The sequence below is a fragment of the Benincasa hispida genome, chromosome 9, assembly GCF_009727055.1.
Source record: "Benincasa hispida cultivar B227 chromosome 9, ASM972705v1, whole genome shotgun sequence".
Lineage (NCBI taxonomy): Eukaryota > Viridiplantae > Streptophyta > Magnoliopsida > Cucurbitales > Cucurbitaceae > Benincasa > Benincasa hispida.
Genome location: NC_052357.1, coordinates 41,866,928 through 41,939,016, shown reverse-complemented (window position 1 = coordinate 41,939,016; position 72,089 = coordinate 41,866,928). Strand labels below are relative to the sequence as shown.

Below are 72,089 nucleotides of genomic sequence, written 5' to 3'. Positions count from 1 at the left end.
CATAAAACTATTCCGTGTTTGACAAATTTATTGGAAAACTTCAAAACTTAATAAAATAGGGAAAGGTAGCCAATGATTAAACAAAGAAGGATTAATCTAATAAAATGAACTGCTTACTTAAATACCCTAAAGATTAAAGAATCTTGCATATATCTATGATATACTTCAAATATCTGAACTGTAAATCTATTTGTGATTCTTTTTTACAGATACTCTTTAATCAATTAGTTCTTACTACCTCAATTTACTGTTTAACTTATTAATGAAAGACATATTGGTCAAAAGGTAGGTAGTTTATGCAAAATATTGTTTCCATCAATTTCTCTTCCTGTTTGAAGTTTCCTTCAACCAATTAAATATTTTATAAGCTAACTGTTAGTAGCTAAGTGAATTACTATGATAAAAATTAAATTTGAAAAAGAAAAAAAAAACCATTAGAAAGGAACTTTACAACTTTAAGATTGTTTGAAGAATGGTGGGTATATCATTGTTGGCAACTAATTTAACAAATAAAAATATAGACAAAGAGAAACCTTTTAACAAGAAAAAGTGGAAAAGACATGAGTGCCCTCCAAAATTATTGAGGTTGATGCCTTAAATCTTGTGGGTCCTGTAGTTTGTAATTATAATGTACAAACAATTTATTTATCTAATAAAATAAGAGATGTTTTATTTGACATTTAATAGCATTAACCCACAAAACCAATAAACTAAAATATTTCAGTACCACAGTCCAGGAGATAACACTTATTATTTTCCAGTATGCTTAGGCTAACAAATACTCACATCCAAATTGCTAGATTTCTCCAAACTATAGCAGCAAACTTCCAGTACACAGTAAAAACACGTCCAAATGAAGTACACCAAATCACAGTAAAAATTACCTTCTCAAGTGTCTCCTTAATTGTTTCATCACTCAGCTTTTCACTCCTACCTTTCTTAAGGATGTTATCACAAAAGGTAGCAAGTAATTATGCACTAGAACTTCAAGTAATTCAACAAATGTATCATATACAACAAAACCATTAATCAAATCGAATTTCAAAGGTCATAGACACATAAAAAGGCCAAAATCTAGGAGCAGAAAGACATATTGGAGTGAAACCATAGCTGGCTTTCATTTAGATATTTACACAAACAATTGAGAGGCATAAATATAAGAACAAAAATTTCATGCCAAAACACATAAAGTAACAACATGCCTACAACATTGAGACATTTTCTTTACAAGTTCACAAGGTTCTCAACCCCCTTCTCACAAAATCTCACCAATGCATGATTTCTACCATATAATCCTAAACCATATCTCATGTCAAAATACGTAAAGTAACAACATGCCTCCAACATAATCATTTGCACAACCAAACATTCTCAACAAGTCAACAAAGTCATATGTAACCCAGTTTTGTAAAATAAAAAATGAAAAAAAAAAAAAAAAGAAATCTAAGACTAAACTTACGTTTCAACCGGCAGCAGTTGACGACCTCAATGGCAACGGTGGCGGACGACACGACTGAGCGCAGCAGTAGCGGATGAACACCACCTGCAATGGATGATCTTCAAATGGTTTATGAATATAAAAAATAACGTGCTTATGCTAAAAACAGACCACGGATGGACGGCACCACAGCTGGACGACCACAAACGGATAGCACCATGAACGAACGACCACGGATGGACGGCGGACAACCATAGACGGACGACGTACAACCTGATTTGCACAACCAAACTTGGATGATGGACAGCCTTTCGCATGACCAAGGCTTGGGGTAAGAGAGAGATGAAATGGTTTGGCGGCGCGAGAATGAAAATAGAAAAATTAGGGCTTTTTCATTAAATTAAGAAAAAGAAATAATAAATCAGACCTTTAATGTCGATTTTAAATCAACATTAAAGCCTATCTTCAATGTCGGTTTAAAACCGACATTAAAGATCCGTGTTTTTTTTTAAACCGTCATTGTATCTCCAGTTTTACTTTTTCCAACCGACATTAAAGGCCAAAATTCTTGTAGTGTATGAACACCTCTTGAATAAACGACCACTTGATTACATTCAAAAGATATACTATACATATTTTCTAGCAAACAGGAAATGGAGATCAAGTTTCTTTTCATCTTAGGTACATAAAATATATTCCTAAGTAAGATAGAAGGGTTTCAATTTTTTCAAATGAACAAAAGAGTCTCCAAAAAACAACTTGACATCTCCCACTGCTTCAGCTGAAATGTCTTCACCCGTTCCCACCATCAAAGTCATCTCTTGTTCAGAAAGTCTTCTACAAGAACTAGTTTCCTATAGAAAAGTACAAACATGATTAGCGGTGCCTGAATCCAATATCCAGATAAGGTGGGTATTTTCCATTAGACATGTTTCAACAACTAGTAAATCAGATTTACCTTGTTTTGCCTTTTTTGCTTTCTTCTCAGCCAAATACTTTGGGCAGTTTTGTTTCCAGTGCCTAACTTCTCCGCAATGGAAACATTTTTCTTTAGGAGTTTTATTTTTGTTTTTCTTAGCAGTGGCTTTCTTTTTCCCTTTTCTTTTCTTCTTCATTTGTACGGTTTTGTCTTTAGAAGAAGAAGGACCAAACTTTTTATCATCGGTGGGTTTCGTTCCAGACGTAAACCCTTTATAAAACTTCTTAGGTTTCGAAATAACATTTATTTCTTTTTCCTTCAGTTTCATCATTGATTGATAAGTCTGTAACGTATTCAACAACGCAGTCAAGTTATAAGTGATTTTGTTCATAACAGCATTCGTTTTGAACGGTAGATAAACTCTCCAGGAGAGATTCTAGTATCATGCTTACTTGACTCGTCTCATCTACCATCGCCTCATGAGCCTTCGCAACATTAAAGTGAACCATCATATCGAGAATATGTTCTCTTACGTTGGTTCCATCTTTCATACACGTAATATAGACATACTTAATGGCTTCATGTCTACAGAGGATGACGATTGCCCGAACATCTTCTGTAATGACGCCATTATCTCACGGACGGTGTGCATGACCTCATGCTTCTTGTTGAGTACATCAGATATACTTGCTAAGATATAGGCCCAAGCTTTCTCATTTGCCCTTACCCACCTATCATAGATGTCCCGAACATTTCGGTTGGCTGTTGAACTGGGAACCGGAGGACATTCCTCCTTCAACACAAACCTCAGATCATTTACAACTAATATCGTATTGATGTTTGACTTCCAGTTGGAACCCTTACCATTAAATTTATCAGAACTAGCAATAATATGATTAATTCGACATTGCTAAAATATTTTAAACAAACTCTATTAAATATGCATCTAAATCCATTTTAGCAAAATAATAAAGTAACCAATAAATCTTTATTTATTGCAACAATACTTAGTGATTTAGAATAATCCTACCGAGGGGCAGTCAAGAATTCCTTCACAGAAGCAAACAATTCTTGACCAAATACTATCTCCAAAATAACTCATATTTCGATAGTTCTTTGGTTACCATTTTCGATCAAGATCATTACTAACTATTAGTAATTCTCGTAAGTGTGACCCACCATTTCAGATCTTATAGAACGGTATGAATATGCCCCCGAAATAGAAACAATATCCAAGACATAACTTAAAACCCTATTCATTTTACTAAAGCCTGGGTTCCGAATCCTATGTTACAACCCTCTGAGGGGATCACCGAGGTTAATGACTAGCTAGTGCCGCCTAAAAACGACAGCAAAAGCAACATAGGAATCTCACGGCTCAGACAAATGGAGGAGACCGTAGGATAATGTTGACACATTTCCTTCACCCATTTACTATGAACAAACTCCCTCATTCATCTTGTTATTAACCCACGCAAACACTTTCCGAATGAAGCAGTCGCGATAAAAGCAACACGAAGTCAAGTATGGATCTCACAATGTGAACTCTTGAGGACGTGAGAGCTTATAACTATATATCAAACATATTGTTAATCTCCCACTGAAGTGTTCTATGTGTTTGGGTATTTACTTAGGTGTAACGGTTAAATTTAAACAACCTAAGTCTAAGTGGTTTATCCAAGTATAACGTTTATAATTTGATTTAACCTACAATATCTAGGTGATAAACCATTTTATTACCTCACATCGCTCACGCAAGCTCATAAAATCAGTTAACAACGCTCAATCTTTTGATCATAATCCCCAGGTAGGAGGTGTTCCGTAAACTGTTAACTTAAGTACCCCCAGCCTTAGACAGGTTTATGAACCGATATGAGTTTCTAACCGAATTTTATAAGGTAACAATCTATTTTAACGATTTAAAAATAGTTGTTAACCTAAGTGAGCATGCAGCTGTTCTTTGTTGTGGATTTTAAACGTCTAACCCAATTTTATAACAGCTTACAAAACTTTAGACATGCTAAACATCCACAACATTCAATAAAGGCATTCAATATCTAATATAACCATTATATTAAATATAATCCTAACATGCATACTATATATTATAACATTTATAACATACTTCCAATGCATGTAACATGCTTCCTACGGTGGAGTTTTAAATCTACATGGCATACTGTATGCATATACATGAATTATTTAATTATTACGTACATCACATGCATAAACAATTAAATACTAACTGATATGGTTTCTAGTTTTGCCATAAACAAGCAAACATAAGCCTAACTATTACAAACAATTTCAAAATCGTCTTTGAACCGCTCGAACTGCTCTAAACCGAACCCAAGCATCTTGAACCGGACTAGATAAGTCTGAACCGAACCAGCCAAAAATCCTTTGAAACTGAACTGGATTGGACCTCGAGAAATCGATCGAACCGGCTGCTCTCGGTCCAAACTCAAAATCTCGCTAAGATTGATCGTGTAACACTGAACGTTATCATCTAACACCAACGCCTTGTGTTAGGCAGAGGTACACGATCGCTTAGTGTCTTATGTCTATCGTATAGTGCAATCATTTAGCTCTCAGGTAGAACTACACAATCATTTAACACCATCGCCTAGCGCTTCTTGTCATCATTTAGTGTCCTCCGTAGCTACACAATTGCTTAGTTCCATTGCATAGAACTTCAACGCATAATCAGGCGTTGCCGCTACAGGATCGCTTAGTTCCATCACATAGAACTTTAACGCATTGTTTAGCTCGTATCGTAGCTACACAATCGTGTAGTGCCATCGTATAGTACTTCCAACGTATCGTTTAGTTCCCACAAAAAGCTACACGATCGTATAGTGCTATCGTATAGCATTTCAACACATCGTTTAGCTCCCGCAGGTACACAATCATCTAGCGTCCAACATCACTACAACCAGCGCGCATAGCTATACGATTGTCTAGCTTTTCTTCACATCATGTAATGCCTGGAGCTTGACGATCGTTTAGCATTTAAACCTCAACGACGATTTTGAGCAGAAGCTGAAAAAACTGGAAACAGCAGCTCGGCCTTCTTCACTTGTTTCTTCAATTACATCTTAATTTCAACTCTAATGACTCCAAATAAATTATAGAATCTTGATAACATATATAAGCTCATGAATGAAGAGCCAATTACAAATTTAATTAAGAAACTAAAGAGAAATAAAATGCCAAATCTCAGAAAACCATATCAGTGCATCAGTTTCATATATCTCATGAAAAACACCCACCATACCAAAATTAAGCCGAATTGAATGCTTATATGATGCTCTGATACCAATTGTAAGAGTGTATTAACATGCAGCAGAAGCAATAAGGATCAATATGCATTCAAATTCATTAATTTTGGCAAAAACTAAATCATGCTCATCTAATAAAAGAGGGTTTGTAGTCATACCTTTGTAGAACTCTTCGAGATCTTGATCAACAGCAATTGTCTTCTCCAAAACATACTGTGAACCACCTCAAGATCTTCCCCACTATCCTCTTGGAGCTTTAGAATGAGTTGTGGGACTCAAGAATAGCTTGAAGCAACGGAAACAAGGGAGAAGCTCACTGCACCACACTGCTTGAAGAACCTTTCTTCAACCTGAAATTTTCTCTAAAATTTCTTTTGAATGTCTGCCCCAAATTCACTTCAATCTTCTTTATTTATTGTAGGTGAACATGCAAAGAAGAACATTGCATGTGTTAGCTCATGCTTGGAGTAAATGTGTAGAAGGAAGTGGTGTTTGTGTGAGCTAGTAGAAAATGGGTAATGGAAAAACCATGTTTTCCCATTTTGTGCATGTTTCCAATTTTCTATTTTTTATCAAAACTGATGTCAAAATCAATTTTGATTTTAAAAGTGAAAATCTTATTACTTTTATAAAATTAATTTTTTAAATTAATTTTAACACAAATCCATCTTCATATATTTAAATCATATTTAAATATAAATTTTTTTATTCCATTTAATTCTAATTTGAACGTTTCAAATTAACTTATCAAGCTACTCTAAAGCTTATCCATTTACAAGCTAGTAGGGGGACCTCGCGGACCTACAGATCATGGGCTCCAACGATCCGAGATAAATCGGCTAAACTCATTAGACCGAATTAACCCTCATTTGTTAACTAATGGGTCACTCCAATATAGCCATAGTTGAACTCCCCTCACTGTAGATATATTATGTCCACTTTATATAACCATAATCAGTAAGTCGATCCTTCAATGTTGTTCGTAATCACAGCTAGGTCAAGATAACCGTTTTACCCCTGTGAATACATTTTATTCCTTAAGTTTCCACTGACCCTCTAATGAACAATTTTGATTCATAATCCCTATGAATCAAATCCTTTCTCTATCATGAGAAGGCAGGACCCTGATTGTTCAAGACCTGGAATCAGTACTTTAGAGAACAACCTATCTGCTAAACCTAAATCAGGTAGGAGTGAATTCCATCTTGCAGGGATATGTCCTCAGCTATTCATCTGGTCTTATCCTCAAAATAGGAGGCTTATTGAGCAATGTTATTGGACTACTATCACCGTTTGCAGATCAAAGGATAATCCCAAACAAACAAGAGTTCATTGCTAGCTCAGGATTAAGATCGAGTTAACCTAGGTTACTTAATAAATGAAATAGTCCGTTTTAATAATGAATGGTCATTATAAAGAAAAGTGACTTATTTTTATGGTCCTGTCTATATGCAAACTCATTGCATAAGATGCCCCCACTCACATGTCTCAACATGAACGATCTGTGGATTACATCATTTGTAGCACTTTACAACTTCTTGTAATAACTACAAAGTGGGTCGCATCCAATAGTGTTACCAGAATGAGATACCCAATTTAATCCATATACTTATTAGACCATTTAGGCTATATACTGTTAACTTGATCCTTTTTATGTCACTACATAAAGTTACAGTATTCAGACCATAGCCATGGATATGTTTATTGGATTTTCATAATAGAATGCAAAATCAACAATTTATTATTATTGATAAATAGAATGTTTAACACAGACTGCGAGTTCTAGGACATTCCCAGCAGCTTGATCGTTTAGGTAAAGGTACACGATCGTTTAGTAAAAAGGGCATGATCGTATAGACAATCGTTTAGTAAACGCTCGGATGTGCGATCGCGTAGGAAAAAGCTAGACCATCATTTAGTAAAACCTATGCGATCGTTTAGTAAACCGCGTGCGTGTATACGATCGTTTAGAAATCATGAGTTGTCATGTAGGCTCTCGATTTGCTATACGATAGGCAATATACACAAAACGTGAGCGAATGTCTGATCCTTTGCAAAATGAAACAATTTTCATTTTATCCTTTAATTACGAAAACTGAAAGCAACCTCCCACTAACTCATTCGGTTACGGAGGAAAAGTCAGGCAACAATTATCCTATAATTGTCAAATTAAAAAATAAATATAATCTTATTATATTTATAATCTATGGTTTAATATCACATCATATGCAATATATGAACCATAATCCTTTTCTCCTCCACTAGATATAAATCATATTTATATCATTTTCCTCCAATTAATGTATCTCATACATCATGTCATCTATATCATATATAATTAACCAATTCAATCATATCATATATAATCGAACTCTCTCTTGTCAATTTGAACACTTCAAACTGACTCAAAAATTGATTCTTAACTTGAATCCATTGAGCTACCAAAGGGACCTTATGAACCTATGGCTCGAAGCTCCAATGGTACGTGAATAGCTGACTAAACTCTTTAGCCACGAGATCCACAATCCGTTAACTGCCAGGCATTCTACTAAAGACCAATAACTACACTCTTCTCACTACAGATATATTTCTGTATCCATCGTATATAACAAATCAACAGTACGATAACCTTTCACAGATGCTCGTAAGTACAGCTGGGCCGATTTACCGTTTTGCCCCAGTAGTTACATCTAACTCCTTAAGTACCACTAATCCTTCTACTGAACAATACAACATAGTCCTACTATGTGTGGACATCTCTCAGGCCATGAGAAGGTGTGTGGGCCTACATCATTCAAGCCCCAGAATCAGCCCTTAAGAGAGCAATCTATCTATTTACCCTTGCTTCGGTGAAGGAGTGAATTTCATCTTGTGTAGTTGAGTTCCCAGCTCCCAAATCAAACGAATCCCCAAAGTGGTAGGTTTGAGTCGGCGATCTGGCCATTCGCACCCATGCAAATCAAAGGATCGCTCTCAAAGGCAGGAGTTCCCAACTCACTCAGGATTGAGGTCATGTTACCTTGGTCATCTAGTGAAGTGAAGTTTTTGCCATGAACGACGTTATATAATGAGATTATAATACTTCGTGGTCTGGTCTTATACAAACTCCTTTGTATAGAACGCCCCCGCTCGCATGTCTCCACATAAATGATCAAGATCAGACCAACTGTAGCAAGTCACAACACTTGTAACTATTCTACAAAGCAGGTTGCATCCGTAGCATTACCAGGATAAGGTTTCCCTCCTATATTCATTTACTACAGACCATTTTGGTTATCACTTAAGACATGATCCACCTGTATGTCTCCACATACATGCTTAAGTTAGAAATGACAACTAGGAATCTTAGTTTATTGGTTTGTGGTAAAGCAATTAAAACATCCAATGTTCATAGACAAAAGTGAAGAAAATATCAAATATTATTACATTACAAATGTTTGTTCAAAATTGTGTTTACAAACTACAGGACCCAACGAGAGTTTAGGGCATCACCCCCAACAAGTTGTTCATCCACCATAATAATGGAGGAGTAATTGACCTCAGTGGGATAAGTGAGATGAAAGACGTAGTTCGACATTTAACAATAGCCCAAAAAATAAGAACAAATGAAGAGAGATTTAATCGACCTATGGTTTCTTTTAGTTCATGAATAAATGAACTCAATCTAATTAATGAAGTACAATCATCAATGAAGAGTTTATGCAAGTAATCAAGCAAGTGGAGTTCACTCACCAAACAAATGCACTAAATAAAAGTGGGTGGACCATTAAATAAGCAAAATAAATAATAACGAAAACGTTGAAAATGTGTACAAAAAATTTATGAGGACTAAGACAATTAAAAATTTAACTGGGCATTGGAATTGAAATGAAACAGAATAGAGAATTTGAAATTTTAAAAATAAAATCAAACATAACATGCGATAGAAAGTTAGATCAAGCAATAAAACTAAAAATTGAGCATGACATTGAAATTGTAATGAAACAAAACATAGAATAAAAAAATTTGAGATTTTAGAAAAAGCAAAAATGACATGCGTAAAGAGTCAGAACAAAGAATAAATTTGAAAATTTAACAAGAATATTAAAATTGTAATGAAATAGAACATAGAATCAGAGGATTGAAATTTTAGAAAAATAAAAAAATGGCATGCTGCGAGAAAGTCAGAACAAGTAATGAAATTGAAAATTTAACAGAGTAATGGAATTGGAATGAAACAGAATAGAGAGTTAAAAGGACTGAAAGTTTAGAAAAATCGAACATGGCATGCGATAGAAAGTCAAAATAAATAATAAAATTGAAAATTTAACAGGACATTTGAAATTGGAATGAGACATAACAAAGAATTAAAGGATTGAAAGTTTAGAAAAATAAAACATGGCATGTGATAGAAAGTCAGACCAAGTAATAAAATTAAAACGAATAAACTAAACTTTTGGTTCATGAGATTGGTGTCTATTTAATCCCTAAAAAAAAAAAAATCTTTAGTCCCCAAGTTTTTAAAAATAGTTCTAAATGGTTCTTGGGGTTAATATGACCGTTAGTTGACTACAGGAAAAATGAAGTGGCATGTCAAGGTAGCCACATTTATTTGAGGTGGCAATTTTTATTATTTTTTATTTTTTAATCTATTTCACTTAGGTTGTTATAGGCTCCGATTTCCAAATTTGGGTTTTTTTTGTACGGAGGAGGCCCAAATGAAAAATGGTCATCGGTAGAGAAACTAAAAATGGTCTTCTGCCTACATAATAAGCATGTGATTTTACCGATTCGTCTATGGGATGTACCCTGCGCGCCTGCCAATACAAAGTTACTCGATCCTCGATGGCTCGTCTCTCGCTCCTCGATGCACGAGCTCGATACCCAGGTACATGGTCACTCGATACGACTGCAATTGACACGTGTATACTCAGTCATATCCACGTCACACTCGATACTCCATTACTTTATACTCGATTATTTTGAATTCTTAACCCATTTAAAAGCGTTTGAAGTCCATTATTTCACCATTTCTATGTTAGTTTAGACTATTCTCTCTGTTATTCCTATTGTATATCCTTCGACCACAACACCTCTACACTCAAAACTCGATTATCTCTGCATCAGATATATTCTTCTCCTTGTTTATATTTTTTCATCATTCATCTCATTCTTTGTTATATTTTGGCATCATGTTACTCGACACTCGACCATACGGTTTTCATTTCTGTTTTCATATCTTGCATGTTTGATTGGACCTCGAGTTTGTTACGTTTCGGTTTTCATATTTTTGTTATTTTGGACCATCTAGAGTTCAGAGTTTGAGTAGGATAATGCATGAAAGTGGAAAACCAAATCGAATGCTCAATAATCAACCATCTAGTCACATCTAATGTAGCGAGTAAGGGACATCATGTATCATGTATCGGGTATTGAGAAATCGAGTATTGGGTATCGAGTATCGAGTATCTTGTATCATGCATCGAGTATCGTGCATCATGTATTAAGTATTGAATAAAATTCTTACTTACCCCTGCTTTTTGTTATTTTGTACAATATGGCTAGACAATTCAAGATTCTTCCCCAGGATCGTTTCTCAGTCCAAGCGACTAGCCTATCCTCTCACATTGGGATGACTAACATGATAATGAAAGAGAAGCTTACTCCCACTCAACTTGCCCTCTTCAGAAAGACGGTATTTGGGCAATTCGTGGATATGGACATTATCTTCAACAGTCCATTGGTCCATTACATTCTATTGAGGGAGATTGAAGATGATAGGAAGGATGCAATGACATTCGATTTGAATGATATGATTGTAACATTCACCAAAGAAGACTTTCTATTAGTGACGGGATTATGACGGTCACCTAATCCAATAGTTGTGAGGAGGGGTGAAATAGTTGGATCACTGCATAGTAGGTACTTCAAGAATGATTTTGTTGGGGACATTCACATTGGTACCTTAGAGATAGTGTACAAGGAGATGGACTTTGAGAACGATATGGATGCTGTGAAGATGACATTGGTCTATTATACTTAATTGGGTATGATGGGAAGGGAGAAGATGAGGGCCAATGTCAATAAGACCTTATTAATTGATGTGGAGGATTTAGATTACTTCAATTTAATAGATTGGGAAAACGTGTTATAAGAGAGGATGTTACTTGGACTATAAAGAGGATTAGGTGGTAAGGAAAAGAAATATAAAAAATGGTCCAGGTACAATAAAAATTACATTGTCAAGTACAATATATTGGGGTTTCCTTATGCATTTTAGGTAATATCTATTCACTGGCCATAAAAGATTTACTCATTGTAGTGTCAATTTCACTTACTACTCATTCATGTTTTATAATTATTTATGAATTATTGTAGGTGTGGGCATACGAGATCATTTCAACGGTTGCCAAAAAAGTTACAACCTGACTGAAAGGATATGTCATACCTCAATTCCTAAGATCGGAGTGTACATACTCACTGCCAACTAAAACAATACAATGAGACGTGTTTGAGTCCATCGAGGTTAGTGTATTACATGACAATTTACTTGGATTTAAGGTGCATGTCACATGTTGAAGGATTGAACTTCCTGAATTCTCGATTGATCTTCGAGTCATTTGTATCGTTGGTTATTGGTGTGGTGGATGAGGTTGTGTTTCCATTACTCATATTCTGTATTAGTATTTGTAGTGCATCTGGTGTCAGTAACACGTAAGGCATTTGTCCATTTCCTTGATTTTGAATCCTTGTGGATTCACTTCGAGGTCTGCCTTGTCGTGTTGGAGCTCGTTGGGGTGGCATCTGGTACACACATTCTTTCATAATAAGGAAGCAATCTAATCCTTTTTTTTTACTCATACTTATGTTTACTAAATTATTAACTAAATTACTTGTTTGAAAATTCCACTTACCAACGTATTTGGCATAATTATGGGCATCACTTAATAGGTCGAACTATCAAACACCACGACTCTTCTAATGTTGTAGAGCCTACTTGGCTCAAATGCTCTGATACCAAACTGTAACGACCTGACCCTTACATAATAAGGTCCGACCGCTACGACATGCATACTTAGACTTTTCTATCATAAGATGAGTTTTGGTAAAAAAAAATTAAAAAAATCTAAAATTTTATTAATTAGGCAGAAAACTGTATAAAAAGTTTATTTTACAAAACACCAGGTTCATAAAACATTAGCATAGTGATACAAAATGCATATATGGCCATAATAGTGAGTTTGATGGTTGGCCCTTTGAGTGACGCCTAGCCCTGCCACCTATGTTGTGTCTTTACCTACAAAGTCTATAAAATAGGATGAGTAAAATATACGTAGTAAGTAGTTCTCACTTAAGGTAGTGACCAAATGCACAATCACATGCAACATGTCATGAAAACATATGATTGGGACCCAAAACATATAATAACATGAGGTGGTCGGTTATGCTTCCAATGTAAATTCCTCCACCCTGGTAGGAAGATGAGGACTTAAGCAGAAACTAACCCATCTGATGATTAGTGGGTCATGCAGTCCGTAGGGCCAGAGTCGCATCCAACATAAACCATTAGCATAAACGTAAGATTGGACTAGAGGGGTGCAACCATACATACTCTGCTAGTCCCTAGCATAAACTTGACATAGAAATGGATCTAGAGGGGTGCAACCATACATGCCCTGCTAGCCCTAAAAGCATAACCTTTATCTAATTAAAATTTAATCTTATTTCATCATCATGAACAAACATAATGCATGGGATCCCTTGTCGAGAAACGTATTTTAAACATGTAATGCAACATAATAATAACATAATTATGCAACATAATAAAGGTACACTACCATAAACACTTAAAGAGAGGGTGAGAAAAACTACTTACCTCGACTGCGATCCTAATTATTCCTTATGGTTTGGTCCTATATATTTCATAAAGAACGCTTATGATTAAAACTAGTTTTAAGACTATTGGATTAGGAAATTTGATGAACATAGTTTACTTATTTTTAGAATTATAATTATTAAATCTTTGGAATACTAATAAAACTATGCTTAATTATTTAAAAATGATGATGACGATGACGACGACGACGATGATGATGATAGTAATAGTAATAGTAAAATAATAATGATGATGATAGTAGTAGTAGTTGAAGTATAATAATAATAATGATAATAATAGTCTTTGTATAACAATAACATAAATAGTAATAGTAATAGTACTAGAATAATAATAGCAACAATAGTAGGAAAAATAATAATAATAATAACAACTATGATAATAACAATATTAATAGTAGCCATATTAGTATTAGTAGTAGTATTAATAGTTGTAATAATTATAATTATAATAAGAAGAAGAAGAAGAATATAATAGTAGTAGTAATAATATTATTAATAATAGCAATAATATTATCATATTATTGATAATTGTAATAATAATAGTATTATTTGTATTGATAGTAATAGTACTAATAATATTAGCTATAGTAATATTAATAGTATATAACATAATAATAGTAGTAGTAAGGAAATTTCATACATCTTGTTAAGTTGTTATTATTTTGATGTTTGTAATCTATAAAGAAACTTTATTACCTTAACAATATTGTTGATTTATTTCATCTTAAAAGAAACGAAATTCTTAAATGTTAAAGAAGAAGACTTACTTAAATTAGCCAACTCCCCAAAAATTTGCTTTAACCTTTATTTTTATATCCAAATTTCAAGCCACCACTCTTATTTATAGGAGTGTTCCACCGCTATATATATATATATATATACTTCTTTTTTTTTTTCCAAACCACCTCTCCTATCCTTATCTTTTTTATTTATTTATTTATCTCTCTCTCTTACTAACATTTGGTCTAATTTTTTTTTATTTTTTAAATTTTTATTTTATTATTATATCATCTCATATTATTATTATTAATTTATTTTATTTTTATTACTTTCTTGTTATCTCTTTTCTAACCAACTCGATTCAATTTTTATTATTTATTATTATTGTTATTATTATTTTAACTTATCTAGATATTTCTCAAATGTTCTTAGTTATTTTATCTATTTATTTTGTTCTTAAACTTACTATATTTTTTTTACTTAAAAAAATCTTCCCATATCATCATTATTTTATTTCTTAGAAATTTGTTATTTGTTTAATTACCAAAATAATGTTTTGTATGTGTTTTACTTATTATTTATGTACCACTTTTAATCTTAACGTATGAAATTTAAAATTGCTCTTCTCCAACTAGTCTTAGAATTACTTTAAAAGTTAGGCTCATGGTTGAGCACAACCGCTTTTTTCTAGAACCGTATACCTTGTCTCATAATCAGTGAACTTCTTGCCCCCGAGGCAGCAGGATGTATGGTATAGGGCTCCCTATTTTCTCTCCCAACACGAATCGACATCGGCCAAACCAAGAGCTCCTATTTTTTCTTTGACACCTTTCGAAGCACTTTCGAGTGTGCACTTTAGTTTCCACCACTTCAACTTATAATTTTCTATAATATTCATATACATACTTTGGTTGTTACATTATTTCCCCCTCGAGAACTTTCGCCCTCGAAAGTATCTTGGTTCTTAAATAGATAAGGGTATTTGACTCTCATCTCTTCTTCTCGTTCCCATGTAGCTTCTTCTACTTGCTGATTTCTCCAGAGAACCTTCACTAAACTTAGTTCTCGATTACGAAGTGATTTCTTCTCTCTTGCTAGGATGCAAACTGGATTCTCTTCATATTCCAAGTTTTCACTTATTTTTAGAGGTTCATAGTTTACTACATGTGATGGGTCAGACACGTATTTTCGAAGCATCGATACATGAAAAACATTATGTATTGTAGAAAGGGTTGGTGATAACACCAATCGATAAGCTATTTGGCCAACACGCTCCAATATTTCAAAAGATCCAATAAAGTGGGGGCTAAGTTTGCCTTTCCATCCGAAACGCATAATGCCTTTCATTGGTGCTACCTTTAGAAATATGTGATCTCCTACTTTGAATTCCAGCTTTTTTCGACGGTTATCAGCATAACTCTTTTGTATGCTTTGAGCTGTTCGCATTCTTTCCTGAATTAGCTTAATTGCCTCCAATGTTTGCTGCACCAATTCAGGCCCCAGTAGTGTTCGCTCCCCGACTTCATCCCAGTGTACAGGGGATCTGCACTTCTTTCCGTATAAGGCTTCGAAGGGAGCCATACCAATTGTCTTCTGATAACTATTATTATAAGCAAATTCTATAAGTTGTATTTGTGAATCCCACGCTCCAGTAAAATCCAAAGCACATGCCCTCAACATGTCTTCTAAGATCTGATTAACTCGTTTTGTTTGGCCATCAGTTTATGGATGGAAGGCTGTGCTGAAATTTAGTTGTGTGCCCATTGCTTTCTGCAAACTTTTCTAGAACTTGGAAACAAAACGAGGGTCTCGATCTGAAACAATTGATACTGGGATTCCACATAACCAGATGATCTCTTTTAAGTACATTTGAGCTATTGCTTCCGTAGTGTGAGTAGTCCTGCAGGGTAGGAAGTGGGCCGACTTGTGAGTTGATCCACAATCACCCAAATCATGTTGTGACCTTTAACAGTTCTCGAGAGTCCTGAGATGAAGTCCATGGAAATATGCTCCCATTTCCATTTTGGAACATTTAAAAGCTGGAGGAGTCCTTGTGGTCATTGCCGTAGAGCTTTCACCTGTTGACAAACCAAACATTTACTTATATAGTCGGCTATATCCTTTTTCATGTTACACCACCAGTAATGTGCTTTCAAGTCTTGGTACATCTTGGTACTCTCAGGATGTATTGAAAAGCATGATTCGTGAGCTTCCTTCAGTAGTTCTTTCTTGACTTCTTCATCATCTGGTACATATAGACGTCCACGGTAGAGGAATGCAGAGTCTAAGGCTATAGAGAATTCACTGGTTTTTCCATTCTCTGACTTCAGTTGTTTGTTTAGGTATTTATCTATTTGTTGTGCATCAATTATCCTTTGCCTTAAAGCAGGACTTGCTATTAGCTGTGCTATTCAAGTTGTGATGGTTTCTGGTATTAGTGAGATCTCAACTCTTTCAAGGTCATCCATTATGTGTTTGGAGATGGTACTTAGAGCTGTTGTGTGAGCTGACTTTCGGCTAAGAGCATCGGCCACAATGTTAGCTTTTCTTAGATGATAGAGGATCTCACAGTCGTAGTCTTTGACCAATTCTAGCCATCTTCGTTGCCTCATATTTAACTTCTTCTAGGTAAAAAAGTACTTAAGGCTTTTATGATCTATATATATTTGGATCTTTTCCCTATATAAGTAATGTCTTCATATCTTTAAAGCAAATACTACGGCAGTTAACTCCAAGTCATGAACAGGATAGTTTTATTCATAAGGTTTTAGTTTTCTTGAAGCATATGCTATTACCTTACCGTGTTGCATCAAGATACAACTAAGCCCATTCTTCGATGCGTCACTGTACACAGTTAAACCCCCTGATCCGTCAGGTATAGTGAGAATAGGGGTTGTGATCAATTTTTCTTTTAGTTCCTAGAAGCTTTGTTCACATGCTTGGTTCCAGACAAAAGGAATATTCTTCTTGGTGAGGCTAGTTAAGGGTAATGCTATACTTGAGAAATTCTTCACAAATCATCTATAATATCATGCTCATCTAAGAAAGCTTCGCACCTCGCTGATTATTGTTGGGCAAGGCCACTTGCTAATTGTTTCAATTTTAGCAGGGTCCACTAAGATTCCTTCTTGTTTACAATATGCCCTAGGTAGGTAACTTGTCGTGCCCAAAACTCACACTTAGAGAATTTGGCATACAACTTTTTATTTCTTAATATGGAAAGTATGTCCCTAAGATGTTTTTCATTGTTCTGCTTCAGACTTGGAATAGACCAGAATATCATCTATGAATACGATCACGAAGTTATCAAGATAGTCCTTAAAAATTCTATTCATCAAGTTCATGAAGGCTGCTGGGGCATTAGTTAATCCAAATGGCATCACAACGAATTCATAATGCCCATATCTTGTTTTGTAAGCAGTCTTGGGTATATCAAACTTCTTGATTCTTAGTTGATGATATCCAGATCGTAAGTCTATTTTGGAGAATACTGAGGCTCCTTGTAATTGGTCAAATAGATCATCATTGCGTGGGAGTGTGTACTTATTCTTTATTGTTAACTTATTCAACTCCCGATAATCTATACATAAACGCATTGATCCATCATTTTTCTTAAAAAATAAGGTAGGTGCTCCCCATGGAGACACACTAGGGCGTATAAATCCCCTGTCTAACAACTCTTGTAATTGTATTTTGAGTTCTTTTAACTCTGCAAGTGCCATTCTATATGGTGCTTTAGATATTGGTTCAGCTCCGGGAATTAGGTCTATACAGAATTCTATTTCTTAACTAGGTGGTAAACCTGAAAGCTCTTCTGGGAATACATCTTCAAACTCTCTTATTACAAGAATGGTCTTAATTTCACCCTTTTGGTTTCATAAATCCACCACGCTTGCTAGTTATGCCCAAGCTCCATGGTTGAGAAAATGTTTAGTTTTTAAGACTGAAATTATTCTTAGGGCTGAATGTATATTAGAACTCTTAAATTTAAACTTGGTTCCTATTGGAAAGGTGAATATGACCTCTTTATTATGGCAATCTGTGCTTGCATAGTTTGTTGCTAACCAGTCCATACCCAGTATTATGTCAAAATCACTTATGTCTAGGATGATAAGAGTCACCCCTAGTTTATGTCCTGATACTGATAACTCGCAGTTTTCCACTGCTGAGCTAGCCAACATAGATACTCCAGCAGGAGTAGCTACAAATATAACGTAGCCTAAGGGCTTTGATGTTAGTTAAGCATGTTGTGCAAATGTTGTAGAGATGAATGAATAACTAGAGCCCGAATAAAATAAAGTGAAGGCGTAATACCCGAGGATGGGTAATGTACCTGTAACAACTACATCTTGATCCTCTGCCTCTTGACGTGTAACAGCAAACATTCATCCTTTCTGTTGTTGGGTAACCTTGTTACTGGTAGCCTGGGTGGTTTGAGCGGTTGATACTTGGTTGATGAGCTTTGGGCAAGCCTTTGCATAGTGACCCATCTGGCCATAGTTGAAACACACTCCTAAGTTCCAAAGACATTGCCTCTGATGGTGTTTTCCGCAATTTCTGCACTTAAGATATGTGAATTTTTTACTCTTCTATTGTGACTGTACGCTCTGAGTGCTTTGAGAAATTTTTGCTTGCCGTTGTGAACGTTGGAAGCCTTGTTGGGTGAATTTCCTCTTTTGATTTGGCATGAATCCTCGTTCAAAAGTTGAGGTTTTGGCAGCAAGATCTACTTCCATGAGTAAGGTCGTCTCGAGGGCAAGGGCATACTCTTTGTGTTGGAAAGCAGTAACCATGCCTCGAATGCCTTCTCTTAATCCCCAAATAAACCTTTCCACCTTCTTCTCTTCTGTGTCCACTAGCCGAGAAACAAAGTGAGACAAGCGATCAAATTTCCGTTTATACTCTACCACCGACATGTTCTCTTGACGAAGATTAAGAAATTCCACTTCCTTTTCATATCTCACTATCAAAAGGAAATACTTGTTGTAAAAAGCCTGACTGAATTGTTTCCATGAGATTGAACCTTTGATTGTTTTTTGTTGGATTTCCACCAGAACTTTGCATCGCCTCTTAGCATGAAGGTGGCACAATTTACTTTCTGTTCTCTTAGGATGTTCATGTGGCGGAAAATGGTTTCTATTTCTGTTATCCAATTCTCTGTTATAGTTGGATCCACAGATGATCCATCAAATGTTGAAGGATTGAACTTCCTGAATTCTCGAATGATCTTTGAGTCATTTGTATCGTTGGTTATTGGTGTGGTGGATGAGGTTGTGTTTCCATTACTCATATTATGTATTAGTATTTGTAGTGCATCTGGTGTCAGTAACACGTAAGGTATTTGTCCATTTCCTTGATTTTGAATCCTTGTGGATTCACTTCGAGGTCTGCCTCGTCGTGTTAGAGCTCGTTATGGTGGCATCTGGTACACACATTCTTTCATAATAAGGAAGCAATCTAATCCTTTTTTTTTTACTCATACTTATGTTTACTAAATTATTAACTAAATTACTTGTTTCAAAATTCCACTTACCAACGTATTTGACATAATTATGGGCATCACTTAGTAGGCCGAACCATCGAACACCACGACTCTTCTAATGTTGTAGAGCCTACTTGGCTCAAATGCTTTGATACCAAACTGTAACGACCTGACCCTTACATAATAAGGTCCAACCGCTACGACATGCATACTTAGACTTTTCTATCATAAGATGAGTTTTTGTAAAAAAAAAAATCAAAAAGAATATATCTTAAATTTTATTAATTAGGCAAAAAATTGTATAAAAAGTTTATTTTACAAAATACCAGGTTCATAAAATATTAGCGTAGTGATACAAAATACATATATGGCCATAATAGTGAGTTTGATGGTTGGCCCTTTGAGTGACGCCTAGCCCTGCCACCTATGTTGTGTCCTTACCTACAAAGTCTATAAAATAGGATGAGTATATAATATACCTAGTAAGTAGTTCTCACTTAAGGTAGTGACCAAATGCACAATCACATGCAACGTGTCATGAAAACATATGATTGGGACCCAAAACATATAATAACATGAGGCCCTAGCGCTGGCGCGTCGCGCGCGGGTGGCGGGCGCTGGTCAATGCATTCCAACAACCCCCCAGAAGAGGACAAGCGGAACAACACACATGAATGTCATGCAGTCCGGAGGGTCAGAGTCGCATCAACATAAACCATTAGCATAAACGTAAGATTGGACTAGAGGGGTGCAACTATACATACTCTGCTAGTCCCTAGCATAACTTGACATAGAAATAGGTCTAGAGGGGTGCAACCATACATGCCCTACTAGCACTAGAAGCATAAACTTTATCTAATTAAAATTTAATCTTATTTTATCATCATGAACAAACATAATGCATGGGGTCCCTTGTTGAGAAACGTATTTTAAACATGTAACGTAACATAACAATAACATAATTATGCAACATAATAAAGGTACACTACCATAAACACTTAAAGAGAGGGTGAGATAAACTACTTACCTCGACTGCGATCCTAAATATTCCTTATGGTTTGGTCCTATATATTTCATAAAGAACGCTTATGATTAAAACTAGTTTTAAGACTATTGGATTAGGAAATTTGAGAACATAGTTTACTTATTTTTAGAATTATAATTATTAAATCTTTGGAATACTAATATAACTATGCTTAATTATTTAAAAATGATGATGACGATAATGATGATGATGATGATAGTAATAGTAATAGTAAAATAATAATGATGATAGTAGTAGTAGTAGAAGTATAATAATAATAATGATAATAATAGTCTTTGTATAACAATAACATAAATAGTAATAGTAATAGTACTAGAATAATAATAGCAACAATAATAGGAAAAATAATAATAATAATAACAACTATGATAATAACAATATTAATAGTAGTCATATTAGTATTAGTAGTAGTATTAATAGTTGTAATAATTATAATTATAATAATAAGAAGAAGAATATAATAGTAGTAGTAATAATAATAGCGATAGTAATAATATTATTAATAATAGCAATAATATTACCATATTATTGATAATTGTAATAATAATAGTATTATTTGTGGCTTTTTCCATGCGGATACATGACCAAGCGGGTTTATTGATTCTACATATGCTAGTACTAGAGAATCAACACTATACAATCTAGTACATAGAGTAAACGGATTAATATTGCACTATCTAGCTGCTGCAATAGCACACGGAATCTCCAAATACTGAAATTGCATGCAACTACATTCTCCAGTGTTAAGGCTGACTATACCATCTAATCCACCATCCTTGACATAAAATCTATAATGATCGATTGGATTTACTCAGTATCGCCTAGCTTTGTCACACTCTAAACCCATTATTTCCTATGCATACATTGAATGTGTCGATGTACTATTAGACAACATTTTTTGCCACTCATGAAGCCAACCATGAAGTAGACCTCTTACGTATTTTAGCAACACTCTTGTTCCTTTGGTAATAGCATCGAAGCATTCAACACTATTGTTGATCATGTTATCATATCGGTTCTCGAACTGGTAACATCGTGCCTACCGCCGAATATCAACATCCTCTAAATATCTAGCAAGGGAACCATTGTTGTAGTTCACTAATTGGACCCAATGACGCTTGAACTTTGATTCTTGATATGCTCTACAAACATCGTGAAATAATTTTCTAACAAACTTGTCTTTGAAGTATTTCTCCACGTTCCTTTTCAAATGGAAGGTACAAAGTCCTTGGAAAGAATTAGGGAGTACGATATCAACGACATTAGCTATACTCTATCCACAGTCTAAGACGAATACGAGGTTAGAGCATTCTCCAATTGTTGTTTTAAGGTTCGTCATGAACTACTTCAGGGCTCGATCATTCTCACTATCAACAATTGCATATGCTAGTGGGTACAGTTGGTTATTACTGTCCATTGCAACACCAACCATCATTGTTCCCTTATGCTTACCCTTTAGATGAATGTCGACTATAATGATCACGGGTTGACGATAGTACCGAAAATGTATTATTTTCCTCCGCTTAATTCTAGGTCGTTACTAGGTTTAATGTGTTTATTTGATGGTTTTATAGGTATCGAGAATCTTGGAGGTAGAATCGGTTGTTACAAGCTATTTGAGATTAATTTAGAGCAATTAGAAGCTAATTTGAGTAACCGGGCTTCAAAGGACGTGAATGGACAAAAACACCCTTAGATAGAGCTTTACAACACCCAAACGAGTGTTGCGCAATGCTATAAGGTAGTAGTTACCTGTATTGGACAAAACAGGGCAGCGTTGCAATGCTACGAACATTATGACGGACACACGCACTAGGCAGTGTTGCAATGTTGCATGTATCATTGCAACGTTGTGACCCTGCCCTATATATATGTTCTTCCCTCTAGGTCAGAGGGAGACGCCCACCTTCTGCCTCTAGCCGATTTTTCCCTTCTTTTCCCTTTTACACTTGTATTTTGGGCCTTTTTTTAGTAGTTAAACAGGTAATGTCGAATTGTAACTTCTCATCCTCCATGGGTATGTAAGATTTTGGTTTCTTAGTTTAGGGATTCGAAGGAACTTGATGTAATTTGTGAGATTTCAGTTTAATGATGCATTCAAACTTGTTTATGGGTTTTGATCTGAATATATATGTATGAATTGCATGATTTTAATTATTGATTGACGCCCAATAATTTTTTCATGTAATTCTAACGCTTTGAGATTATCTTGTAATATCTGACACATATTTATAGGTTAATCCCATTGGAAGCAATAGGTTAGTTAGGTAAAAAGGATTGTTCCTAGCAACCTAGAGAAAAACCATATTGATTGTTTAATTAGACGTTGAAAATTAAACACTCATCTTAGCATAATCTGTAGAACTTAATGTGATTTGTTAATTTGTATGGAGCGGATTCATTTTCTGTGCATTTTGATTAATTAGATAATTAGGAACATTGATTGGGATGTCAATCAATTGGATCAGGCATAAATAAGAAATTTAAGTCATAAATTGGGTCGATGATGTAAATTACATTGGGTAAATCCATTCCTCTAAGCTAAGACATCTCGTTAATTGCACTTCTATCTTTACTTTTCTCACATTTTTATTTTTCATGCAATTTCAATTATCCAATCACACTAACCCTTCCCCCCTCCCCATTTATCACTTTAACCGAAAACAAGCTTTGAGGAACTAATCTTCCACGCTTCCCTAAGGTTCGACCCCAAACTTGTCGCTTGTACTACCAGTTAGTATAAGTAGTTACTTAGATGATTTATAAATATTATTTCCGTAGGTGTGGGTTTACGAGCGACGGTAAACTCGAAGCTCCCACCAAATTGGCGCCATTTCCAGGGAAGCCAATTAGTTCTTCTTAGTTAGTTTTTAATTAAAGTTTCTTTTGCTTTGATTTGTTTTCTTTTTGTGTTAGTTGAGCATGACAGGATTTTCAAATCAATCTCCAACGTCCAAAGGTCAAGTTGCAATTTTTGATGACGAGGTAAATGGCCTTCACCATGAGCTTGTTGAGTTGACTTCTTTTAGCCACTTGATGAAAAGGAAATCGCAGCAAGTAAAGGTGTGCGGGAGTTGCCAACTCAAGAGGAGTCCCACGCAAGCATGCCCGAGGTTACAGTAGATGCCAGCACCATGTGGATTCGTCGATGAGGGGTATTATGGTCCTTGAGACTACGAGCCTCACCATTCTTGGCGGGAGGAGTCCTTCGACCATATATACTCAAGATGGAAACAGAGCTTTGGCGGCCAAGATTTCACAGCACCATACCAATCGACTCACGCTCAGTCTTCAGGGTCAGGTATGTCTTTAAAGGTTTTAGCTATAGAGCTTGCTGATGGAACTTTTAAGTTTGAGTAGGACAACCTCCGTAGGCAGCACGAGTTCGAGCACATCCAACAGGGGAGTCTTTTCCTTAAGGCAGAGGCTAGGACTGACTTGCAAAGTCTGAGTGACCTTTTTGCTCGACTTGCAACTTCAATTGGGAGGCCGAATGAGTCGTTGCCAAACCATTCCTTTGATTTTCCAGAGACCCAGAGGCATGAGGTAGTTCATGTCGACACGGTGGAGGAGCAGAAACCGCTTTCGAGAGATTTGTGCCCAGGTATGAATTTGGAGTTTCCAATTTCTAAACTTGCTAATACTTTTCAGTCTCAGTAGGATCTTCAAGCTCAACAACAAGGATTGATCACCCATGTTGCCCAGCTAACGGAGGCCACACAAGAACTGAAAGTACACAAGAGCAGTCCATCGTCTATACCTTAGAGGCCGAGTTCTTTTTGGAGTGCTACTACTCTAGTAATGATGAGGATATCACTCCATGCTTTCCACTTTTTGAGGTTGAGGAGAATTCTGAGCCTAAATCTGACGATATCTAGGTGATAGAGTTAGAGGTCAAAAGACCTCGCCCTGTTCTATCTTCTGGTATTTGTTCCCCTAGCCCTCACGAGTCTGATGAGTCTTTTATTTATTTCTACTCTTTTAGGTCACTTGAGTCTTTTAATTCTTTCTTTTTACCTTTTTTGCCATATACTAAAAAAGCCAAATTCAACCTGTCTAGTTCTCTTCAGAAGATGAGAAGCCTTATAGCCTTACCAGGCTATACTGACTCATCCAAGAAAGGACTAGAGAAATACGTGAATTTCTTTGTGTCTTGATAGAGGACAGGTCACGTCAAGCAATCGACGTTAAAAATTTTCCCTTACTAGAGGGAGCTAGGTGAAAAAAAATTACTGCTTTTTTTATTTGTTTTCTAGATTAGGTTTCTTTTTGTTTTTATTTGTAGGCACGACCTAGAAGAGAAGAGAGCATCTTTTTGGAAGGTGAGCCTACTACCACCATCATCCCATGTGCAATATTGTTATCAGGGGAGGTTTTTTGTTCCCTAGTCTTTATTTTATTATTGAGCTTTACTTGAGATACATTAGGGACAATGTATTATTTTAAGTTGGGGGTGGGGTACCTGTCGGGTAGTTTTTATTAGCTTGGGGTCCTTGAATGCTGTGCTCGGACTATGTTGTGTGTTGGATTGCCTTGCTCATTGTTTGCTCTGTTATTATCATGACAGTTTATGACACACTCTTCCTTTGATAAAAATTTGCATGAAAAAATGTTAGGAAAGCATGATCATGATTTTTGGCCCAATTTTAAAAAAAATTCTTATCTTCCATGCATCTTTAAGTTATTGTTCTGTGAAATTAAAACCTTGCATGCTTAGAATTGGGTTATCTTGTTTGTATTTTTGTTGTCATCCCGAAAGGTCCATCTTTGACTTATGAGTAACTATGCTTTTTTTATAGCAAAACTAGACAAAGTCGATAAAATAGGGCCTACTGTGAATAAAAAAAGAGAGAAAAAAAATAAAGAAAAGCAAATTAGTTGCAATTCTGGAAAAAAAAACTTAAAAATGGAGGAATTTACTAGTGTTCCTGCAAAAAAAAAAATAATAATAGTGTGTATGTGCATGAATAGAGGTGAAAAGATCTACCTCCGTCGTGTCTAGTTAGGGCCCACGAGAAAAGAGTGATAGGTTCCCGGCAGTGGGGTGTGAATCTAGCCCTCTAGGTAAAATAAATGTTCTTTATATTTTGTGTGTGAGTTTAGGCATCCTTGTCTTAGTGTTGCCCCTTTTTTTTGCAAGTATGGTATGTCCAAGGTCGATAACCAAACCAGAGTAGGGGGAAAACGAGATGAGGACCTTATAAAACTCTTTTGGGCTATGCAAGCTTAACTACAAAACTCTAGGCTCACTCATGCATGAAAAGATTGAGAATCATTCTTAAACTTGTGCTTCATTGATTGATTGTAATTGAATTTCGTTCTTGATTATAAATTTCATTCGATTCGACTGTTGAGACTGGAGTAACAATGTTGCAAATTAAGCTAGCATGTTTTTAATTATTTTCTATGTGAATGTGTGATTCTACCTTGCTCGAGGACGATCAAGAATTAAGTTGGGGGTATTTGATAGCACCGAAAATATGTTATTTTCCTCTGCTTAATTCTAGATCGTTACTATGTTTAATGTGTTTATTTTATGATTTTGTAGGTATCAAGCATCTTGGAGGTAGAATCGGTCGTTACGAGCTATTTGGGGTTAATTTGGAGCAATTAGGAGCTAATTTGAGCAACCAGGCTATAAAAGAATGTGAATGGACGAAAACACCCATAGATAGAGCATTGCAACGCCCAAACGAGGGTTGCGCAACACGTAGTAGTTGCTTGTATTGGACAAAACAGGGCAGTGTTGCAACACTGTGAACATTATGACAGATGCATGTGCTAGGCAGCATTGCAACGTTGCATGTAGCGTTGCAACGCTGCGACCCTGTCCTATATATATGTTCTTCCCTTTAGGTCAGAGGGAAACGCCCACCTTTTGCCTCTAGTCGATTTTTCTCTTCTTTTCCCTCTTACGCTTGTATTTTGGGCCTTTTTTTAGTAGTTAATTAGGTAATGCCGGATTGTAACTTCTAACCCTCCATGGGTAGGTAAGATTTTGGTTTCTTAGTTTAGGAATTCGGAGGAACTCGATGTAATTTGTGAAATTTTAGTTTAATGATGCATTCAAACTTGTTTATGGGTTTTGATCTGAATCTATATGTATGAATTGCATGATTTTAATTATTAATTGACGCCCAATAATTTTGTCATTTGATTCTAACGCTTTAAGATTACCTTGTAATATCTGACACATATGTATAGGTTAATCCCATTGGAAGCAATAGGTTAGTTAGGCAAAAAGGACTGTTCCTAGCAACTTAGAGAAAAACCGTATTGATTGTTTAATTAGATGTTGGAAATTAAACACTCATTTTAGTGTAATTCGTAGAAGTTAATGCAATTTTTTAATTTATATGGAGCAAATTAGTTTTTTGTGCATTTTGATTAATTAGATAATTAGGACCATTAGTTGGGATTCCAATCAATTGGGCTAAGCATAAACAAGAAATTTAAGTCATAAATTGGGTCGATGATCTAAATTACATTGAATAAATCCATTCCTCTAAGCTAAGACATCTTGGTTAATTACGCTTCTATCTTTACTTTTTTCGCATTTTTATTTTTCACGCAATTTCAATTATCCAACCACAATAACCCCCTCCCCCCTCCCATTTATCACTTTAACCGAAAACAAGCTTTGATGAACTAATCTTCTGCGCTTCCCTGAGGTTCGACCCCAGACTTATCCCTTGTACTACTAGTTAGTATAAGTAGTTAGTTTGGTAATTTATAAATATTATTTGCGTAGGCGCAGGTTTACAGGTGACGGTAAACTCGAAGCTCCCACCAGTCGACAACTCTTAAAACCTTTTAAACTCGCACCTAGTGCCATGAACACGTATTTGAAATATTTTGATTCTTCAAGCTCGATCTCAAATACAGGTCTAGGATTTTCTATCTTCAAAGCCTCACCATATGCATGCAAGCGATATGATTCCTCCAGCGTCCCCCTTACAAGAGCAAAAGTAGTTTCTCTCACATGCCATGCCTTGTCATAACTAATATTGACACCATATTGATGTCGCATATCCTTAATAATATGATGCGTTTTGTCCCCCCCACCAACACCGAACTTGTCCTTCATTAAGTGACCAATAATGAATGCGTCGGCTTGCCTGACGCCTGTGGTCATGATTCGATACTTAAATCAAGCATGTGTGATTGGACATGCATTTGGTGATCTTGAAAATATCATATCTGTCCATTTTAATTGCTCAAACGTCCCACTTACAAGTCTGGTGTAAACACCAAACACTATACAATTTTTTGTTCGATTCTTTAACCTGCAGCTCAAAGTTGTTCTTAATGGCCAACATCGCAAACCTCATCTTCACATCATTCTTGCTGAAGAAAATTTGACCTACTTCAACTATATCCACCAACTCTATGGATGACTGTGGTTACATGATCAAGTCCCTCGTTCTAGCACTACTACTAGATGGTACATTGTTCGGATTTTGGCGAGGCACACTCCCAACAAAATGGCCAAATTCATTTGATAGAATTGGAGCTGGTTGTTCTTCATTCACAATAGAAGCACCACTCCCTAAAAAAACCTAGGTTGGCTATCCTTCATTCACAACAAAAGGATTACTCCCTAAAATAACCAGAGTTTTCTGTTCTTCATTCTTAACCTCATGCCCATTGACATCACCTCCACATATGGGTTGGTTTGATCTCTTTGGGTAATAAAATGTTACCTACCGATGAATTTCTTCGATTTCCTCAAGGCTTACAAATACCTATGGTCTAGTATGGTCGTACTTTGAGAGGAGAAATTTAACATCAACATCGTTTATTAAGCATACTGAAGGAGAACCAATTTCCATCTTATATATCACCTCATTATAATTTTGAACTCTGTCAAACTAACTTGCATGATCTCACATACTAGATTTACCAACTCATTATACGTTAATGTACTCGGAACTAGCAAACCCTTCAAATGGCCTCTAGTATAGCATTCTTTAGTGTCGTCCCATGTACCACCATAACGTAAGAATATATATTTCTCCATCCTTCAAGAAAAACAACACAGAAAGTGAGCAGTCAAAAAAATAAGTAACTGTTAAATACTCGCTACTCGCTACACACTCTCGATGCTCGATGCTCGTCACTCAATACTTAGTATTCTCAACTCGATGCTTACTGTTTCATAGCTCTCTCCCCTCATCATTGCTCCACTGTAAGCTACTTGCATGCATCAGTACACACTCAGAAACTCACACTCACTCATTCTCTTTTCTACGTTCGTATGTCTCGCACATCATTGGAAAAGTAAAAAAATCAAGCAAGAAAAAGCACATTTACTTACTTGAAGTGTGAGACAATATAGTGAAATGATCTCAATGTCTTTATAACTTGACCTCCGTCAAGAAAAACGGGTTTTGTGAAGTGGATTTTTTTAAGGGAAACTGATCTTGATTTTCTCTTTTGTGTTTCAGTTTTGTTTGTTCTTAGTTAATAAAAAAAATTACTTCACATTTCAAGAAATTGATTTGAAAGAATCGTTTACATTGTCAGAAAATTCCCCAATTTGTGTATATTCGTACATGAGCATTAACTACAGAGCAAATTCTGATGGCACGGAGAATTCAAAAGAATCGAGCATAAAGTAATTGAGTATCAAGTATGACGTGGATATGATGGAGTATAGATGTGTCAATTGCAGCAGTATCGAGTGACCATGCACCTAGGTATCGAGTGATTATGCATCAATGAGCAAGTGATGAGTCATCAGGGAACGAGTGACGAGTCATCGAGGATCGAGTAATTTTGTATTGGCAAGCACGCGAGGTGCATCTCAGTTGTGAATCGATAAAATCACATGCTTATGACATAAGCAGAAGACCACTTTTCATTACTTTCTCTACAAGTAGCCATTTTCATTTGGGCCTCCTAAATGGGGCCATCCATACAAAAAAAAAAACCCATAAAAAAGGGATAGAAATGAAGAGTTGGGATATACATAGAGGAGATTAGGATAGAAAGGGAAGAGGGCATTTTTTAGAAGAAATAGATTAGAAAGAGAACAAGGAGAAAAGAGAGAAATCCCGGTCAAGCTCTTGCAGCTCGAACAACCACGACTTTCGGCAACCCCTCCAGCGACATCGAATTTGACGAAGTCCTAACTTTGGCATCATCATGAGTAGCAGCTTTTGACAGAACCCACTGAAGGAACTCTAATGAGAGAATCTTGAGCAGAAGCAGATCGACCAAATTCCATAAATTATTGAATACAAAGTTTACGGTAAACAAACAACCAGATATGCATTTAAATTAAATCACAACATGCTTTACAAGAAAATGGTTCAAGGGTGAGAACCCAGGAGTGGTGGGCTCTGACTATTTTGGTTAAGAGGGAAAGGTTAATGTGGAGGAAGAAGAAGATTGAGAACTTTTCTCAGGAACACAAAAATTACACAGAACACTTCTATAATTTTTCTCAATCGTCCAATAGCAACAATAACGTCAAGAACAAGAAGAAAGAAAACAATTTTCTTTTTATTCTCTTTTTGCCAAATAGAATAACCACCCCCACTAATGTGGATGGAGAGAAAAGATGGAGAAGGAAGTTGTAACTCTCTTCCTTATTATCAAAATAATAATAATAATATAAATATAGATATGATAACTAACTTATCATATTATATACATGTGTATACACACACACACACACACACACACACATATATATATATGTTATATCAAATATAACATATAACTTATAGTTTTAATATTGTAACACATACAATATAAACTATAGTTTCTTTTCTCTATAATATGACATTTAATATAAATCATATTTATATTAAATTTAACAACTATGAACACAATTCATAGAAAATATATTTAAATCTCATTCGAATATTTATTTCCTCCCATTAAGTTATAATGTATCAAATACATTATGACAATTATATCACATATAATTTAAACAATTTAATTATATCATATATAATTAAATCCATCTATTAATTTGAACAACTCAAATTAATCAAAAAAACTGATTCTCAACTAAATCCTATTGAGCTACCAAGGGGACCAATGAACTTGTAGCTTGAAGCTCCAACGGTACATGGATAATTAATTAAACTCTTCAATTACATTATTCACCATTCATTAACTGTCGGACACGCCACTAAAGACCGACAACTGCACTCTTCGCACTATAGATATATTTCTGTGTCCATTGGATATAACCAATCAATAGTACGATGACCCTTATCAAATTGCTTGTAAGTACAGCTGGGCCAAATTACGTTTTGTCCCTGTAGCTACATCTAACTCCTTAAATACCATTGATCCCTTTAATAAATAATAGATCATAGTCCTACTATGAAAAAACCCCTTTCAGGCCAGGAGAGGGCGTGACACCACATTGTTCAAGACCCAGAATCAGCTCTTAAGGGAGCAATTTATCAACTTATCCCTGCTTCAGGAAAGGAGTGAATTCCATCTTATGTAGCTGTGTTCCCAGCTCCCCAATCAGACGAATCCCCAAAATGATAAGCTTGTTGAGTCAGCGATCTGGCCATTCTCATCCATACAAATCAAAGGACTGCCCTCATAGGCAGGAATTCACAACTCATTCAGGATTCAAGTCATGTTACCTATGATCATCCTGGTGAAATGTAAGTCTCAATTATGAACAGTGTTATATAATGAGACTAAACATTTCGTGGTTTGATCTTACACAAACTCCTTTGTATAGAATATTTTCGCTCGCATGTTTAATATATGAATGATCAGGATCAGATCATTTGTCACACTTTACAACAATTGTAACACCTACAAAGCAGGTCATACTCGTAGTGTCACAAGGATAAGGTATCTAGTCTTATCCATCTACTACAGACCATTTAGTTTATCACTTAAACATGATCTACCCATATGTCTCCATATACATGTTTAAGTTACAAAGATAACCTCGGATGTTAGTTTATTGGTTTGTGGTTAATACAATTAAAATATCAAATTTGTTATGGACAACGAATAAAATATCAAATATTTTATTAAATACATAAAGAGTTTGTTCAAAGATGTTTAAAAACTATAGAACCTTACAAGATTTAGGACATCAACCCCAACAATCTCCTACTTAACCTAAAGCTAGTGTGGTGTACAATATAATCAAAAGACAAAGTACACAAATAATAAACTAGGGCATAATACGCACCCAGTACAATATCTCCCACTTGTCTTAATCCAGACGTGGTCGATCTCATACTCATACTCTGCAAGTGACCCTCAAACACCGTAGTCGTAAGTGCCTTTGTAAATGGATTAACAACATTGTACTCCGAAGCTATCTCGTAGACATTCAGTCCCCTTGATGCACAATCTCTCGGATGAGATGATATTTCCGCTCTATATGTTTGTTGCACTTTATGACTCCTAAGCTCTCGGGAATCAGCCACAACACCACTATTAACACCAGCACGTAGCAGAAGGGAACAAGATCTATAAGCATTCTAATTCATTAATTTTAGTTGAAAAGAAACATGCTAAAACATAGTATAATGGGTTTCATGAACATACCTTGGCCGAACCAAAGAAATCTCAATTTTCAGCTGCAAAATCCTTTGAATCCTTATGTAGACCACCACAAGATCTTCCCTACTATCCTCTTGGTTCTCTAGATTGAGTTGTGGGACTCAATATAAGCTGGAATCAAAGGGAATATGGAGAAAGCTCACTGTACCAACCCATTGAAGAATACTTTCTTCATCCGAATTTTTCAACAAAAATTCAGTCGGTTCATCATCCCTTTATTCACTCTAATCTCTTCAATATATTGCAGACTATCATGCAAAGAGATGTGTTGCATAGGATGCAGCTCATGCTTGGAGTAAATCAAAGAGAAGGAGGGTTCCTTGTGAGCTAGTTGAAGATGACTTGAAAAACTCATTTTCAAGTTTTGTGTAATTTTTCAATTTTCAAAAACCTATTTTGATTTTAAAATCATATTTTTATTCTAAAATCAAAATTTTATTAATTTTACAAATTAATTTTCTAATAAAATTAATAAATAATTATTTAAACAATTTAAATAATTCTAATTAATTTAATATTCAAATTAATTAACTTTTGCACAAATTCATCTTCATATATTTAAATCATATTTAAATATATTTTCTCCAATTCCGTTTGATTCTAATTTGAACGTTTCAAATTAACTTATCACACTACTCTAGAGCTAATCCATTTCCGAGCTAGTAGAGGGGCCTCATGGACCTACAAATCATGGGCCCCAACAATCCGGGATTAATCAGCTAAACTCATTAGACCGATCTAACCCCCATTCTTTAACAAATGGGTCACTCCACTAAAGCCCATAGTTGAACTCCCATCATTGTAGATATATTATGTCCACTCGATATAACCATAATTAGTAAGTTAACCCTTCACAGGTTGTTCGTAATAACGGTTGGGTCAAATCTCTGTTTTACCCCTGAAATTACCTTTTGTTCCTTAAGTCCTCACTGATCCCCTAATGAATAATTGTTTTGTGATCCAATCACAAAACCGAGTCCCTCTCATGTGGCATGAGAGGCCGAGATCCCTTGTTCAAGCCCTAGAATCAACACTTAAGGGAACAATCTCTCTATATCTCTAAAGCGGGTAAGAGTGAATTCCCTCTTGCACCCTATGTCCCCAGTTATCTATCCAGTCTTACCCCGACAGTCATATTAAGCCGACGCTGTTTAGTCAACTCTCACCTATGCAAATCTAAGGGCAATCCCGAATAAACAAGAGTTCATAGTTAGCTCAGGATTAAGGTCAAGTTACCTAGGTCATCACTTTGAAATAGTCAATCTTAAACAGTAAACAACGTTATAAAGTAAGAGTGACTCATTTCATGGTCCGATCTTGTCCAAACTCTTTTGTACAAGGACACCCCCACACCTCATGTCCAACATGAACGAATTAGGATCACTTCGTTTGTAGCACTTTACAACTCCTTGTAACAACTACAAACCAGGTCGTATCCAATAGTGTTACCAGAATAAGGTACCCAATCTTATCCATGTACTATAGATCATTTTGACTATTTACTCGAACTTGATCTACCTTTATGTCTCCACATAAGTTCAAGTACTCATCCAATAGTCAAGGGACTTTTAGGTTTATTGGATTTCTATTTAAGCAATAGATTTATTCAACAACACCTTTATCAAATTTTCAGAATAAGCTCCATTGTTTACATACCACGAGTTTTAGGACATAAAACCCAACAATATATTTACCACTTTGCTCCAAAAATCGAATTTGAACACTTTAAATTCGTTCATCACACTATTTTAAGGTTTAGTTCTATATGAGCTAGTAGGAGGACCTCATGGACCTACAAATCATGGGCTCCAACGATCCCCGATTAATCAGATAAACTCTTTAACCTAATTAGCCAACATTCGTTAACTACCGGGTCACTCCACTAAAGCCCAATAGTTGCACTCCCCTCACTGTAGATATATTATGTTCACTCGATATAACCATGATTAGTAAGTTAACCTTTCACAGGTTGTTTGTAATAATGGTTGGGTCAAAAGTTGTTTTACCCCTGAGATTACATCTTGCTCCTTAAGTGTCACTGACCCTCTAGTGAACAATTGGTTTGTGATCCAATCACTAAACTGAGTCCCTCTTAGGCCAAAGAGAGGGTGGGGCCCCTTATTGAAGACCCAGAGTCATCATTTAAGGGAACAACCTCTCTACTATCCCTAAAAGTGGGTATGAGTAAATTTCATCTTGCACCCTATGTCCTCAGCTATTTACCCAGTCTTACCCTTTAAGTGGAAGGCTTATTGAGCTGGCGCTGTTGAGCCAACCCTCACCCAAGCAAATCTAAAGATAATCCCGACTAAACAGAAGTTCATAGTTAGCTCAAGATTAAGGTCAAGTTACCTAGGTCATCGCTTTGAAATAGTCAGTCTTAAACAATAAATAACGTTATAAAGTAAGCGTGACTTAATTCTTAAACTGATCTTATGCAAACTCATTGCATAGGACACCCCCGCTCCTCATGTCAATATATGAACGAATCAGAATCACTTCGTTTGTAGCACTTTACAACAAATTGTAACAACTATAGAGTGGGCCACATCCAATACCTTATTCGTATACTATAGATCATTTTGACTATTTACTCGAACCTGATCCATTCTTATGTCTCACATAAAGTTCAAGTACTCATGTAATAGTCATAAATCTTTTAGTTATTAGATTTATTTCTAAGACGAAATAAGCAATTCATATATTCAATAACAACTTTATTGATTTACAGAATGAGTTTATTGTTTACAAACCACGAGTTTTAGGACATAAAACCCAACAATTTTAATCTCGTATTATTTGAAATAATTTGAACTATTCAAAGTATATAAGGAAGTTTTATATTAATATGATTAATATATAGTATAATGTATACTAATATATTATAATACATAGTTAATTATAAATATGATTTATAACTGATACGATGTATAAGTGAGATGAATATTTGAATAAGATTCAAATTAATATAATGCATAGTGATACATTATATTATATAGTTAAATATAAATATAATTTATAGTTAACTCTATACATGAGAGTGATATATTCGAATAAGATTCAAATATTATTTATATAAATATGACTCAAATAAATATTATAGGTTAAAATTACTAAAGATAAAATTTATATTAAAATTATAGGTTATGTGAGAGGATATCATTTGAATATGATTCAAATGAAATTAGATATATGAGATTTAATTATTAACTAATTAATTTACAATTAATTAATATTGTTAATTTATTTATATACATTAATGGGATTTAATATAGGGAAATTCTTATAAATAGAAAAATCCTAAAAATATTTACATTTCATAGCAAAAAGTTCTAAAGTGCTTTGTAGTTTTGGAACTTTTTGCTATAAAGTATAAATATTTTTAAATATTTTTTTTATATTTAAAAAGACCCCTTTAATATATATATATTAAATTGATAGTAATAAAAATATCTCCCAAAAGAGAGTATTAGGCATTGAAGGGATAAAGAGTTATAACTCCCCTCCTTTAACTCTCTCGTGTTGAATTCTGGTGTGTGGTTTATTCTGTAAGAGCTATAGAAAACAAAGATACAGAACTCTCGATCTCTCTCTCAAGTATTCTCTCAGTAATTCCATTTCTTCTCTAAAATCAAGAGGATCCCACAATTCTTTATTCCTTGCTAGAGAATAGAAAGGAAGCCCTTTTGGTGGTGTCCCTTTGTTCGTGACTGGTGGTGTTCGTGGGAAGAAATTGAAGTACATTGAGTTCGAGGCTCGTGTTGTTCTATATCATAGAGAGGAGTTGCGAGAAGTAGAGTCTTCAAGGGTAAGTTTCGTCTCAACACTTCTCCTTTCTGTAGCATGTTTATATTGATTAGATGTTTATTCTATTTATTTTCTCTAATTTACGTGTTTTTCAAAATTGATTATACATTGGCACGACATTCACACGCTTCCACAAGGAATTAAATTCCTTTAGAAATAAGTTAAATAATGTTGCAAGGATTGGATTGGATCTAAAAATTAAGAAGATCTATGAATTGAGTTTTTTATTGACTTGTTTTTCTTAACATTGGATCTCCAAAGAGATTTATGGACAAAACTCAGGATCAAAAGAAGGAATTAACTTACTTAGAGCTTTGGAAAAATTTCAGCTGCCTACTGTATATAAACAACAAAAACACCTAGAAGAGAAAAAATAAGAAAAAGAAGGGAGAAGAGGGAGAAAGGGTAAGAGATGAACAAAAAAATTAACTAATAAAAAATTGCCACCTCAACATGCCACTTTATTTTTTTGTCAGCCAACTAATGGTCAAAATAATCCCAGGAATCATTTAGAACTATTTTTCAAACTCCAGGAGATCAAAGTGTTATTTTAAAAAATTTAGGGACCAAATAGACACCAACCTTAAACTTCAGGGACCAAAAGTATAATTTGTCTAATTAGAAACTTAACGGGGCATTGGAATGAGAATGAAATAGAACAGATAATCGAATAACTTAAATTTTAGAAAAATCAAACATAACATGCAATAGAAAATTAGAACAAGTAGTAAAATTGAATTTTTTTTAAAGAAATAATCATATAGTAGTACTCATCATCGGCCGGTTAGAGGTTAGAAAACGAATATGAGGTGGATGGTATTCTTCCCCACCGAATTCCAATTACTTCAACTAGCCCTCTACCATGCATTAAATGATTGACAACCAAACAACATCGAGTACCAAAAGTCAACAGTAGAACGAATTATGGGTGAACAAAGGATCATTGAAATAGCAAGGGACTTGGTTGGGATTTTCATTGAAATGACGAGGGTGTAAGGGAGATTGAAGAGGTTTCAAAAAGCGAAAAGAAATAACAAAAGAAAAAGAGAAAAAACTACAAATCTTATAAGAAAATATTTGAGATAAATCGAGAGATCCAAAAATAAATTGGCGAAAAAACACGTGCATGGAAGAACGAAGATGAAAATCCAGATAAAGAAAGCTTTAAAGAGGAGAGACATGAGAGTTTGAGGAGAAAAAAGAACTAGAATTTCATAGGGTTGGTTGAGAAAGATAAGAGTTGTGAGAGAGACGTGAGGGAAGGGTGAAAGATGCCGAGGGAGGAGTGAAAGTCGAGATATTAATTTACTATTTTAAACTCAGTGTAGTTGGGTATAATAAAGAAATAGAAACTATTACAGATTCAATCTTTTTAAAAATTTGTTTTCATAAATGTCTAAATATTTGAATATTTTCATATAAGGGATTTAATGTCATTTTCAGACAAAAGTATCCGTGGTGGTGGACGGTTGGAGAGGGAAAATTATAGAGAGAAGATGCATTGATTATATACTTTTCCATATCTATGAAACAACTTTAATATTAGAGAGAGAAAATATATTTATTATATATTATAAATTAGTTGAGATTTATTTTCATTTCAATTGGAGAGAGAAAATGCATTTAATATAATTTTATTTGGGTAATTGCCATTGATAACAGGAATAATAACCAAGTGTATAATATCATTTAAAAAAATTGCAAATATAGTCAAGTCTATCAGCGATAAAATTCTATCATTGATAGACTCTTACTAGTGATATGGTCTATCACTGATAGACTCCTACCAATAATATGGTCTATCACACTATTTAAATTTGGCCATATTTGTAGTTTTTTTTTTTTTAGCTAATGTCTATATTTGCAACTGTCCCATTTTATTTTTCATTTAACGCATTTGATGTATCAAGCAACTAGTTTTACTGGTAGATTCATTGTTATTTTAAAATATATATTAGAACATTGTATTAGATGTTTGCAACGTTCTAGCCAATATATGAAATATACTGGCAAATATATTTGATATGTACTCAAATGCAGCTAATTTCATGGTAAATTGTTAGTTTTTCTGGTAAGTTCATAGTTATTTTTAAATATACCTTTGAACATTGTATTATATGTTTGCAAATATTATATATAAAAGATACTAGGAGTGTTTAAAAAACCTGATGACCCGAAAAAAAAATCGATCAACCCTAACCAACCAATGTAATTTGGATTGGGTTGGGTTCAAATAAATGAAAATTTTGTGAGTTGGGTTGATTCATGGGTTCAGCTAAAATAGCCCAAACCAACCCGAACTTATTGTTAACTTTAATATATATATATATATATATATATTTATTTTAATTTTTTGGCACTTTGGAAAAAAAATCATTATATAAATTGAAATTATATTTAAATCTTCATTCAATATATGAAAATAATTAAATCAATTTTGGGTTGAAGAAATTAACAAACTGAATCATTGGATTGGGTCAAAAAATTCCTTCGACCCAATCTAACCTAACCCACGAACACCCCTAAAAGATACTAGTAAATATATTTGAAATGTACTCAAACAGATGGTTGTACAATTTGAAAGTTTTGATATAACAATATCCATATGACTGTACAATATATTTAAATATATCTTAGAACATTGTATTAGATGTTTGCAATGTTCAAACCAATATAATGAAACATACTAGTAAATATATTTGATATGTACTTAAATACCATTGGGTTCATGACAAGTTGTTGGTTTTTTTTTTTTTTTTTTGGCGATTCATGGTTCTTTTTAAATATATATTTGAATATCGTATTAGATGTTTGCAAATATTCTAACAAATAAAATATATTGATAAATACATTTGAAATGTACTCAAATAAATGGTTGTAACATTCAAAAATTTTATCCATATGACGCTACCATATATGAATATTATTTTAGATAACTCACTCTATATATCATATATTACATGCTAACATGTTTGTAAAAATCCCATATTATAAAAAATATATATAATATATCACAGTATATATCGTATATGAATACACCATTCATGTCAAAATCCCACATTCACGGTTATAAACCTAAATTCTATCATAAACATTGCTACTTTAAAAAATAGAGTTGAGTACATACCAAAAGGGATGCCAGATCGAGACTGGGGCAATGGATATCTACAAATCTGGACTGGGGGCATGGGATCTCCACAGATCTGATTGAGCAATGTCGAATCTACACGAATTTGACTAGGCAATTGGATCTTGATGCGGCGACACGAATAAAAGGAGGCAAACTGCAAATAGGAGGGAGAGACAGTGAGAAGACGATTAACGCTTACCTCGACAACTGATAGTCGATGGCGTGTAGAAATCGATGACGTTTAGTGGCATGCAGCAGTGTGCGAGCAGAGCTACTGGTTCCACGCGAGGAAGAAGAAGAGGAGGAATTGGGAGATTTTGAGAGAGAGTGTTCCATGCAAAGAATAAAAAGAAGAGGAATTAATTCGAGTTGATATTTTTTCTTTTAAAACCAATTTCCCTTCCCCATTTTAAAGAAATGTACAACTCATTGATGGCCAAAGACTAAATGGTCTATCTTTTTTGTAATTTTAAAGCAACTTATGTAAATAATGAAAAAGTTGAACATAGCCTAATAATGTGTTGTTATCCGAATAATAGATAGGTGAGGATAGCAACTTAGCCTCCAAACACCGAGTAGGGAAACCCAACTCATAGCATCTCATATCAGCCCCGAACAGCCCGTGGCCCTAACACTCATCTTCTTGTTCGGCCAAACCACTTACACCGTAATACCATTGGGTTCCATTCGACTTTCTATTTTTCAGCTTTATTCATTCGCATTCGCATCCCTCTCTCTCAGTCTTTAATAAGTTTTCGTCGCTGTCGCTGAAAAATAATATTTGCATTCATGGCTTTGTTTGCACTGCCATTTCATTCGGAATCTCGTCTTTAATAAGTTTTCGTCGCTGTCTCTGCGGGGAAGACAATGCACAGGCAAGTAAAACTCTTTCCGGGTCATGATAGCAGCTACAGATGCCCTAACCTAATTTCTCCTCTGCATTTTCCTCAGGGCAAGCTCTCGTTTGGGATCAATAGCTGACTCGATATATAGGTTCCGGCCGCACGAACATGTAAGCATCTTTAGTTCGGAAGTATGGCCGGATTTTATAATTTTGATTCTTTTATCTTGAAAGACAAAGAAAAGAAGTAGAGAGCTCACTAAGGGGACAGCTGATTCAGTTAATGCATACTTTTTCTTTGTAGAATTGCTAAGCATGGCAGTTGTTCAATTAACTTATATTTGGTTTAGCATTTGTTCAAACTAGTTATTGTTAAGTAAGTGGCCATCATGGTTTCAACTAAGGCCAAGTTTACCAATATGTAATAAGATTCAATTGATGATCAATCATAATGGGCCTGAATCGTGAGTGTAACTGGATTGCTTTAGATTGCATTTACTTGGAATTACGAATCTGTCACATTTACTGTTACTGTTACCGTTTGACCCTAACAGTAATGGTAATGGTGAATGTGACATATTTATAATTCTCATATTGTTATCGTAACAGTATTTGTAATGATAACGATAAAGGTAGTGGGTCCTACGTAATTTTCAAGCACAATTAGATTGAGTAGCCTTCATTCCTCAATCAGATTGCATGAAGGCCGGCCGCACAGTTTATTGCGATTACGGAACATAGGTAAACACCAACAAACCTAATCAATGGGGGCCCACTTTTCAGATTATCATTGATGGATTATGTTTGTGACCTAAATGTAGTAAAGTCAAGTGAGACCAGTCTCGCTTGAAAACTAGCAATACAATACAAGAATTCCCATTGAATTTTGTGAGTTTTTATTTATTCTCCTTACTCCTATCAACAGGTGCGAAAACAAGATGCTGGCAAATTGGTATTCCATCGGGCTTTTCTCATCTCCAATGGTAATCTATGGAAAATAAGTTGTTTGAATACGTCATGTTTTTCAAAATGAGTGATTCAATTGTTCTTCTTTGATGTGGTATTATAAATCGGTCTTATTACGTCTGTTTACAAATTACAACTTTGGAGAAGAGTTTGTTATAGGCTATTATTTCTGGCAGAACATACAGCTTGCTTTCATGTATGACAATTGATGTGAATATATGGATCATAATGGCATAGTTTTTAAAAGTTCCTTAACTCATGTGGAAAATGACATATTAATGTTTCAGTGTAGGTAGTGAAATTTTGGGAAATGGAGCAGATTCAACTACGTTCATGCAGATGCAGATTGTCGATGCACTTCGTCTGGGTGATATAAATAGTGCATCAAACCTGCTTATGGATCTTGGCCAGGAAAAGCACTCTTTAACTGCGGATAGTTTTGTTCCCATTTTAAGCTACTGTGCAAGATCCCCTGATCCCCTAGTAGGTTTTTTTGTTCTTTGTTATCATCTATTGTATCTCATGGTATTATTTTTAAAATTTAAGGGTGTTGAGAAAGCAAGTTTTGTTTGCATATTTGATGCACTAGGATTCAATATCACCATGAATAAGCTACAAATGGACGATGCTAGCTGGCATCTACCCATTTCACTGGCTAGTCCAGGGGAAAAAATGAATTGAAGGTATTGTGTTTATACTGTATATCAGTTGCGTGCGTTGCATTGTAATTCTGCTTTTATGTACTGTATTGTATGTACTTGTGAACATTGAATTATAATGTCACAGTAGAACACCACAGTCACAAGAATCACATAAACACATAAAATTTACGGAAGAAGTTAAACTCTTCTTATTGATAATAGTGGAAGAGCTGAAGCTCAGTATTCGGCCTTTACTCACCCAGTTCCATAATGATACCTGTCTACTTTCCTCCTCTATGTACATTACTCTGCCATCACAATTAACTCACTCTCTACTTTGAAAACTAGGAAATGAACCTTCTTCTAACCATAATTAACTAATATTATAGTTTTCGATTTAGCCCTCATGTTTTTCTGGCTACGGTTTCACTCTCCTCAAATAAGTAAATTGATTGGGGTTGAATTTAAAATAATGGTGCTGTCATTTTGCATCTATCTAAGAATGTAAAAAATCAATTGCTTATCTAGGAAATTTATGCTAGTGTGGGAATGCAAGAATGATGACAACCTTATTACTTTCTATAGACTGATGAATGTGCTGAAGCCTAAGGCTATATATATTTATATATTTGTTTTTTTGTTCTTGCAGTTTGTCATGGAGACTTGGAAAATAATGGAAGAAAGAGGAATTTTCCTAAATAACACATGCTCCTTACTTATAATAGAAGCACTCTGTAAAGGGGGTTACTTGGATGAGGTATAAACATATTATCTATACTGAGATTGTATGCAATCTTTTGCCTTCACATCCAGTTGCAGTAACAAGAATAATTTTCTCCCGTTGTGATGATACAGGCATTTGGTCTAATAAATTTCCTAGCAGAAAGTCATGTCATGTTCCCTGTTCTGCCTGTGTACAATTGTTTCTTGAGAGCCTGTGTCAAAAGGCAAAGTATGGTTCATGTTAGTCAATGTTTGGATCTTATGGATCACAGAATGGTCGGGAAGAATGAAGCTACATATTCTAAGCTACTCGAGGTCTGAAGGAGCCTGATTTGCTATAATTTTTCTAAGCTTTATTTCAAAATCATTTTTTCCTTAGATTTCTTTTGAACAGATCATCATGAACTTGGAAATTCTCTTATGCATTTTATATCTACACCAAAATTGGATCAATCATAGGCATCTTAATGTCAATCTTGTCGGTAAAAATAAATTAAAATTTGATGTAGATATGTGATAGGTCCGGATTATTAGGAGGTATATGAGAAAATGAAAGAGAGATGGGGAATAAATATAAACAACATAAAACGTGGAATTTGGTTAGTTACGGGGAGTAACAGATTGAAGGTGGGCCTGAGGAGGAAAGATTTGTTCTATTGTGTGGGAAGGGGGCTATATATAGTTTGTAAGGGAGAGTGGTGAGGCATCTTTTTTGCATTGTATTGAGTAAAGCTCAGTGAGCTTGTGAGGGGGGAGGGTCTCGGCTTCCTTGGCAATTTTGCCTAAACAGTGAATATATAAATCGGGTTCTATCATTTTGGTATCAGAGCCATCTCTCCTTGGGGGATGGTGAAGAAAATGGAGGCTCGGATATCAGCCATTGAAGAGCATCTTACTTTGCTACAAGTGGGAATGGAGGCTCGAATGGATTAAAGATTTGTCGAGTTACAACAAATGACTGAGAATTCCATGGCAGTCCGATTTGAAGCTATGGGGGAGATTATGGAGTAGAAGATGCTATCAGCGCTTGAGGCATGATCGAAGAAAGGTGGCACGACAGAGGATGGAAGAAAATCACCGTCGTCTGAACGCACCGTGTCCGATAAGGGTAAGCAACCAGCAGCAGAGCTGTCTCTTATACACATCTAGATGTGTATAAGAGACAGGAGTACATCTGAGAAGGAAAAGAGAGAGGTACCGTTGTTTGATATGTGTTTAAGAAAGCTTGAGATCCCAAATTTCAAGGGAGCGGTAAAGGATGATTCGCTTGGCTGGTTCCATTGAGTGGAGCGATATTTTGTGGTTAACCGACCGTCGGAGAAAGATACACTCGATGTGGCGGTACTGCGTTTGGAGGGAGAGGCACTGGAATGGCATCGGCGGGAAGAAGAAAGAACACCGATGGATACGTGGGCAAAATTTAAGGAACAAGTGCTATATAGATTCCTGTCGGCAAAGGAGGAGGATTGACGTGCTCAACTCCTTAATTTGAAACAAGAAGGAACGGTGAGGGCTTATCGGCGTAAGTTTGAACAGCTATTAGGGCCCTTAAAGGATTTGTCTGATGAAACTTTGGAAAGTAAATTCGTGAGTGGGCTTAAGGAAGACATCCGAATAAAGATGAGAATGTTCAAATTGATTGGCCTCAAGGAGAAAATGCGAATGGCCCAATTACTTGAGATACTGAGGAGGCCCGACAAAGGAAATGGGGGGTGGGGATGGGGATGGAGCACAAGTACACTTAGCAAGCCGACCGGGTCAAATTCATCGGCAACCCAAATGGCCCCAAGTTCAATGGTAACCGGAACCATACCCCTTAACCCTGCTTGTAGCCCAACGACTTCTTCAAATAGAGTGACATTAAGAGATGTGAACAAAAAATCGTTTACAGCGGGATCGTTTCGGCGGTTGTCAGATAGTGAAATGCAAAGTAGGAAAGAAAAGAGACTATGTTATCGCTGCGATGAAAGGTACAGTGCGGGTCATCGGTGCAAAAAAAAAAAGGAACTGAATCTATTGGTATACAACAACGAGGAAGAAGGGGACCGGAGTAATCGAGTGAGCGGTCGAAGTAGTTGAAGTTCCCTCGACAATGTTAGAGACATTAGTTCTTGACCCAGTGGAAGCTGAATCATGAATTATCCCTCAATTCGTTGGCTGGTTTGGACTCTCCAAAAACAATGAAATTGATGGGCACGTTAGGCGAAAAGGACGTGGTGGTTTTAACTGATAGTGGAGCGTCACACTACTTTATCAATGAAGCATTGGTGAATTTGCTCAATATCCCTCGATCAGCAACTTCGAGTTATAGAATTATGCTAGGCACCGAAAAGTATGTGCGCACAAATGGAATCTAGTGTGATTCTCAATCTCCCAAATTTGACTGTTATTAATGACTTCTTTCCCCTATCATTGGGAAGTGCAGATGTGATTTTAGGGGTCCAGTGGCTGATGGCCTTGGGTCGAGTCGAATGTGATTGGAGCACGTCAGAAATGGAGTTTCGAGTTAGCGAGTGGCAGGTCCATCTTAAGGGAGATAGGAGTTTAGTAAAGTGACAAATCTCTCTGAAATCGATGTTGAAATGTGTCAAGGGCAAGGAGTTTTACTCGAGCTAAATGTAGTGAAGATCAATACCCAACATGATCAGAACGATTGGGAAATGTTGCGAATTATCCAGAAATCCAAGAAGTGTTACAACAGTTTCAATCTGTGTTTAGTCCCGTTAAAGGATTGCCACCATTAAGGCATCACGATCACGCCATTGAATTTAAACCAGGTGAAGGACCCGTGAATGTAAGGCCATATCGCTACCCACACTTTCGAAAAGATGAGATTGAAAGGTTGGTAGAAGAGATGTTAGCCATGGGATAATACAACCAAGCACCAACCCCTTCTCTAGCCCTGTTCTCTTAGTTAAAAAAAAATGGAAGTTGGCGATTCTGTGTTGATTATGGAGCTCTTAATCAAGTTACAGTTCCTGATAACGTTCTGATTCTTGTTGTTGACGAACTATTGGATGAGTTAGCTGGTGCGTGTTTTCTAAAATTGATCTTAAATCAAGATATCATCAAATTCGAGTGGCACCACGAGACATGCATAAAACAACTTTTAGAACTCACGAGGGGCATTATGAATTCCTGGTTATGCCATTTGGCCTACGGAACGCCCCATCAACATTTCAATCGGTAATGAATGATATCTTATGGCCGTATTTACGCAAATTTGTCTTAGTGTTTTTTTATGACATTTTGATTTATAGTTCTTTTGTCAGTAAACATGTAGACCATATCACCATTGTGCTGCAGCTGTTAACAGAACACCAATTAGTGGCCAATTTTAAAAAATTTACTTTTGCAACTTCTATGATAGAATATCTCGGCCATTTAATTTTAGCTGCAGGTGTCGCCGCAGATCCGTCCAAAGTTGAAGCGATGGTTCAATGGCCCGCGCCAACGAACATTAAACAACTAAGGGGATTCCTTGGACTCATTGGGTATTATCGCAAATTTGTTGTTGGCTACCGGTTGATTGTTTCCTTCTGACTCAACTATTGAAGAAAGACAACTTCCGTCCGAATGTTAAAGCTCAAGCAGCTTTTGAGGCTTTAAAAAAAACTATGACTGAACTTCCCGTCCTTGCACTACCTAACTTCACCAAGCCGTTTGTGGTGGCAACGAATGCATCAGGAGTTGTTGTGGGTGCTATCTTGATGAAGCAAGGTCGCCCCTTGGCATTCTTCAGCCATGCCTTGCCTCCCACTCACTGATTAAAGGCTGTCTATGAACGGGAGTTGATCGCTGTGGTATTGGCTGTGCAGAAATGGTGTCCTTATTTGTTGAGACGGTGGTTTACGATGCGCACGGATCAAAAGAGCCTCAAATTCTTGTTGGAGCAGTGGATTATTGCCGGTGAATATAAAAAACGGGTGGCTAAACTCATCAGTTACGACTTTGTGATCGAATATAAGAAAGGGCTAGAAAACTCCACCGCGGATACTCTGTCTCAAATCCCGGCCGTAGCTGAATTAACTGCCTTGAGTTGTTTAGTCGGTGTTAACAATGTTGTGTTTACTGCACAGATTGACCAGGATGAGGGTGTTACGTTGGAAAAGGAGAGGAAATAAATATGCAACTCATGTTATGCGTTGATCTCCATACGTCGATGGTCATGTGTTGGACTAGAAAATATACACTATGCGGTTAAGCATGTATGCGATGACCATGCGTTCTTGTCACAAGTTTTGTCGCTTTCTTGCCAAGTATAACGAGAATGCAAGTTTCTCGGAATGATCCGAGGTCGCACACAGGGACTTGTAACTCAATGTTGTTTGTGAAATCATGCGTTTGAGGCGATGAATAAAAGTAAAAAGATAAAAGCTAAAGGATTATGTGCTACTCCTACTCTAACTAAACAGATTGAGCAATGGAAGTTTAACTATGAGAATTGATAGATATGCAACAGTTGTTAACGCATAGTAAAGTTCATTATGTTAGGTCGCTCGAGTAATCCCAGCTCGCCACACTAACGCATCGCGTACCTCTCAGTGGCTGGCCGTATGCTTATATCTCTATAATGCATGGTTGCGTTGAGCATAAGATTGTGCCTAACTCTAGGAAAAATGCATACTTTGCTTTAGTGTGTTCCACTACTCGCCCTCTCAGGCTGTTAGTTGCGGCTAATCAGCTCATAGACAAGCATTGCAACAGTCCATAGACAAGCGTTGCTACAACCTCACACCAAGCGAAGAGGATTAACTCACTATACTCGCACAACGCACACCTCTCGGTGGGTTGCTACATGCGTCCTATCTCTTGGCTACACGATCGAGTATGCGATCGCCTTTGATAACTAAACAATGAAAGTAATCGATGACAAAGATGAAGAAGATGGCGTTGAAGGAATTAAGATGTGCATTGATTACAAAATGTCTTAATATCTTAAGCTAAAATGTAATACAATACAGAGACAAGAGGAGAAATGGAAGGCTTGATGAAAACAATCTCTTGCTTTTCATCCGAAATGCGTTAAGGCTGCTGGTGGCGTCATGGATGGATGGTGGAGACGTCTCTCTCGAGCTCTATCTCCGACGAAAACTCCAGACGTCACTCGGAATGGCTTGTGGAGGTGAAGAATCCTCAAAGAAAATCTCACTCATGCTCTCATCTGTGATCGCAAGCATCTGCCTTAAGGCAGAAGCTCAGATGCTTTGAAGTGAAGGTCCAAGGTGCTATTTATAGAGTTGAAATGCTGACAGCGATCATGATTGCATTCTGCCTCACTGCTACCTTTGTCGCGGTATGGGCAATGTCACATCATCTTATCTTGTTGATGCTCCCAAGATATGCGTTCGAGCTTATTTCTCCTGAATTGTCCACGCATTCCATCTACCTTGCGAGCAGTCTTTTATCACAATTATCACTCTGTGGATGCAACATTCCATGCGGCAAACTAATCTTTATGACAATCAATTCATGCAGTCAACCTTGCGGCGGTCTGGGACCGACACATGCGATCAATTCCTTTAATATTTGCAAAAATGGATACTTTAACGCGGAATAACGCATGGTATAGGGTTAGTGAGGATTTTTGGTGTTGATTGACGCAAACTCACTTTTCACACGAATTCTTAGTATTATCAACGCATATTCTGCTTGTTAGCCCTCATAATTCTAAGTAAAAGGCTACAATAGCTTATATTTCTACGAGCTATCAGAGGGCCTGAGGAACATCCGTCAAGCCATCTAAGAGAATGGACAATTTCCATCGGGGTATTCATTGAGGGGCGATTTTCTCCTGTATAAACAACAGATTGTCTTACCTGCTACATCCCCCACAATACCTTTATTACCCCCAAGAATTCCACAACAATCTGGTAGGTGCGCATAATGGGGTTGTCAAGATGTATCAACATATTAAGAAAGAATTTTGTTGGACAGGAATGAAAGTGATGGTCTGGGCGTTTGTAGGCGATTGTTCCATCTGTTAGCAAGCCAAGTACTTGTCTTTGGCCCCCGTGGGATTGCTCCAACCGTTACCCATACCGAAGATGATCCGGAACGATATTTCGATGGGCTTCATCGATGGGTTGCCAAAATTTGATGGATATACCTCCATATTGGTTGTGGTAGATCGTTTGTCAAAATACGCTCACTTTGTTCTGTTGAAACATCCTTATACAACTTCCTTAGTGGTTTCTATATTCCTCAAAGAAATCGTTCGTCTTCATGGGGTACCAAAGAGTATCGTACTCGACAGAGATAAAGTGTTTACCAATTTGTTCTGGGAAGAGTTGTTTCGATTGATGGGTACTCAATTGAAAAGGAGTACGGCCTACCATCCTCAAACCGATGGCCAAACGGAGGTCGTGAACTGAGGATTGGAAGCATACCTACGCTGTTTCGCAATGGATACACCAACTAAATGGTCGCACTGGTTAGCATGGGCTGAACACAATTACAAAACATCTTACCACACATCTTTAAAGAAGACTCTTATGAAGTAGTTTATGGTAGACTAGTTCCAAAATTGGTTGTCTATGAAGCTGGCACAATTGTGGTAGGATCAGTCGATGGCCTTTTAAAAGATCGTGATGCTATGCTGAAGGAGTTGAAGATAGCCTTAGAGCGCACACAACAACGAATGAAGTCTTTGGTGGATGCTAAATGGCGAGAGGTTGAGTTTTCCGTTAAGGATTGGGTATATATTAAGCTCCGACCATATAGACAAAGTACATTGTTCATCCACAAACATTCGAAGCTTGACCCTCGATTCATTGGACCTTATCAGCCTCTGTCCTAGGCGTCTACAAGATTGGCACGACTGTGGTATCCCCAACTGACTCTGAAGTGCTCATTCAGTGGGAAGGAATGTCAGCCGAAGATGCTACATGGAAAAATGGCCTGCATATTGTTGAGCAATTTCCAGACTTTCACCTTGAGGACAAGGTGGTTTTTTGGGGGGGCTGGTAGTGATAGGCCCTCGGTTATTAGGAGGTATATGAGAAAAAGAAAGAGAAACGGGGAATAAATGTAAATAACATAAAACGTGGAATTTAGTTAGTTATGGGGAGTAACAGATTCAAGGTGGGCCTGAGAGGGAAAGATTCCTTCCCTTATGTGGGAAGGGGCTATATATAGTTTGTAAGGGAGAGTGGTGAGGCATCTTTTTGGCTTTATATTGGGTTGGGGGGGGAGGTCTCGGTTTCGTTGGCAGTTTTGCCTAGGTAGTGAATATTATAAACCAGGTTCTATCAATATGATTCTAAATCTCTAAGCGTATGCTTAACTATCCATGCACTCTTGTTTAGCGTGATAAGAACATAGTGATTTATAAAGGAGTACCTTTACAGAATAAAATGGATTGCAGGATAGGTTCTACTAGTCATTGATCTCTTCTAAACACTCTCTCCTGTTTCAATCGCATAAGACCTTTTGGCCGGAAGGTTTCTGTTGTAGGAGTACTGTTATATCATATATGTACCTGTAAGTTATGATGATCATCCTTGTATTGCTGTATTGAGAATTTATTTTTGATGTGGTGGATTTGAACTCTCTTAATATATTTATAAATCAGTTCTAAGCTTTCTTTTCTCAATCAGCTTGCGGTTTGTCAGAAAAACTTGTCTTCTGTGCATGAAATCTGGACAGAGCTTGTAAAAAATTACAGTCCAAGTGTTTTATCTCTGAGAAAGTTTATATGGTCATGCACAAGGCTGGGAGACCTGAAATCTGCATATACTGCACTGCAAAAGATGGTGGCTTTGGCCACTGGAGCCACAGGAGGAAAGTCACCATCTTTAAAATTGGACATTCCTATACCTTCAAGAACTGAATTATATTGTAACAATTTTACTTTTGAGGAAAATGGACCTTCTACTGATGAGTTATTCTGTAAGAAATTGGTCCCCTGCAGTGGTGTGGTAGGGAAAATTTCTGTCAACGGTATGAAATGTGGAGAAGTTGAAAGTGGTCCATTGGCTTTGCCAAACAATCACAGAAGCAGTTTTGTTATGAAGGTATTGAGATGGTCGTTCAATGATGTGATACACGCATGTGCACGTACTAGGAACTGTGGTCTTGCAGAGCAGCTAATGCAACAGGTTTTGTTTCGTTCCTTTGAGATCATTTTTATTTAATGATATAGCCAATTGGTACAAGAAATCTTGAGTTAAGATAATATTTTCCAAAATGACATCTCTTATTACCAAAAACTTTTGTTCTATAAACATTTTTTTTTCATTAAATAATGGGTTTCAAATGCTTTAAATAGTTGTCACTTTAAGTTATTCGGATTTTCATGTTCTTGAAATAATGTGTTATTTTATGCATTATACCTCGTTCATATTTTTACTCTTCATTTAGTTTAGTGTTTCATGTGTACTGACGACACTAGGAACCATGTCTTTGAAGATGCATGAACTCGGAGTGCAACCTTCACGCCACACATTTGATGGTTTTGTTAGATCAGTTGTTTCAGAGAGAGGTTTCAGTGACGGCATGAAAATAGTAAGTTATTTTGGCTTTGATTAGATCTTGATTATTATTACAAGCTAATCTTTTGCGTTTATTTATTATTTATTTTATTTTTTTTTAATGAGTTTTTGATTTTCATTCTAAAGCCAAATATGTATTAATTCCCTAAACAAAAAATCCCCTCTTTTCCAGTTGAAAATAATGCAACAGAGGGAATTGGAACCATATGATTCAACTCTTGCTGCTGTTTCAATAAGTTGTAGCAAGGCGCTAGAACTTGACTTGGCTGAAGCTCTGCTCGAACGAATTTCAACTTGTCTTTACCCACACCCCTTCAATGCATTTCTTTCTGCGTGTGACACGATGGTAAGTTGACAATTTTTTTAAAGTAAGAAATCAAGCTGTAATGGAGAAAAGTGAAAGAATGTTCCAGGGCATACAAAAAATATGTCTACTAAAGGAGTCTTCAACTACAAGAAAAGACTTCATCAAAAGAATGATACCAAGCTCATAAGGGGGTGTCAACCTAGTTGAGATGTCCGAGTGCGCCTATTGATCCTTAGGTTTTATGCTTTATGCTCTCTGTACATATCTCTTGTACTTTGAGCATTAGTCTCTTTTAATTATATTAATAAAGAATTTTGTTTCCTTTTCAAATAAAAGCTCATACTTGGAAAAAAATCTGGTCAATAGAAGCCAGACACATTAAATCTCACACCCTTCTTCACCTCCTCCTAAGTCCTCTCAGCCCCTCTCAAAATTCTACGATTCCTCTTGATTAACGCTCTCCACAAGATAGCAAAAACCCTAAACCCTTGCCACTAAACTCTCCCTTTATCTCGAAAAGGAGAATTCATTAGGATCTTCCAATTTAACAATTTTATGGCACAACTGTAATTGCTTATGTACTCAATTTTCTGAGTTTAGTTACTTACACTATTCCTAATATGCTGCAAGCACATAGCTGATGCTAGCATTCTACTCAGGTTGCTTCAAGTAGTTATGAAGTAGCGTTAAGTTTCTGACATAATTATTGCAAAAGCACCTAAATATGTTTTATTCCAACTCATAATTTGGATTTTTTTTGTTTCTTCTGGATGGGGTACCAGTGATTTGTGACATTGGAGAATTATAAATGCAATCAAGTTTATAGGCTATAAGGGACCTACCTTATGAAAGATCTTTTGGTGATATATTAGTTTCTGTACCATATATTCTGTAGCACTTGGTTTCACATTATTCGAGTCCAACTGAGATTGTGGGATCCTTATTGCAGGATCAGCCTGAACGTGCGATGCGTATGTTTGCTAAAATGAGACAAATGGAGGTGCTTCCAGATATCAAGACCTATGGGCTTTTATATTCTTTGTTTGGAAATGTGAATGCTCCATATGAGGAGGCGAGCAGATTGTCACAGGTGGATGCTGCCAAAAGGATACGCATGATAGAGATTGATATGGAAAAACATGGGATCCAACATAGTCTTGTCTCTATGATGAACTTGGTAAGGCGACAACTATCTCCTCTCTCTCTCCCCACCACAAAAAGGGGGGAAAAAAAAAGAAGGAAAAAAAGAAAAAGAAAAAAAAACTTGCAGTTGTATTATGTAATGACTGATGCTCTTGCCCGCTAATGATCCACATCTGACTAGATCACATTGCCCTTGGAAGAACATTTTCTCAGGATCCTAGCAGATTTACTTTTGAATGTATATATATTCTCACGTTTCACCGGGAGAATTATTTAACATTTAGGCAAAGGTTTTACTTTTGATGAATTAGGATGGATAGATCTGATTTTATGTTTTAGTTCCCATTTAATGTCGTAGTAGTACCATCAATGTTATTGTTGTATGCAGTCCTGATTGTGTATACACTAGGCTAGCTAAGAAAAATGGTACAAATATAATGCAAGTCTATGGCTGAAGAAAATGTGGTGGTTAACTGCCTTAGTCCTTCAATCTTTAGCAGTTAGCACTAGAGCGTAGCTAGAAAGGCATTTAGTTTACTCAAATTTATTGGGTGTATGATTAAGTTGTTTTTACTTGTTACTTTAATTATTAAATCTTTCTACATGAACCATATCAGCAAGTTGAAGAATTATGCTCCCTCACTGCTTATGGCATTATTGTTGTTTCTATTTTTTCTTTGATTCCATTTGTTCTTTTAGTTGAAAGCTCTAGGCGCAGAGGGGATGACGAAGGAGCTTCTTCAGTATTTAAATGTGGCGGAGAACCTCTTCTATTACAATCACACTTGTCTGGGGACGCCTGTTTACAACACAGTGTTGCATTTTTTAGTTGAATCCAAGGAAGTAAGTGCTTGTGGTCATGCACTTTCTTTTGTTAAGTTATAGAGGAGTTCCTCATTTGTGTTAAACAGATAGTTCCGTTCCATACTTTTGCAGATTCACATGGCAATAGAAGTATTCAATAATATGAAGCATTCTGGTTTCTTTCCAGATGCTGTGACATTTGAGATTATGATCGACTGTTGTAGTGTTATGGGATGCTTGAAATCAGCTTTTGTTCTTCTCTCCATGATGATCCGCTCAGGGTTTTGTCCACAGATATTAACTTATACAAGTCTAATAAAGGTATTCAATGAATTTCTTATCGGTAGGCATATACATTACTTACTCACTGCAAGTGTATACTTCTAAAGCGTTCATCGTGAGTTAACAGATCATGGGCTTTTGATGAAATCACTTTGTGGACTATCTGCTATGCATTCATGTTTTCAGATTTATATGAGTTTGTCAACTTGAATGTTGCTGATGCCCTCGTATACCAGTCTGACCACGAAAAATTTTGTATTAAAGGAGAACGGTCTGTAGAATTCTAGCTTGGAGAGAATTTCTTTTACTGTTTTGTTTTCTTTTGACAATGCTATAGTTTGGTCAATTGACTAGTTATTGTACGGTTCAAAAGCTGTCCATGAAATTTTTGTTGTGCCACGTTGTCCATGGTTCAACATAAGTTATCTTGTATTCACGTATATTCTCTTCTCGACTCAAATGAACCAATCCTAATAGCTTCGAGGTTGACCACCTGGAGGATGCAATATTAAAATTTTCCATAAGTTTCCATGTCAATCATTGCCTATTAGTACTCTTTCTTATCGTTAGTCTTTTCCTTTATTGTTTTATTATATCATTCAAAATTCAACGTTTGGATTATCCTGATACAGATTGTGCTGGAGTTTGAGAGATTTGATGATGCCTTGAATCTTTTGGATCAAGCCAGTTCAGAAGGGATTGAACTTGATGTACTCATAATGAATAAAATCTTGCAAAAAGCTCGTGAAAAGGTACCCCCCAAGGCTTTGTGTCACACTTGATAGTTTTTTTCAGAAAAAAATTCCAAACAGCAGTGTTTATAGCCAAATACATTAATAACAACACTCCTCAATTTACCAAAGCATATTTCCAGCGCTCCATCAACTGAGCTTGACACAGTATCCGCATATTTCTTAGTTTCTTGTGAAAATAACATGAATACACTTGCATCTTCTCTAATTTTGCTATATACTTGCTCTTTGTTATTTTTACAAATTTTGACCTTGGAAATCTTGGTATACCTCTAAACCTTCCTTTGTTGTTGTATGCGTTTGTGATTAGTGATACGTCCTAAATAATTTCAGCCCATTGCTCTTTCTGGGTTCTTTTTCGAAATGGATGTTAGGTAAGGGTTGATGTGATCGAGTTTGTCGTTGAGAAGATGAACCGCAAAAGGATCCAACCCAACCCTTCAACATGCCATGATGTCTTCTCCACGTATGTGAACCTTGGCTATCACAGCACCGCCATGGAAGCACTGCAAGTACTGAGTATGCGTATGTTATGCAAAGAAGACGACACCTCTGTGACAGAATATATAGAAAACTTTGTGCTTGCAGAAGACGCCGGAGCCGATTCACGTATTTTGGAATTCTTCAAATGCTCTGAAGAGAGCCTAAGTTTTGCCCTCTTCAACTTGAGATGGTCTGCCATGCTGGGATATTCACTCTGTTCTTCCCCTAGTCAGAGTCCATGGGCAATGAGACTTGCAAGTTCCTATGATGGCTACAGAATCTCGTAATGTGAAATTCTTTGTTCTCCTCTGCCTAAGTCGATCTTTTCATTGTGTCGGCAAATCATGGTTCGTGTAAAAGATAACATTTTTGAGACGTGGAGTGTTGATTCGACATGGAATCAGAACCAGAGAGATTTAAATTGTTGTAACTTTTTATTGGAGAGCGTCGACATGAATAAAAAAATTCTTTTTGTTTAATCTCACGAAATTATTCTCAATAGATTGTTAATTAGCAAGGCTTAAATTATACATTTGGAATTTACAATTTTAGTCCATATAATTGTATAACATTTAAAAAAAACTCTCTTTTTAGTCTTTTTGAGTTTTTAAAAATCTGTGTTTGGTTCTTGAGTTTAGAAAATGTGACTTTTTAGTTTTTCAAGTTAGTAAGAATATGTATGATTGGTCCTTGAATTTAAAAAAATGTAATTTTTTAGTTGAAATTTGTAAGAATAGGTTTAAAAAGGTGGGGAAGTAATTTTTCATTATTATTTTAAATAAAAATATGATATTTTAATTTTAAAAAATGATCTCCTTTCTAAAATTATTTTTAATTTAAAATGTTATATAATTATTAAAATAAAAAATTACTTAAAAGAAACTTTTAAACTCATTTTTTATAAAAAAAAATAAGAACAAAAAAGGTACGTTTTGAAAACTTAGAGACCAAATACCTATTCGTTAAAATTTAGAGACTAAAATAATATATTTTGAAATTCTAAAAATTTAAATGTACCTATTCTTCAAATTTTGAAATTTAAAAGGTAATTTTTTTCCTTAGAATTGTCCTTGTGGTTTGATAAAATCACCATAGTTACTATTTATGTGGTTTTATCAAACTATAAGAATTAAATACTATCTTTTAGAATTATAGAGATTAAATTCAAATTTCTTTTAAACCATATAGATTAAATTTGTAATTTAACGAATTCTTATTCAAGGCCTATCTTCAAGAGTAATATTTGTCAAAAAGGTTAAATTCCAAAATAATAATAAAGGAAAAAGTTATTTTTAACCCTTAAACTTGTCAAGTGGTATCAATTTTGACGTAAATTTTCAATTTAATCAAATTGTACCTCAAAGTTAGATAAACAATCTCAATCTCAAATTCAAAAAATTGTTGCAATTTTTATCATCTAATAATTTCTAGCTCTAAATATCATAAAACATACTCCAAATAAGAAACTATACTTTTTTTTTGGTGAAAATTACTCCAGACTATTTTTTGTTGTTGAAGTTTATGAATTTTGGCAGTTATTTATTGATTAGTTTGTGTAATGTTCAAACTTATATTTGTGCAAAATTTTATTATATATTGAGTTATGAAGATTTTTATAATGATATCTTTTTTAAACTAGTGGGTGAATTAGCGAAATTGAATCCAAAGATAAAATTTCTAACACTTATTTAAGTATAGTATCCAATTTGATTAAATTAAATGTTTAAGATCCAAATTGATACAATCTGACGGGTTTAGGATCAAAATTTGATTTTTTTTTCTTTTTTTTTTTTTCCCTTAAAAAGCCCTCTAAAGTTTGTATGTCGTTTAAAAGATTCTTCTGTTCTCTCAAAAGTTGAGATACTATTTTTGACATTTCATAAATATTTTAAAACTACTCTCCGAGAAAAAAAGAAAAAAAAACTGTTAAGAGACTCTTGTACAATAAACTAGAATTAAATACTAGAAATAGAAGAGGAGGGGACAAAGCATGCTTCCTCTAAATTGGAGACAGTCTCTATAGTGCAAGGTAAGACAAGAAATGGAGGAGAACATACATGAATGTGCACCACTCCAAGAGGGAAAGAAAAAGGAATGTTATGCCATTTGAGGATCATGCCTCTATTTATAGTAATTCACCTAATATTAAATTAATACTATTTTAATCACTTTTTTTAGTACGATGGTGAAAAGAATACAAGAAAATTTAAGAACTAGACAAATTAGAAAGTAAAACAGAATACACCCATGGAGGATGGTTTTCAAGCCAGATTTCTAAACATTTGAGACAACGATTATGGGAAGCTAAAACATGAGCAGCAGAGTTACACTAACGGTTAACAAAAAGGAAACTGTGAATCAAATGACCTTTGTGCAAATTGTAGAGAGAATCAACAAAAACTTAAACCCAATTAGCATAGCTAGATTTTCCAATCAAGAGGTTCTAGATAATTAAAGAATCAACTTCAAACTAGAACGAAGTTATGCCAGCTTCAAGAGTCTTGGTTATGCCCTCATACATGGTAATAACTTCTGTAAGCTCAATGGAGTTAGACAAAAGAAAATGGCTCTCCATAACAAACATAACATCACTATTGAAATCACAAACAATAACTCCAATACCCACATTCCCCTTAAGAACTGCTGCATCAAAATTTAACTAACTAGAAGGAATCACTTACTTAATTGTCAAGTTTAATTTGGATAAATTTGAAATTTACCTAATTATTATACTCTGAACTTGCAGATTGAATTAATTAAAATCATAAACTAGTAATTCAATCCAAAGTTGTAAACTTTGGAAAGTAAATTAATTTAGACCCTCATTAACTATTTTGAAAATCGTTAGTACTTAATTTCACATCTCAAATTAATATCGGTGTGAAAAATATTGAAATCAAATAGGTTGCAATGAATTTTATTAATATGGTCATTTTTTCATCCTCTCCTCTTCTCTGTTTTTATCTTCTTATTTTCAATGGATAAAATGACACACCAATTAGGCTTCAAATAACTTCATTTTAATAGAAATTTTGCAGAATGGTGGAAATCGCCTAATACCCTAAAAAAGAAAAATAATTGTACACTGATGTGGTATTGAACTAAGCTGTACACTTTGACGCCCAAGTTACAGTAGTAAGTTTTTGAATAGTCTAGACAGTAGAATCAAAGTATTTTAGATGTAACTCTAACGACACATTTTGAGCTTTCATACCATAATGAAAGACTGAGCTCACTAACATATTGCTTAGGATCCCAATGGAATCTCAGGATTCTTTACGTTAGAAAATTAATGGTCGCATAATGAATGTGTACGACTTTGGAGTTTACTTTATGTGGCCAACCTAGTCCTTTTGTAGTTTCTACACAAAAGTTTAAAACTTGACAAGTTCTTTACAAAATAACTTCTTCTACACATTTACATATTTTTCCACAAATCAAAATTTCAAGCATGCTTAACCTGTTTTATCTTCACTAAAAATAGTATAAGATATACTAATAAACAATTTTCTTTCCGACCAATACATAAGTTTTTAGAGCAAAATAGTGTTTATAAATGAGCATTATCACACTCCATATCGAACGATTATTTCTTAAAAATAAACATATAAAAAATAGAATAATTTATAAAAAGGAGTAGCATTGTATTTTGTCTTTAACCTCATACTCGCTCTCGCTCTCTCCTTGGGACTCACTTCTATTCAAACTCTCACAAGGCTACCTCAAGTCGGTCCATTTCATACGATACATCTGACATAATTAACTCAATAGTAATAATAAGGCAAAATACTAAAACAACAATTGATTGCACTCTTGGTCTCATGTGCTTTGAGTTTATAACATATGCATTCACCTAGACCAAAACCGATACTTAGAACAAGGCTAAAACTTCACCGTATATGTATGGAGCACTTGTAAAGTGACACCAATAAAAGGTCATACAACCTTATATTGATTCGGTGAGTAAACATTGGACTAGACCCAAAAGTTTGAGCCATTCGTACGAATATCCCTAGAAAATAGATACGTGAGTGTAATAGTATATAGTGAATAGATATGTGATTATAAGCAAAATATAGACAGACAAAGAACACTTTATTTAGGTATGCACTTTCAAACTGCTGGAAAGAGTCCATGTTCTTCTAGTGAAGGCGGGAAGGCCCTGAATGCAGCTGAAGAGTCTGACTTGGGACAACCTGTAAAACTCCTTCTTGTTCTGTCAAGTACCAAAATAAAACACTTGTTCTAAATCACTTCCAAGCATGTCTCAATCATTTATCACTTTTCATGGCATGAAAATCACTTTCAAAAGTAGAGAACCAAATATTTAAATGATTATATGAAAATCAATTTTAATAAATCATTTATAAGTAAATCATTTTTAATAAAATCCTTCCCAAACCCAAACATACTCCTAAGGACAACTACTTGATCTTACAATATTTTCTATTGAAAATTTTAGAGGATATTTAATATACTATGTCAGTAACCATCTTCAAGAACATAGTCAATGACTAAGAAACCTATGAAGCACGGATACTTTATATTCGAGGTGGTATCAGTGTCGGACACGGATTCCATGCTAGGAACACGTTGGGACACGATGAAGAATCTTCACAGACATGTTGAACAGAAAAATTAAAGAGGAAATGGTTTGAAATTGGACCCAAATTAAAAGTCCATTACCTTTCTTTTTTAAAGAACATAAAAAAAAATCATAAAACCTAAATTCTGAATTAAATAGAATATAAACCTTTCAACTCCACGTCTCCTCTCCACCTCCCTTCTTGTCGTGCACCTCACGGAAAACAGCAGTCCAAACTTCACAACCCATTTGATTCAACCTTCTAAGTCTCGGCTTTTCTCACTGGAGCAGAAGGTGCCGCCGACGCCACCTGATTGACGCCGTTCCATGCTCGCTGGCCGCCGCCGCTTGCTCGATGTGGACACTGCTCATCAGTTCTTCTTCTTCCAAGTATGTATTATTATTTTATTTTATATTTTTACCCACAATGCCGTTGCTTATCAGTAAATTAGTAATCAACTTTCAAGTTTCAACTTCAAGTATGTATTATTATTTTATTTTATATTTTTACCCACAATGCCGTTGCTTATCAGTAAATTAGTAATCAACTTTCAAGTTTCAACTTCAAGTATGTATTATTATTTTTAAATGTTGAACAAACGCATTTTGTTGGTTTGTACATCTACAAACTATAATGGTTTTGGTTAAAACTTGACATTTGACCTGTCATGTATTTTTTAGTAGAAGATATTTAGTATTTTATGTTAAATTTACATATATTATAAAAAATAATTTAAAAATTAGCATATTCCCAACGTGTCTGTATTCTAGTATTTTAGAAATTGGCATATCGCCATGTCCTGTCACGTCTGTGTCCCATGACCGTGTCTGTGCTTCATAGCTAAAAACTAAGAAGTTCTGTTTGACACTCTGCTTTTCACATTTCAGGTAATCAAACGACCAAGCAACCTAGTAGCTTCAGGCGTTTGGAATATACATTTTCTAAATTAGAAAATTTTCTACAAACTAATAATAAATTACACTAAATTCGACCAACAAAACACTTGCAATCAGACACAAGAAGTTCCCAAATCCAGCCTTGAAAATACAGAAATCAAGCAACATAAATGCTCATTCACAGAAGTGTTAATATAAATGCTCATTTAGAAGTTATTAGAGAAATGATCGAGGAGTTCCTCATCCATCTACTTTATTGGGAGAAGGGGAGGTTTTTGTGGCAAGCAGATGTTTGCACAATTGTGAGGGATCTATGGAGGAGAAAAATAATAGGACCTTTAGAAGTGTCCATCGAAACTCGAGTGATGAAATTCTATGACTTTTTTTTTGGCTTTGATGACTCATCTTTTTTGTGGCCTTCAATCTTGATTTTTTAGATTGCTCTTTGTATTCTTTCATTTTGTTTTCTCAATGAAAGTCTTGGTTCTTATTAAAAAAAAAGGGAAAAACATATATGCCAAGCCCAGTCCTAAACCCTATAAGTCATTAGCAAAAACCTTGAGGACAACCAGCTGCACCTTTCCAACATGTGCACCTTTGATGCTTCCTGCTGGTTTGAATTTTCCGGGTATTTTTGTTCGCAAGAAGTAGGGTTGTTCTCGCTAATCAATAAGTTTAAAGGAAGGGCAACTCCGAAAAATGCCCAAAAAAAGAGGGAAAGTTAATTTAAAGAATACTAAGAGCGAGTAACAAGAGCGATAACCGAGTATTAGCATGCATACACAACAGGTCGATTCACCTCGTGATGATGCAATCAAGAGATTACAAAACTTGACTTTTAAAATGTGGAGAAGCTTTCATTTGGATTTTATCAAATGGGTATCAGTACAATCATCATATTTTACTCGCCCTACTCAAAATGCATTAATATGATCATATCTTGGCTAAAAATCATTTTCTTTTCCTGAACTTTCATGAAAGTAACAAGCTAGAGTTTGTAACGATTTAGTTTATATACTTTCAATAATTTAGTTGTACTTCTGGATTTGTAACAATTTACTTTACGAACTTTAATAAGTATCAATTTAGTCCTTGTACTTGATAAATTGTAACAATTTAGTTTCTATTCTAATTTTTTTTTGTTAAGATTTAATGAAATAAACTAATTAGGTCAAGTTTGTTTATAAATTATAAAGTCTAATTCGTCACATAGTGTAAATGGACAATTAAGTATGATGATATTACAAATTTATAAGTAAAATGGCTAAATTGATACATAAATGGAAAGTATAGGAAATATTGTCGTTTAGTATAGATGAAAATGGCAATAACTTACTGGAAATCTCCGCGACCTGATCGGGAGTAAGCCTAGCAGAGAAGCCACTGGCAGCATTCTTGTAGCTATACAAAAGAGCCTCCCTAGCAGCTTCTTCACTGCAAATCAACAAAGGAAACCAAAATTGATGGCCAAAATCCACAAAGAACAGATACAAGGGGGGGAGAAGAGAAAACAGAGAGACCTGCCGAGAACAGAAGTTAGGGTTCGGATGTGATAGGCCTCAGGTTCCTCATCGCGAGGCTTCTCCATGTAAACGATATGCACCGCCGGGGAAGCGGAGTTGGAATCGGTGGATTGGGCGGACATTGCCGAAGAAGTAAGCACCAAATTCAGAGAAAGTGAGAACAGCAAAACGAGAGAAGAAAAATTCAAGTTCGCCATTTCTAAGTTTTGAATAATGATGTATAGATATAGTCGAGTACTTTAGTTAGAGATGGTAATCAATAGTACATAGAGAGAGGGATTTGGGACCATTAGTTTTCATTCCAATAATTCACGATGAACAACCCAAAAAGGCTAAATTCCAAAAAAGAAAAAAAAAAAAAAAATCAATTTATACTCGTAGATTTTGGGATGGTATCAATTTAAGAGGTAATAATTGCATAATTTAAATATTAAATTTTATTAAGTATATCAATTAACACCTTCCTTCAAACTTAGTTTAAAAAAGATCATACCAAAACATGTAATTATTTAGGGATTAATGGCTCAATGGACCCATCTTAAAGGCCAACAAATGGTCATTTGACATTTTTTTTAAAAAAAATCGAGTTATTTCACATTATTTTATCTAATTTTTTGGGTCATCCATCCTACGGACTCTTATTTGTAGTACTTGCAAAAATGACAAAACAAAATATATTAATTAGGATCATAATCCACATGTCTATTGTATGTAAAATTGGCAAAAACAAAGTCCAACCCACATATAAAAAATATAAAATTCATAAATGTCCTCGTTATTGATGTATACCCGATACATTATTAATATATACTCGACTGATATAATTGATATACTTGATAATGATGTACTTGACTAATATATTTGATATATTTGTCAATCATGCACTAGTTTATATTACTGATAAATTTGATATACTTGACCAATATACTTATATACTTGGTAATGATGTACTTGATTGATAAATTGTTGATAAATTTGTCAATCATTTACTCGTTTATATTGCTGATAAAGTTGATATACTTGATTACTGATATACTGATAATTAACCTGATAATGATGAACTCTTTTGTAATGCTAATATATTTAACTGATATAGTGTCGATACACTTGATTGATATACTGTTGATAATTATGCATTTGACTTAGTTGATATACTTTGTAATGATACACTTAAATTAAAAGGAAAAAAAACTGAACTTCATCTTCTTCGCAACAACAGACCCCCCTCCCACACACACACATCTCTCTCTCACCAACCAACAATCCTGCATACCATCTGTCGTCGCCCACTACTCCACCTCCCTGCCGCTTACCTCTATCAACAATTGCACGTCTCGTTGTCGGTTATTTATTTCCCTCTCTCTTTATCTTTCTTTCCCCAACATATCTCTTTCACCCACTACCACTATTCCACACCATCTATTGCCGCCCACTGTTCCACCTCCTTTGACCACCACACTTCTGGTCACCGGTCACGAGTTTCTCTCTCTATCTTTATTTTTTTCTCTCTCTCTATCAATTGATTGTTGAGGGAAATATAAAATAAAAATAATTAGAAATCCTTATTTGAAGTTCTTGCCATATTTGTAAAATATCAAATACAAATGATACACCTATAAAAATGCATATTTAAATTACCACCATTACAATTTCCCTAATTGTTTCAATTAAACATCTAAATTGTTATAAGTAAATCAACTCGAACAAATTATCAAGATTACATATGAAAATCGTCTATGCATTTAATTCTTAGATGTGTGTAGATTTCTTCTGGACAATTTTCAAAGAACGTTCTAATTGAGAGTTAAAACTAATTTGCTTATAAAGGTTTGGGGGCTTAATTGATAAAGTTACAAGTCTCACACAATGTTTATTTGAATAGAACGTAATGCAGGTGTAAATTGATGTACATGCAAAATTTCAAAATTTAAATTGATGCAATTATTAATTCAAAAGTTTACATTGATACAACTCAAATTTAGGAGTTTAAATTAATATCATTTCAGAATAATAATATTATTAAATAAAGAAAAAACTCAGTTTTGATCATTCTTAAACTTCTAAGTTGTATCAATTTTAATCTTTTTTTTTAATTTCATTAAATTCACCTCAAACTTAGACAAACGTTGCAATTTTAAACTCAAACTAAAAAAAAAGTTAAGACTTTAACCCTCCAATAATTTCTTACACCAACTATCGTTCGAAAAACATTCTCTCTTATGATAGTTCAATGAATTATAAACATATGTAGAACGCAAATTTAGATTTTTTTTTTTTTTTTTTTTTTTGGAGAAAATGACATTAGCTAAAATATATGAATTTTGACGGTTAATTAATAGTTAATTTGAGTATTCGTCAAATTTATTCTTTTTTGCAAAACTTTATTTCATTGAAATGAATGAATACATGAAGTTTTTATACTATTTTTTTAATATTATCAAAATTAATAGGTGAATTAGCAAAAATTAACTTGAATATAAAAATTACAACACTTATTTTAGTTTATGATCTAATTTGATAAAATAAAAATTGAAGGTCTCTTTCCTAACATTATATTTTATTTAAAAATATCCTTATTCTTAAAGTTGCAATACTATCATTTACTCAGTAAAAATTTGTTAGATGATTCTTATATAATAAATTACAAATAAATACTAGTGATGGAAGAGGAGGGAACAAAGCATGATTCCTCCAAATTGGAGAAGGGAGATGGATGTGTAGCACTTTAAGACAAGAAATGGAGGAGAACATACATGATTGTGCACCACTCCAAGAGGGAAAGTAAAAAATAATGTCATGCCATTTGAGGATCATGCCTTTATTTATATCAATTAACCTAGTGCCTTAATGGATTAAATTAATACTATTTTAATCACTTACTTAATTGTTAAGTTTAATTTGGATAAGTTTGAAATTTATATTATTATTATTATTATTATTATACTAGATTAAACTAGTAATTCTGTGTGTTGAAGTTGAGCAAGTAATTTCAAAACAATTGTAAAGTTCATTAATGCATTGAACTATTACTTTAATATATTACCATGGTCCTCTATGAGATATTAAATTAATCTATAATAACTTTGTAAAGACAACAAACCAAGGGGAGATTGACTGCATAACAATACCAAACAATTATAATTGATCTCAATCAGCAACTATGCTACAATTGAACGAACAGTGAATATCCATTGTGGAAGTAGGAATCATTCCCAATTTTTAATTTTATATAGAACCAAAATTTATAGAACCAAAATATGCATTATTTCATAAATTTTACAACATACAAGAGAGGGGAAAAATAAATTAGGGTTTCAAGAAAACTTACCCTTGAAGCCAAAACCTTCACAAATTTTCTCTTCTTTAGTCACGAACAACCACAAACAAGCAAATTTCCAAAACTTACAATAATCCAAGAAGGGACCATCACAAGAAATTCCTTTTGTATTCTCTTTTGGGTAGAGAATTCTCAGGAGCTGTGGGCTCTGAGTAAATTTTGAGAGGAGGAAAGATTTTTGGGGATTTTTTTTTACAGAGAGATCTACACCTCCAAAGAGTCTGTAAAAAAACAAAACAAATTGTGAGGAGGAAGAAGAAGATCTCGTAAAATTGGCCATGACACACGTTCTACTGAGAGAAAATTAAGGGGAAGGAAGTGATTTCCCTCCCTCTAGTTTCAAAAATTAAATTTAGATTTAAATTATTTAATCTAAATAATAATTATATATATAATAACTAACTTATTATATGTAGTATAACTATATGTTATATCATATATAACACATAACCTATAGTTTTAATATTATATCAAATATAATATAACCTATAGTTTAATTTTCTCTCAATAATGCATGACATTTAATATGAATCACATTTATACTAAATTTAATTATATAAATCTCATCCATATAATTAGTATTTGAATCATATTTAAATATTTATTTCCTCTCAAAATAAACTTTATATCATGATGTATCAAATACATTATATTACTTATATCATATATAATTAAGTTAAACTAATTATATCAGATATAATTAATTTTCTCAATTAATTTGAACAATTCAAATTAATCCAAAATTAATTCTTAATAATTCTTATTGAGCTATAGAGGGGACCTTATGGACCTGTAGATTGAAGCTCCAATGGTACTTGAATAATTAATTAAAATTAATTAAACTTCTTTAATTAAATTATTCAACATCTATTCACTGTTGATCACTCCAATAAAAATCGACAAATTGCACTCTTCGCACTACAAATATATTTATGTGTCCATTCGATATAACCAGTCAACAGTGCGGTTGTTGGGAATGGTATCCTAAATCTCCTTGTAATCTCATAGTTTGTAAACTCTGTATAAACATATTGTTGTTAAGAAAATAAGTGTTATTTTATAAGCATATACTCGATCCAATAAACTAAGATCCAAGGTTATTTCATGTAATTTAAACAAGTATGTAGAGACATACAAGTGAATCTTGTTTAAATAATAACCTAAACGGTCTGTAGTAGATGGATAAGGTTGGGTACCTTATCTTGGTGAAACTACGGATATGACCCGCTTTGTAGGTATTACAAGTGTTGTAAAGTGCTACAAATGATTTAATCCTGATCAATCATGTGGAGACATGCAAGCAAGCAAGAGTATCCTACCATTTTGGGAATTCGTCTGACTGGGAACTGGGAACTTCTACACAAGACATAATTCACTTCTTCCCTGATGCAGGGATAAGTAGATAAATTGCTTCCTTAAGGCTGATTCCGGGTCTTGAACATAGTGGTCACACGCTCTCCTAGCCCAAGAGAACTTGGTTATAGTGGGACTATGACTTATTGTTCATTAGAGAAATCAGTGGTACTTAAGGAGTTAGGTGTAACTACAGGGGCAAAACGGTATTTTGGCCAAGTTATACATACGAGCAATTTGTGAAGGGTCATCACAATGTTGATTGGTTATCTCCAATGGACACAGAAATTTATCTGTAGTGCGAAGAGTGCAGCTGTCAATTTTTAGTGGAGTGACCGATAGTTAATGGATGTTGAGTAATTTAATTAAAGAGTTTAATTAATTATCCGAGTACCATTGAAGCTTCAATCTATAGATTCATAAGGTCCCCACTGTAGCTCAACAGAGATTTAATCTTTCTATTAATTTGAAATGTTCAAATTAATTGAGGGAATTAATTATATATGATATAATTAATTATAATGTATTTGATACATTATGAGAGGAATTTGAATATGATTCAAATACCAATTATATGAATGAGATTCATTGAGAGGAATAAAATATTTGGATATGATCCAAATATCATTTATATGAATGAGATTCATATAAGTGGATTTAATATAAATATGATTTATATTAAATATCATGTATAGTTAAGAGAGAATAAAATCTATAGTTTATGTTGTATTTGATGCAATATAAAACTATAGGTTATATGTTATATATATAGAATAAGGTAGTTATTATATATTCTATTTTATTAATTTATTTGAAATTAATAAAAAGGGAAGAAGTTACAACTCCCTCTCATTATTCTCTCAATAACTAACTTGTGATAAAAGAAGTTGAGAGATCATCTTCTTCCAAGGATTCATACACAGAATTCACAATCTGAAAGAGAAAGGTTCTCTAAAGAAAACTTTCCTCTCATCCTTTCCATCTCTTTCCCTCTTCCTAGGACTCAAGCAAAGCCCAAAACTCCTTCTTGAGTCTTTGAATCCCAAAAGAGAATATAGAGGATTCTCGACTGGTAGTGTTCGTGTGTGAAGAAGAAGATTCGTGAGGAAGGAGTTCTGTTTGTGGCTCGTACGAGGGACTACTTGAAGAAAGGTTCTTCAAAGGTGAGTTTTCTTGAAACCTATTTTCTTTGTAAAAGCATGCTGTAATTTAACCTTGAATGCATATCTATTTGTATGTTTATTGTAAATTTTATATTCAATAATTAATGGAATTTGGACGATCCGCTTCCGCTCAAGGATCTCCTCATGTCGAGATTCCTTTAATTGGTATCAGAGCCAAGTTGTTGGTTTCTGATTCCAAATTTCATTCTTGTATTGAATTCGTTTACATTGCTGATGGGTTTTATAATCTGCATTATAAATGTTTGTGGATGAATTGTTGATGGATGTTTGGGATAGAATTCTCGTTTTAAGGCTTTCTTTAAATTTTACAAAGTGGTATTGTAAGGGCCCCTGTGTTTTTTAGCAATAATTTGCAATCGAGTCTATACTTGTTTAAGTTTTGAGTCGCTCATGAGGCTTCAAAGAAGAAGGGTTGCAGTGCATTTTGATGGAGAAGACGAAATGGAGGTTGTCACATCGTGTAGCTAGAGCTAAACGATCGGATAGTTTTTGTTATGCGATCGTGTAGAGTTTGCTACACGATCGTATAGCATTTGCTAAACGATCGCATAGTTAATGTTACACAATCGTGTAGAGTTTGCTACACGATTGTACTGCATTGGCTGCATGATCACGTAGATGCTCGCTTGCTAGACGATCGCGCGGTATTGGATACTCGACGCATCCTTGCATGTTATATGATTGTGTACACTATCATGCTCACATCGCATAGTCATTAGCTACACGATTGCGCGTATATGATACTCGATGCATGGATGTTTACTAAACGATCGTATAGACTATCATGCTCATTGCATAGTCATTAACTACACGACCGCGCAGTATATGATACTCGATGCATGGATGTTTACTACAGGATCACGTAGACTTTCATACTCATCACATAGTTATAAGCTACGTGATTGCTTATAAACGATCGTCTTTACTTGACGCCTTGCTGCTTAACGATTTAGCATTTGCTACACGATAAGCTGCAATGGTTCTTTGTGGAGCGGTTCAAGACCCCGTTCACTTGTTCCGAACCGGTGGACTCAATTTGTAATAGTTAGCCTTTTAATTTCCTTGTGTAGGGATTTTCTATCACGGTCCATCAACTTTTAGTATAAATATACATGTGATGTATGTTTTTATTATATGTCATAACGTATGCCATATCGTTTTAAAACCCACCATAGGTTATGCATTTATTTTCATGCGTCATTTTATATTATAAGTGTTATAATACACTAGTATGCATGATTTAAATTACATAAAGCATGCTCATGCATCATATAATATAAGAGTTATAATATATGTATGCATGCATTATAGCATATCCATGCATCATTTATATTATAAGTGTTATAATATAAGGTTGAATGGTTGTATGGAATATATGCTATCACATGACTCATTACTTAGTTATATAATTATTATATATTAGTAATGAATGAACATTGCAGGACGCATGACATTACTTTAGGTAATCTTATAAACGTTATAATTTTATAAAGTATGTCAATGCTTGCAATGTCGGTTTTAATTTGTTTCATTTACTTTATAAGAGTTATAAATAAATGAAATTAGAAATTAAAATCAATAACCAAGAGTTGCATGCAAACTTAGGTAAAATCATTTTTTAAAATAGTTTTAAAATATGATTGAGATAGACCTAAGTTCACAAATTTCTAATGAGATTAGAAATTAAATTAATATTTTAAAGCGGTTTAATAGGATTAAATTGATTTCAATAAAAGATAAAATTTGTAGCAAGTATAACTATAAGGGACCTTTTGTCTAAGGCGGGTTCTGGCTAGGCTGGAGTATTTAAGCTGACGAAAATGGAACACCCTTACTTGGGAACCTACCTGGAAAGGTGAATTAGATAGATTTGCTACAAACATGCAATTGTTGATTAATATTTGTTAAAATATTTAATGAACGTTAATCTAAATTTTTTAACTTTTCAAAGTGTGTGTTATTTTTGGGCAAACTTAAACAATCACTTAGTAAAATAATTAACCGATTTTTCCTAAGTAAATTAAATCCTTGGTTGTTAAAATACTCAATGAGAGGAAAAGATGTATATGATATGTCATTTTTCCACTCATATTTCTCTCTTAATATTCACACCGTGAGATTCATGCTTGACCTTGAGGCGCCCTGGGAGCATCCTAATAACTTGAGCGGCTCAAAATTAGATTCTACCTAAATTGCAGCGCAACCCTCTTCCAATATTGCGCCGATTTCAAAGTTTTCTTCTTCCAGCTCTTTCAGGGGTTCGTGCCAATGTTTTTCCCATAGTTCCTCGATATATTGGCAGTTCTCTATATCACCTGGGTACTTTAACGCATTGAGCACGTTGAATTTTACTTCCTGATCGTCAACCTTGATGGTCAGTTCTCCTTTCTGCACATTGATCAGCGCTTGCCCTGTGGCGAGAAATGGATGACTCAGGATGATAGGGATTTCTCTATCGGCTTCATAATCCAATATGACAAAGTCTGTCGGGAAGATAAACTTGTCCACTTGCACGAGAACATCTTCTATCTTGCCCTCAGGAAGCTTTATCGATCTATCGGCCAGCTGTAATGTGATCGTGGTTAGTCTTGTTTCGTCGATATCTAGCTTCTTAAAAATCGACAAGGGCATCAGATTTATGCTTGCCCCTAAATCACACAGCGCGTTCCCGACCATGTTCCCTTCTATCGTGCAGGGCAATGTAAAGGTCCCAGGGTCGTTCATTTTAGTGGGGAGGTTGTTTTGAAACAGAGCGCTGCACTCATATGTTAATGCAACTATTTCATTTTCCCCAATCTTTCTCTTATTGGCGAGAATATCCTTGAGAAACTTTACATAACTCGGCATCTGCTCTAGTGCTTCTATCAGGGGAATATTAATGTGTAGCTGTCGGAGAACGTCCAGAAACTTCTGAAATTGCTTGTTATCATCTTTCTTTTTCAACCTGGATGGGAAAGATGGAGGATCCCACCGTATTTCTTGTTCACTTGGCTGTTTGGTGAGGTTCTGTGCTTGTTGTGTGTCATTAGCTGGAGGTTGCGTTGATTGAAAATTCATGTCTTGAGGAGCTTCATCTTTTGAAGATGAGCTTACTTCTGAACTGATACTTTTTCCAATATTAGTCAACTGATCATCATCAATAGTCAAATCTACTGGTGTTATTGCCGCATCTGGTGCTTTTGGCATAATAGGGGCTGTTGTTTTGTCACTCCTCAATGTCACTGCATGACATTGTTCTTTACCCCTGGTCCCCGCTACTCCTGAGTTTCTGTGCCGCGTACCAGACGTTGTCTTCTTTAATTCCCTCGCAAGCTGATCTATCTGTTCTTCTAATTCTTTTAGGGAGTCAGCTTGCGATTGTCTCATTGCCTCACTCTTTTCAATATAATGTTTTAACGATGTCTCCAGAGACGAGGTGCTGCAAGAGGTGTCATATAAGAACGGTTGGTCACAAGGTGGCATACCTTAAGAATTACTTGGGTTGTAGTCCGGATTAGTGAAGACCAGAGGGTTGCCTCGATCCTCTTGATAACTGAATTAATTAAAACTATGGCTCTCATGATTGAGATTCTCATCCAAACCAAAAATTGGATGGTCCCACCAACCAGGGTTGTGGATGTTGCTAAATGATTCATTGTAGACAGCATATACAGGTTGTGGATTCCATGGGTAGGCTTCTACTGGATGTCTCTCTTCCCATTGAGTGCAATCCATTGCGGCCACGTGAGTCACCGCATTAACTTGCGTTGATCCTTGAGAGAGAGTTTTCTGCTGATTAGCCACAATCTGGAGGAGTGAGGTCATTATGGTCATTTGATCGACCAATGCACTCATTGTGTCTGTTGACACATCAGCACTTTCTACTCTCTCTTATTCCCGACATCTTACCTCGAGCCCGATATCAACCCACTCATCAGAATGTCGCAAGATGCGATCCAATATGTTATTTGCTTTCGTATATGATTTATTCATTAATCCCCCTTTTGCGGAGGCATCAGCAACTGCTTGCGTTAATTGGTTTAAGCCATTGTAAAAGGTTTCCATCAAAATATTATCGGGAATCCTGATGTGCAGACAACTCTTCACTATCTGCCGAAATTGCACCCAGGCAATGCTCAAGGTTTCGTAACCCTTTTGTTCGAAATTCAAAACGTCCCTCCTTCTCTTTGCATTGACAGACGGAGGAAAGAATCTGTTCATGAACCTATCAACCAACTACTCCCATTCATTAATTTCATCTGGCTCTAATGTTTGAGCCCACCTCTTGGCTTCATCCCGCATTGTGTACGGGAATAGGTATAGCTTAAGCCCTTCTTGAGTCACACTAGCCATGGAGAATGCGATGCACATGTCTACAAAATTTGTCAGATGAGCGTGTGGGTCTTTTCCTTGTAATCCTCCAAATTGTCCCACATTCTGAATCATCTGCAACATAATAGGTTTCATCTCAAAGCTTACATTCCCTTCAATATAGGTCTTGAAATTCCTGGTGAGAAATTATAAAAATCTGGCGCCGCATG

At 35.1% G+C, this 72,089-nt stretch overlaps 2 protein-coding genes across 7 annotated transcripts; one reads left to right on the top strand and one right to left on the bottom strand.

Annotated features, from left to right (window-relative positions):
- Positions 1 to 39,795: 39,795 nt before the first annotated feature.
- Positions 39,796 to 55,218, top strand: LOC120085482 (pentatricopeptide repeat-containing protein At1g76280). Of its 6 annotated transcripts, none has more exons than XM_039041464.1 (14): positions 39,796 to 40,131; positions 40,208 to 40,268; positions 41,023 to 41,080; positions 41,356 to 41,546; positions 42,354 to 42,461; positions 42,560 to 42,742; positions 50,026 to 50,526; positions 50,837 to 50,932; positions 51,092 to 51,265; positions 52,176 to 52,403; positions 53,069 to 53,212; positions 53,306 to 53,494; positions 54,088 to 54,207; positions 54,541 to 54,723. In XM_039041464.1, the coding sequence occupies exons 1-14, from the start codon at positions 40,124 to 40,126 to the stop codon at positions 54,583 to 54,585; spliced, it is 2,106 nt and encodes a 701-aa protein (XP_038897392.1). In that variant the 5' UTR covers positions 39,796 to 40,123; the 3' UTR covers positions 54,586 to 54,723. The 6 variants fall into 6 exon arrangements, with proteins under 6 accessions (XP_038897392.1, XP_038897387.1, XP_038897388.1 ...); XM_039041459.1 differs by having other exon boundaries at positions 39,801 to 40,131; positions 54,582 to 55,218; XM_039041462.1 differs by lacking the exon at positions 39,796 to 40,131 and adding an exon at positions 40,792 to 40,838 and having other exon boundaries at positions 40,224 to 40,268; positions 54,582 to 55,218.
- Positions 55,219 to 58,464: 3,246 nt separating this feature from the next.
- Positions 58,465 to 61,925, bottom strand: LOC120085483 (subtilisin-like protease SBT3.17). The gene is made up of 3 exons (XM_039041465.1): positions 61,693 to 61,925; positions 61,509 to 61,606; positions 58,465 to 58,906 (listed from the first exon to the last, which is right to left on the bottom strand). Exons 1-3 carry the CDS (start codon positions 61,890 to 61,892, stop codon positions 58,833 to 58,835), a joined length of 372 nt encoding a protein of 123 aa, XP_038897393.1. The 5' UTR covers positions 61,893 to 61,925; the 3' UTR covers positions 58,465 to 58,832.
- Between the last annotated feature and the right edge of the window lie 10,164 nt (positions 61,926 to 72,089).

Bases quoted from the DNA above. Each gene is read 5' to 3' on its own strand.
- LOC120085483 (XM_039041465.1), bottom strand. From the start codon at position 61,892: ATGGCGAACTTGAATTTTTCTTCTCTCGTTTTGCTGTTCTCACTTTCT. The intron at 61,607-61,692 runs GTCTCTCTGTTT...GTTGATTTGCAG, and splicing joins CTAACTTCTGTTCTCGGCAG to TGAAGAAGCTGCTAGGGAGG. The intron at 58,907-61,508 runs GTAAGTTATTGC...GGTACTTGACAG, and splicing joins TCAGGTCGCGGAGATTTCCA to AACAAGAAGGAGTTTTACAG.
- LOC120085482 (XM_039041459.1), top strand. The intron at 42,462-42,559 runs GTATAAACATAT...GTGATGATACAG, and splicing joins AAGGGGGTTACTTGGATGAG to GCATTTGGTCTAATAAATTT. The intron at 51,266-52,175 runs GTAAGTTGACAA...TCCTTATTGCAG, and splicing joins TTTCTGCGTGTGACACGATG to GATCAGCCTGAACGTGCGAT.